Source organism: Gossypium hirsutum, chromosome D07 (assembly GCF_007990345.1).
Source record: "Gossypium hirsutum isolate 1008001.06 chromosome D07, Gossypium_hirsutum_v2.1, whole genome shotgun sequence".
NCBI lineage: Eukaryota > Viridiplantae > Streptophyta > Magnoliopsida > Malvales > Malvaceae > Gossypium > Gossypium hirsutum.
In genome coordinates, this window is record NC_053443.1 from 18,197,430 (window position 1) to 18,269,518 (window position 72,089).

At 33.5% G+C, this 72,089-nt stretch overlaps 4 protein-coding genes, 1 long non-coding RNA gene and 1 pseudogene across 5 annotated transcripts in view; 4 read left to right on the forward strand and 2 right to left on the reverse strand.

Annotated features, from left to right (window-relative positions):
- Positions 1 to 725, forward strand: part of LOC107954340 (60S ribosomal protein L7-4) — a 2,198-nt gene extending 1,473 nt beyond the window's left edge. Inside the window, exons 6-7 of the mRNA XM_016889872.2 lie at positions 49 to 151; positions 346 to 725. Of these exons, the coding sequence (XP_016745361.1) occupies positions 49 to 151; positions 346 to 561 (319 nt within the window). The 3' untranslated portion in view covers positions 562 to 725. The remainder of the gene's footprint in view (positions 1 to 48; positions 152 to 345) is intronic.
- A 25,517-nt stretch (positions 726 to 26,242) lies between these two features.
- LOC107956065 (pentatricopeptide repeat-containing protein At1g31790) lies at positions 26,243 to 27,436 on the reverse strand. The gene has a single exon (XM_016891815.2). The coding sequence runs from the start codon at positions 27,434 to 27,436 to the stop codon at positions 26,243 to 26,245; it is 1,194 nt and encodes a 397-aa protein (XP_016747304.2).
- Positions 27,437 to 29,164: 1,728 nt separating this feature from the next.
- Positions 29,165 to 30,403, forward strand: LOC107954339 (uncharacterized). Its single transcript, XR_001699505.2, has 2 exons — positions 29,165 to 29,704; positions 30,016 to 30,403. It is a non-coding gene; the product is annotated as an uncharacterized lncRNA (long non-coding RNA).
- Positions 30,404 to 31,999: 1,596 nt separating this feature from the next.
- Positions 32,000 to 34,004, forward strand: LOC107954337 (molybdopterin synthase catalytic subunit-like; annotated as a pseudogene).
- Positions 34,005 to 42,572: 8,568 nt separating this feature from the next.
- Positions 42,573 to 44,429, forward strand: LOC107956064 (F-box/kelch-repeat protein At5g26960). Its single transcript, XM_016891814.2, has one exon. The coding sequence runs from the start codon at positions 42,944 to 42,946 to the stop codon at positions 44,234 to 44,236; it is 1,293 nt and encodes a 430-aa protein (XP_016747303.2). The 5' UTR covers positions 42,573 to 42,943; the 3' UTR covers positions 44,237 to 44,429.
- A 4,442-nt stretch (positions 44,430 to 48,871) lies between these two features.
- LOC107954336 (4-diphosphocytidyl-2-C-methyl-D-erythritol kinase, chloroplastic) lies at positions 48,872 to 52,811 on the reverse strand. Its single transcript, XM_016889871.2, has 11 exons — positions 52,439 to 52,811; positions 52,208 to 52,303; positions 52,037 to 52,105; positions 51,825 to 51,929; positions 51,689 to 51,745; positions 51,361 to 51,561; positions 50,678 to 50,770; positions 50,492 to 50,591; positions 50,084 to 50,183; positions 49,612 to 49,697; positions 48,872 to 49,412 (listed from the first exon to the last, which is right to left on the reverse strand). The coding sequence occupies exons 1-11, from the start codon at positions 52,577 to 52,579 to the stop codon at positions 49,315 to 49,317; spliced, it is 1,146 nt and encodes a 381-aa protein (XP_016745360.1). The 5' UTR covers positions 52,580 to 52,811; the 3' UTR covers positions 48,872 to 49,314.
- Positions 52,812 to 72,089: the final 19,278 nt, after the last annotated feature.

Consider the following 72,089-nt stretch of genomic DNA (forward strand, 5'->3'; position numbering starts at 1 on the left):
TTACACATGCTTTACATACCTTATTTCTCAGTTGTCTATGCTTTGTAGATACCCTAATCTCAAGAGTGTGAGGGAATTGATTTACAAAAGAGGTTTTGGGAAGTTGAACAAACAGAGAACTGCTTTGACTGACAACGCAATCGTGGAGCAGGTCTGTATCTTCTTTCATTCACTGAGTTTTATATTGGTATTAAACTATGTTGCTCCAACTTGTCATTATGATTCTTCAAATATATGGAAATAACTTGGAAAATATTGAGCATTCCCATGTTGGACACAAACTTTTATCCAACCGAGTTGAGTAACATAGGTACCGAAACATTTACTAAGCTATACTGGTGACAGGCTCTGGGCAAGTTTGGCATCATCTGTGTGGAAGATCTCATCCATGAGATCATGACTGTGGGACCTCATTTTAAGGAGGCCAACAATTTCCTCTGGCCCTTCAAGCTCAAGGCGCCTTTGGGTGGTCTGAAGAAGAAGAGAAACCACTATGTTGAAGGAGGAGACGCTGGCAACCGTGAGAATTACATCAATGAGCTAATTCGGAGAATGAATTAGACGTTGGTTTTATTTGTTAATTCAGTATTTTTGGTTTGTTTTGAAGGGTCCTGAAATGATTTCTTTTGGCCTTTTAGAAACAGTTTTGTTTAAAAGGAGGAATATTTTTCATGGTGTTTACCATTATCTTCTTAATGAACTCTGTCAAAGTTTTGTTGCTTGCAGATGGATATAATTGTAGTTGGGGTGCTTAGATAGATAGATGAATACCTTAATAATGCGCTCAAGAATCAACAACACAGCTGATTCTTTGAAGGTCTTTTCCAAGCCCATTTTGGGTCAGGCCCGGGCCAATATTGCTTGCATGGATGTTAGTTGGCCATGGCTCAACTAGCGCTATCCTTAAAAGCATTAATTTTCTTGAAATGCTATTATTTCATGTTTGAGACTGCCTCAAATGCTATTAATTTTCTTGAAATGCTATTATCACCAACTTGAAACTAGATAACTCGATGTTCCAAATCCATAAAAGATTTCTGCCTATCGAACACTGCTTTCAAATGATCACAAATCAACTTAATCTTCTCTTCAGTCTAACAAACTAAATCTGGCCAACAAATCGCCTCTCATCTAATTCTGTCCAACTCAAAGGTGTGCTAAATTTCCTACCATACAATGCTTCAAAAGGTGCCATAGAAATACTTGTTTGAAAATTGTTGTTGTAAGCAAACTCTGCTAAAAGCAAATATCGCTCCCACCTACCACTGAATTCGATCACACAACTTTGCAACATATCTTCTAGAACTTGAATTACCCTTTTAGATTGGCCATCGGTTTGGGGGTGATAAGCCGTACTGAAAGTAAGCTTTTATCCCAAAGCATCTTGCAAACTCTTCTAAAACCTTGAATAAACCTCGAATCCCTATCAGAAATATTTGAAACTGGAACCCCATGAAGACGAAGAATTTTAGCAATATACAACTCTACCAACTTCTGCAATGAATAATTGGTTCACACCACTATGAAATGTGCACTCTTCGAAAACTAATCAACTATCAACCGTATCGAATCTTTCCTTGAAGGGGTTATGGCAAACCTGAAACAAAATCCATAGTAATCCTTTCTAACTTCCATTCAGGAATCGCATTAGGTTGCAACAAACTCGAGGAAACTGATGTTCAGCCTTCACCTTTTGGCAAACTAAACATCGGGTCACAAAATCTATAACACCACACTTTAAACCAAGCCACCAATAAACTTCCCTAAGATCGTGATACATCTTTCCACTTTCGGGATGCATAGCGTAAGTGCTACTATGCGCCTCAGTAAGAATCGCTTGCCTTAAAATCCACATCTTGTGACACACACAATCTACCTCAGAAATTCAAAATACCCTCACTATCAACATTAAAGTCTCCCTTAATACCTTGCTCAACCAGTCGAATCCTCTTCAACAAATCTCTATCTGACGGTTGCTTCTCCTTAATTAGTTGTGACAAAGTCGGCCTCACTTGAAGTTTAGCATATAAACCATCATCACTAGCTAAACTTAAGGGCGTAAACATAGCTCTCAGCTCTACTATCGACTTCTTACTTAAAAAATCAGCAACTACATTCGTCTTGCAAGGATGATACTCTATCAACAATCATAATCCTTCAAAAGCTCAATCCAACACCTTTTCCTTAAATTCAACTCCTTTTGGGTGAGGAGGTATATAAGGCTCTTATGATCAGTGTAGATAACACACTTCTCTATAAAGATAATTATGCCAAATCTTAAGTGCAAACACCACAACAGCTAACTCTAAATCATGAGTAGCATAGTTCCGTTCGTGCATCTTCAACTTGAGACTGCCTCAAATGTAAAACACATGCACTGTTATCATCTTTTCTGGACCAACCAACCTTGAAATGGTGGAGACTGTTAGTTTCTTAAATTTCCTCGCCAACTTCTCTGTCGTCAAATTGTATTAGCTTACCTTGATTGAATGCTTCATTGATTTGTTGAATGTGTACTTCTTGCTTAATAACAACTGGATTTTAGCTTTATTCTTGGGAGTCCAGATTTTCCAAAGAAAAATAGCTAAACCTACGAGTTTTTCTTTCATGAAAACATCACCCAACCTTGCCTGTTCTATATTTTGTATTAATCATTTGAGGTATGGAAGCTATAGTTTGATACAAACCAGATTGCTCTTTTCATCCTTCAATTTTCTTTGACAAAGTTCAAGTTGTGTCTAGTGAGTTAATTCTCCTATTGATTGTCAAGGGCATCATTAAGTATTTTCCAAAAGAATAGAATTACCTTGTATGGAAGTTCATTGGACCAAAGAAAATTTCAAATCTTTTTTGGAACGTTCTGGTTGTATAAGTTCGAAAATTCTACCTGCTCAATTAAGGCTTTAAATGAGGCCAAGTTAATCGAGAGTTCACCATCACTTGTATGTATCCACTTTAGTTTTGGAGGTCCTTCAATCAATGGCTTTGGAATTGTTAGGTTTTGCCATGTCAAGTTATCATTACTTACCTGATTGTGAGCCACTCCAGTGACTGTATTCCATTCACTCTCATTTTGTCATGAAATATTCTTTCATTAACTCCTTTCCAATTAGAATGCTCTTTCAGGCCCATGAATCTCTCGATTTCTTCTCTGTCTAAAGGAAGTTTTTCATTGTACAAAGTTCCAGTTGATAAAAAAGATGCAACTTTCTCTTATTTGGTTCATCTATCCACCAAAAATTTCTCATAATATGATCTATTCTATCATAAGTTTTCCTTGGGGCTCGGAAACATGATAATTGATAAATAGATACACTAGAAAGCATGATTTTATCAAGGTTAACTTCCCTCTTTGTCCCAACAATTTTGATTTCCACAACGATAATTTAGACTCCATTTTATGAATTACCAGCTAAAAAAAATTACATTTTTTATTCATGATCCCAAAATCCATCCCTAGATATTTACCTGAATCTCCACAAAACTTTAATTGCAAAACACCTCTGAACATTCTTTTGAATTTCAAGCGACAGTTCTTGCTGATTTTGAGCTCCGATTTGTTGTAATTCATTCGCAAACCTAATAAAGTACAATATTGTTCCAAAATCCCCTTCATTGCATGACATGATTCCCTCCTCATTTATTTTTGAAAAATAATAAACTATCATTTGCAAAAAAAATCAATATACTCCTTCTGCCCACTTTGAGACCTTGGATTCGACCCTCTCTCTACTTTACTAATCATAATTGACAAAATATTTTGGCATAAAACAAAAAGATAAAGGTGATAAAGGTTCACTTTGTCTCAGGCCTCTGGCCTGTGGTGGGATTAAAACTAAAACATTCAACAATATCTGGTATGAAATTGTTGAAATACATTGCATGATTAAGTTTGTCCATTTATCCTCAAAACCACTTGCTCTCAAGATCGCTTATAGGAAATTTCATATAAACTTGTCATAGCTTTTTTCATATCTAGCTTCAATGGTCCTATACTTCCTTTGCCTCTCATTTTCTTGTTGATCAGATTGATAATTTCTGAGGCAAGAATAATATTCTCTCTTATCTGTCTTCCTCCAATGAAAGCACTCTAGTAAGGGAAGATGAGATTGTTAAGAATCGGTTTCAATCTCTTAGTCAGCACCTTTGATATATTCTTGTAAGCAACATTACAGGGATTAATCAAATGGCTGACTAACTTTCTTCGAGCATTTGGTTTTGGGTATTAGCACAGTAAACGTTTTGTTTATTTCTTTTCATAACTTACCCGAGTTAAGGAAGTTTAAGCATGCATCAATCACTAGAGGACCCATCACTTCCCAATTTTTCTAAAAAATGATAGATGAAAAACCATCCGGTGTGCTTTGAGGAGACGCATCCGAAGACTAGTTCTTTTATCTCCTCTTTTGTAAATGGTGCATTGAGTTGAAGCGATAAATGTTCAGAGATTTTTGAGATATCCAACCCTCTAAAAAGGATTTTGATATAATTTACATTATTTTGATCCTATTCTAAAAATATGTTTTCAGAAAAAAATAAAATTCTTGAAACACTTCACTTGATTGTCCCATATTCTTCCCTCTTCATCTTCAATCGTGTAGATTGTGTTCTTTATTGTCCTCTTATTGGCCAACAGATGAAAACATCTTGTGTTCCTTTCTCCTTTGACAATCTAGTTACTTTTCGATTCCTGATGCCATAAAATATGTTCTTTTTCAAGGACACTTTCTAGTTCATGCTTGAAAAATTTTACTTCCTTTATGGATGAGTAGTCGTTTAGATTGTTTTGTGCCACTGCTAACTCCTCCATGAGATCTTGCTTCCTTGTTTTAATATTTGTTAAGTTATATCAGCATCCAAATATCAAAAACAATAAAATTTGTGTTTTAAAGATGAAAAACAGAAGCAAAGACAGGAGTTGGTTGAGAGAAAAATTGACAACTCTCATTACTACAATAAGCAACATTACAATATACATAAGTACATGACTAACCTTAGCAAAACAAAAATTACAATCAAACTAAACATAAGTCACATGTTACAAAAATTCTTAACAACCAATTACACATTGGACATTTGTTTGCTGCTACATTGTTGCCAACTTTCAACACTCCTCCTTGGCTACAAAGCAGCGGACTCCAATTCTTTTCCTCAAATACTCAAACCTTGCATTAGCTAGTGGCTTGGTTAGAATGTTTGTAAGCTGCTGCTATGAGTCAAATTGACTTCCCTTGATAGTTTTGACTCCCTTAAAAAATGATACTTGATCTTGAAGTGTTGACTGCATACATGATGTCTGGCCTTGTTGCTGTCAAATAGAGCAGGCAACCTACAAGGCTTCTGTAGCCCTTCTCATCCACTCCTTCATGGTCATTATTGTTGGAAAGTTTTTCTCCTTGTTCCACAGGAGTGCTAGCAAGTTTGCAATTTCTCATGCAAAACTTGCTTAGGACCTTCAATGCAAATGCTTGTTGGCTTATAAAAATGACATGCTTGTTCTGATTCACTTCTATGCCAAGAAAGTAAGTCATCAAGCCTAGATTAGTCATCTCAAAAACATCTTGCATCTGTTTCTTGAATTCTTTAATCAGTTCACTTTTACAACCAGTAACAAGCAAGTCATCCACATACAATGATACAATCAACAAGGTTTATTTCTTAAATTTCTTCACATAGAGTGTAGGCTTACTAATGCTTTTTTTAAACCCCGGCTTTGACAAGTAAGCATCAATTCTATCATACCAAGCCCTTGGAGCTTGTTTTAAACCATACAAAGCCTTCTTAAGCTTGTAAACCCTGTGCTCTTCACCAAGAACCTTGAATCCATTTGGATGCTAAAAAAAAATCTCTTCCTTGAGAAATCCATTCAAAAAAGCAGAATTGACATCCGGCTGGTGTACTTCCTACATCTTTTAAGCAGCTAAGGCAAACAATAGCCTTATGGTGTCCAACCTTGCAACTGCTGCAAAGATTTTAGAAAAATCAATGCCGTATTGTTGACTATACCCCTTCACAACTAGCCTCGTTTTGTGCTTGTTCAGTGACCCATCTGCATTGTGTTTGGTCCTGAACACCCATTTCACACTAATAATTTTTCTATGTGCTGGTCTATCAACCAACTCTCATGTACCATTCTTGTGAATCATTTCCATTTCTGCCTCCATTGTTTTTTCCAGCAGCCCTCCTTTACAGCCTCATCAAAGTTGGAAGGCTCAACAATGGTCATATCACATCTTTCATAGATGTCCATGATAGTCCTTGTACCTCTGACAGGCACATCATCATATCTGTCCTCAATTTCAGCTTCATTTTTAACATGCTACAAGTCAAGATCTTGTTAGTCTTACTTAGACAAGCTTGCATATGTTCCATCTCATTTCCAACAATTGCCTTCATTAAATTTCATATCTCTGCTCACAACAATCCTTTTAGTGGATGGATCAAAGACTCTATACCCTTTCTTTATGCTGCTATAGCCAACAAAAACTTCAGGCATGGACCTTCTTTCCAACTTGGTTCTCTTTTCAGCTGGTATGAGTGTGTAGCATAAATAGCCAAACACTTTCAAGTGTGAGACAGTAGGCTTATGTCCAAACCAAGCTTCAAATGGTGTTTTACCTTTGACTACATTTGTTGGCAGTCTATTTAGTAAATACACTGAGGTATTTACTGCTTTAGCCCAAAAAATGTTAGGCATTTTCCCTTCAAATAACAAACACCTAGCCATATCAAGAACAATTCTGTTCTTTCTCTTACAAACACCATTCTGCTGTGGTGTATAGATGGTGGTTAACTGATGCTGAATTCCAGCTTAATCACAAATCTTCTGAAACTTTTGAGACACATATTCAGTCCCATTGTCTGACGTCAATACCTTTAGCTTACAACTTGTTTGATTCTCAGCTAATGCCTTAAACTTGCAAAAGAAATCAACCACTTCTGACTTTTGTTTCAAAAAATTCACCCAATAGAATCTGGTGCAATCATCAATGAACAACACAAAATACCTACTGCCATTTAAAGATGAGGTCTTCATAGGTCTACAAATATCAGTATGGACCAGTTGGAGCCTCTCTTGAGCTCTCCAAGCTTTGTTAACTGGAAAAGGTAGTCTGGTCTGCTTGCCAAGTTAACAGACCTCACAGACTTCATTTTTAGGCTAAATTCTGGACATGTCTTCAACTAGACTCATCTTATGCAGCAAACCAAGTGACTTGTAGTTGACATGCCCCAAATTTTTGTGCCATAAACATGATTCATCGGTCAGAGTAGTGTAAGCCTTTACTTCTAATTGATTCACATCTAAAGTGAAGGATCTGTCATGCATAGCTACTGTCACTAGCTCTTGGCCAAAAAGATTCTTAACCACACAAGTTTTATCTTCAAAGATAAGAGAGTAACCTTTCTCTAACAATTGACCAACACTAAGTAAATTCTGGTCAATATCAGGTGCAAAAAGAACTAAAATTGTTTTGTTACCTGATTGAGTGCAGATCACAACTCTGCCTTTGCCTTTGGCCTCAATGAACTCACCATTCCTAATTTTGACCTTGGAGACAAAACTGGTATTTAGTTCCCTAAACATGCTTTCATCTGATGCCATGTGATGAATGCAGCCACTATCAAGCAACCAATTCTTTCTGACCTTGCTTGAACTTGTAAAACAAGAAGCAATAAAAACATGCTCCTCTTGAGCTTGAACATCCTCAGCAGTTTGAGCTTGATTCTGCTGCTATGGTTGTGTTTTTGCCTTGTTTTTGCAAACTTTTTCCATGTGACCAAGTTGCTTGCAACTTCTACACTAAATCCCAGGCCTAAACCAACAATACTTTTTCTAAATGAGTGGACTTCTTGCAGTGAGTGCATGGTGGAAACTTCTTTTTGGTAGCATTCTTCTTTTCCTTTTCTTTCTTTTTAGACCAAGGCTTCTTACCCTTGTAGCTTGAGCTTGAGCTTGAGCTTTTTTTACTTCTAGCCTAAAAGGCTTCTTTAGAATGCTCATTTATCCTGTTTTCCCTTCTCTGCTCTTGTGCATAAAGAGTATTTATCAGCTTTATCAAGGATATAGTTGATAGGTCTTTAAAGTCCTCCAAGGAAGAAATTTTTTACTCACACTTCTCTGGAAGGGTTGTAATGACCTTTACAACTATTCTTTTGTCACTGAAATCATCCCCAAGAAGCTTAATATTTTTAACTATAGCCATAATTCTGTCAGAATACTGCTTGATAGATTTAGACTCCTTCATTTTCAGATTCTTGAAGTCCCTCCTTAGGTTGATCAACTGCTGCTGCCTGGTTTTATCTGTTCCTTAAAACTCTTCCTTGAGTTTGTCCCAGGCCTGCTTTGGAGTGTCACAAGCCATTATCCTTATGAAAATTACATTTGAAACTCTACTTTGAAGGCATGGCATAGTCTTATACTTTTTTGCACAGTCCTCATTGTGCTGCCTAATTTGAGCTATGGTAGGATTAGCTCTCAAAGGTGGTGGCTTTGTGTCAGTTGAACAACACTCCACATATCATGAGCCTGCAGGTATGTTTTCATTTTCACAACCCAAATGTTGTAGTTTTCACCAGCAAAAACAGGTGGTGGTGGTCGTGAGAAACTCATTCTTTTGTAGCAACCAAAAAACTAACAAAACAACTTCTATTTCTTTTCTTTCAATCACAGAACACTCAAATGAACAACACACATCAAAAGGCCCTCAAAGATGACAGGCTCTTGATACCATTTGTTAAGTTATATCAGCACCCAAAGATCAAAAATAATAAAATCTGTGTTTGAAAGATGAAAAAAAAAGTAAAGACAGGAGTTGGTTGAGAGAAAAATTGACAACTCTCATTACTATAATAAACAACATTACAATATACATAAGTAGCTGCATTACATTGGAAGAAAACAAAACATTGCTTGTGCTAGTATCCAAGCTGTAAAATCAGCTTAATGATAACCTAAGGGGCTACTAAATCAGCTAAGTACATGACTAACCTTAGCAAAACAAAAATTATAATCAAACTAAACATAAGTCACATGTTTCAAAAAGTTTTAACAACCAAATTACACATTGGACATTTGCTTGTTGCTGCATTGTTGCCAACTTTCAACAATATTGCCAATAGATTCCTTATTCCACAACTTGAGTTTATTTATTTTAATCTTCAATTTCAAGATAGTCTAAAGAATAGAAATCTATCTACCTTTATTTTCCAGGCTTCTTTCACAATGTGGTTCCATCAACCACATTGCTTCAAACTAAAAGGTCTCCCCCTTGGAAATTTCCTTATTCGTATGAAGTAGAATTATACCATGATCAGATTCCATAATTGGGAAGTTGAACAAGTGATCTTGAGGATGATCTTCCATCCATGTAGCATTCCCAAATACCCCGTCTAATTTTTCCCAAATCGCCTCATCACCATTTTTATTATTTGTCCATGTGTATAGTCCTTCATACATAGGAATTTCAATAAGAGTACATTCATTTATACAATTTAAAAAATTTTCATTACCCTTTACCTCCTTATATGTCAACAAGGATTTCTCATCTCTCCTTAGAACTTGATTGAAATCTTATATGACAGTTTATGGTTCTAAACCAACCAATCGTGCCATTTTAGTACGCTGATTCCAAACGTGATCTCTCCTATGTGTTATGGGGTGACCGTGGCAACTGATAATCCAACATGGCTTGTAATCATCCATATACGCACAAGCAAGGATAATATTTTCATTAAAAGATGAAGGGATAAACACGAAAAACATGACTCATGAAAAAACCCTCACTTTTGCCTTTACAACTAGTGCCCACGCACCCTTGAAACCCCAGCTTTTTAGCTAAAATAAACATTCAATGTACACTTCCTAGTTTCTATTAACATAACAACATGAGGCTTATATTTGTTAATTTGATTACAAAGCTAATTGATAGCTACGGGTCACCCCAAACCCTTAGCGTTCCAACTCAAGATTATTATGGCCCCTATAGGGATTGATAAGGGACATTCAAACATAACCCATATGCATCATGAGAGCGATCTTCTTCACTTGCCTCCATGCGACGTCTTTGGTTGCAGCTTTGGTCTATTTCATCTTCCATTTCCAAATCCTTCTCTCTGATTTTTTTGGAGACCCTTGATGGTGATCCATGCTGAGTTTCCACCATAGCATTGGCATTAAGCGAGAAAGGTTGGAATCTATTGACCAGCATTCTTACGCTATTCATTTTCATGTTTTGAAGTTGTCCCACCAAACTGGTTTCGAACACTACCTTGTCATCTTCCTACCACTTATCCTCTTTAACCTTCTTCCTTTTCTTATCTTCATCTAACACCTCATCAGCTTTTCTTTTCGATGAGTTTAAGGACTTTATAATTGTTGTTTCCCAAGTTTCACTTTGAATCTCCTCATTCCCTACATGCAACCTACCCTTTTCATCATACAATTGAGATTTAGGGGAAATAATCAACTTATTCATCCAGGTTTCAAATAACATCTCATCATCAAACTCAAAAATATTTAAATCAAAAGAGATCGCTGGCGTGTTAGGATGATTTGGAAAATATTCTTCCATCCTATTCAAGCTGCCTCCCATTTGACTGCTTTCCTTAAATTCAAAGTTACTTGAGGGAATATAAGTGCCTGTTGTTAATCCAACAACTTCATGGTCAATAGCCACCATCTTTAGTGTGTGTTGATTCTCATTTGCGCATGGGTGCCAGGCCATTACTATTGGAGAAATTTTTTTTTACTTGTTGGTAAAAAAAATTTTTGTGCCCTTAAAAGCTAATTTTTTTTAAGCCCATTAAAATTGAAAAAAAATATTTTGGACATCTTTCAGCCTAGGGCCCTAGGCGGCTGCAGCTTTAGACGACCCTCAAGGTCTGGCCTGGGGGTGCATGGCTTTCCAAGTTGTTAGAATTTTCCTCTATATGAATAATGTTGTTGTCCTCGTCTATTCTTTGTTCATTTTTGGGGATAATGATAAATTTAATGTTTAACATTTACAATTTTTTTCAATTTGATCATTATATTTTTAGCTGAACTTGGCCTTCAAATTTTTAAAAAGAATCAAATTTGATCATCAACCTTTTAAAAAGTTTAAAAAGAGTCGAATTAATTTTTTTTGAATTTTTATAAACTTTTTATTTTTGCTGTTTTAATTTTATAAATTTAAAATTATTTATTGACATGACACATAAGATAAATACTATCATGTCAACATGAACTATATGTGAGTTGTCACATGATTTTTCACATCAACAATGTTAAAAAAATTAATGTTTTAGTCATCATTTTCATTAAAAAATGATTTCCCTCTTTTTTGAAAAAATTAATAGTCAAATTTAACTTAAAAGCAGAACAAGGGTCAAATTGACAAAAAAAATTTAAATACTGATAGTTAAATTTATCATTGTGCATTTTTTTTGCAATAATATTTTTACATATCAATTTTAATTTTAAATAATAAAAAGAACTATACAAATATATACTAAACCAAGGTTAAAAATATGTTTTGTTCATTCAAAGTGACATTATGGAATTATCTAGTTGTATTTTGATCACTTATTCGTTAACTTTCATTATCCTTGATGGCATGTTAGCTCAAGAGCTAATAACTAATTTAGCCCTTTAGCTATTGTTAAATTTTTAATTTGGTATTTTTAGAATTTTTAATAATAATTCTAAATTTTTTTTAAAATAAACAAAAATATGAAAATGCATAATTTTTAAAATTTTAAAATTATTTTAAAAATATAATTATGCAAAAAAATTAAAAATATCGTAAAAACAATTATCAAATATCATATTTAATCTTAACTTGAACTTAATATTATTTTAACGATTGAGATTTGATTTGGTTGTTTTTACGGTTATGTGTTTATGATTATTTTTTTGATCATAGAATAGTGGTGAAGAAGGAAAGGGTTATAGGATTTGAACTTATGTCACCTGAGTATCAACCCAGTGTTCTAACCATTGCTCTAATAAAATCTTGGCATGTATTTATGATTATTATTATCATTCTTTATATTTATGTTTGTTTTAATTTAATGTCTCTTTTAACTTAATTTAGTAAGCCATAATTCTTCGCATGATAAGATGCTTGTATTGTACCGTGTCATGAAAATTTAGATTCAATCTCAAAAAATTGTTATCTTTTTAATTTAATCCCTTTATAATTTAATCACAATTATGATAGGAAAAAACATATAAATATAACATGAGTACATGAATTACTAACTCTACATAGTTTAATGAGCTCAAAGAGGGATAACAATGTTTTTTTTCCCTTTCAAACCATATATGAGATTAAATCTGAACAAATTTGATTAGAATTTTTTAGAGTCGTATGATTTTTCTTTAAAGTTTTTTTTTAATTTTTGCTTAATTTTAAAAATTAATTTTATAATTTTAGAAAATAAATTATGAATTTTTAGATTTTCTAAAAGAAATGTACAATTTTTTTATAACTTTTAGAAATATTGTTAAAAATTTATAAAAGTATTAACCTGATCTTTTAAATATAATTAAGGAGCCAAATTAATTATTAACCCTTGATTTAACTTACTGGATTATCATTTCGTTAAAGAGAAAACAAAAATTAACAGACAAGCATTTAAAATGTAACAATCTAGTAAAGTGGGTGACTATAATGTAAATTTTGATAATTGGATGACCATTGTAACGCCCCAAAAATTTGAGTCTTGTCTGTTATATTTTAATGTAATTAAGTCTTTATATTTGTGGATAAGTGCTTTGTTAGTTGTGTTAGGAGTCAAGGGTTCAAACCTCATTTTTGGAGATTTTGTTATTTTGTTTGACTTGACTCATATCATTGAATGTTTGACTTAAGTTTATTTTTATGTTATTTGTGTAAAGAATGAGTTTGCTGGTTCAACGGTTAAGCTTCTGTACATATTAGTCTTGTGTTTGAATCTTTATGCATGTGTCATGAAATATTTTTATGCTACTTAGTAAAAGCCTGTTAGTTTTTTTTTGTTTTTGTTTTTAAAAGTCCTACTCTTTTGACGTTTTTTTTCTTTCCTTCCTTCTTCCATTCACAAGTCTTTTGTTCTTCTGCCTTTCTTTCACTTTTTTGTTCTTTTTATTTTTGCTTACTTCTGTAAATTGTTACCGAGTTTAGTTGGGAATTTACGTTGTTCGTTGCGTCGATTGAAAGGTTATTGCGTAAGTTCTGTTGCTATTCTCTTTTATTTTCGTGAAATTTTGTTGTTTTACTTTAAGGTTAGAAAATTTTGTTGTTTGTTTGAATTTTCGTTAATTGTGCAATTGGGGTTTTGTTAGACGAAGGTCTTGCGGGAAATGTTCCTCCAACACGCTAGTTCCATAATTCGCTACTACGTACGAGGTAATTGGGTGATTTTCGAGTTGGGGTTCTATGTCAAATTTTTGACATAATTTTGGGTTATACGTTAATCCTAGCCTTTCATTGTGAATAATTGCTTAATTGGCTTTTGGACTGTTGTTTTTAGGTTTTGGATTCTTTTTGGGTGCTTCTATGTCGAAATCATACCAGGTGTGTAACAAAAACCCAAATTTCTATGATTTGCGAACTCTAGAAAACATGGTTATCAATGCCACAAAACTGTATGGTAAGACGTGTGAGCCACACGGCCGTGTGTTAGGCCGTGTAACTCACTGTTTTGGGATTAAAGGTACATGGGCTAGAGGCACGGGCATCTGTCCAGGCCGTATGAGAGATATTTTGGGTCTTGAGTCAAACAAGCATGTGCTTGGTCATGTGTTAGACCGTGTAACTCACTATTTTGAGCCACACAACTGTGTGCAACAATGAGGAGAACCACATGGGTGTGTGTTAGGCCGTGTGGACCAAACGGGCCAGCCATCCAAACCGTGTGAATCTACACGCGCGTGTGGGCCAAAAATGAGAAATTTTCCTTGGGGCTGTAATTGCCGTTTGAATCGAACATAGGCCTACCGTAAGGTCTATATGATCTGAATTAAACAATGAGACTGTTATCTTACGATCTGTTATTGAATAGTCTGTTACATTTGTTTATATAGTTAACATGAAATCTGATAAGTAACTATGACAAACTTACATGAGAATGATCTGAATTGCTATTTTTGTATACGCATATCTGACATATGTTTAATTTGCATCTACATTGGGTTGAGATTGTGAAAAAGAGGAAGCGTGGGCAGTTTAATAATCTACTGAACTTAGTGGCTAAGCCACAAACTTATATTTGACTTTGGCGAGTTATCGTATTTTGATCTGGTAGCTTGACTGCAATTTTTTTAAAACGTGACACATAGTCACTATGTGGGTGTGTAGGGATGGACAGAGATGATGTGTAGCAGTTGGGCGTAAGAATCTGCATTTGTATCTAAACTATTCTGCAATTGTATTTGATATCCTTTGTTTTTGTATCCGATTCTGAGAAATTACTGACTAAAGACGAACTGAAATCAGGTTTGTTATATTACTGTTTAATTGAGAATGTAAGTTACACACTGAGTTGTATACTTATTTAGTCTGTTTTTTTGGATTACAGGTAACCCACAGACTTAGGTGGGTCGGCGTGGTAGGAGCTTGGTCATTCCTCTCTAGTTATTTTTTTCAATTTTTATAAACTTATGCTATTGTGTGTTTGTTTTGGATTACACATCGAAAGTTTGAATTTCTATGTTTGAATTAACTAATTACATGATTTTCGACTGTTAAATTTTAAGTAATTAAAGGCTAATTTGTTCTGAAATAAATTGATGTAGTCTCCAAGCTTGGTCTTAACTTCTAGACTGGGTATGTGGTATTACAATCATAACGTAATTTTAACATTAAGTTAGTGACCACTTCTATAGTTTACCTATAATAAAAGGCTTAAATATAAATTTAGTACCACAACTTGTTTACTTTTCTTAAATTGGTACTTACAATTTTTTTGGGTTCTAGAATGGTACTCAAAATTTTTTCTTCAACTAATTTAATACTTTTTTTGTAACTCTATTAAGTTGGGATATGATATTATGACACATGTCATTAATGATGTCGTAAGATATTTGAAAAAAAAAACTACAAAATGAAAAGGAATTAAATAAAGAAGTTGAACTAAATTTTCTTTCTTTCACGTCTTTTCTCATAACCATTCCAAAATTTCTAGGAAAAGGAAAGGACAAAAAATGCATACAACCAAACAAGCATTTCAAACTAAGCAGAGTTGAGCATGTTATTTGGGAGTAGAGGTGTTCATGGGCCGGGCCGGGCCCAGAAAAAATTTCGGCCTGGCCTGAAATATGGGCCTAGAATTTTGCCCAGGCCCGGCTCGAGAAAAAATTCATAAGCCTGGCTCAGCCCAGCCCGGCCCGTTTTTTAAATAAATACCAAAAATTTATTTTAAAAATTAAAATAAAAATTTAAAAAAAGTATTTTAAAAATATTTTAAAATTAAAAAAATTAAAAAAAGTATTTTAAAAAAATTTAAAAAAAATTTTAAAATTAAAAAATTAAAAAAAGTATTTTAAAAGTATTTTAAAATTAAAAAATAAAAAAAATAAAAAAATTTATTATTCGGGCCGGGCCGGGCCGAGCCCAGGCAAAAAAAGTGGTGCCTGAGGCCCGGCCCGTTTTTTTAATCGGGCGTCGTTTTTTTGCCCAAGCCCATATTTCGGACCTATATTTTTACCCAAACCCTCCCATATTTCGGGCGGGCCGTCGGGCCGGGCCGGGCCGCCCGGCCCATGAACACCTCTATTTGGGAGCAATTCTTTTTCATTTTAGGCTTTAGTTCCTGTTTTGTTTTCCAATTTTTTTCCACTCCCTTGGGTATTTAAATTTTTACGATGTATAAAAAAGACCCTCAAACTTTTAAAAAAAGTAATTAAGACTTTACTTTTTTTATCACTCAATTGGGTACATGAACTTTCAAAATGCATCAAAAATGTCCTCAAACTTTTTTAAAAAAGCAATTAAGTCCTTACTTTTTTTTTTGCATTCAATTGGGTACTTGAATTACCTCTAATTTTTTTTAATTAAAGCCACTACATGTCACAACCACAGCATGACATGTGGAAAAAAATATAAAAAATAAAAATAAATAAGTTACAAAAATGAATAAATTTTAATAAAAAATATAAAAATATTTAAAATTATAAAAACTATAAAAATCTTAAAAAATTATAAAAATTGTAAAATTTTATAAAAATAAAAGAATATAAAAGGTATAGAAATATAGAAAAAAATTATAAAATTTTATAAAGTCATAAGAAAATTATAAAAAATGTAAAGAAATATAAAATTCATAAAAATTTATAAAATTTATCGTATTAAAAGAAGAATTTTATAATTTATCTATAAATTTTAATATTTTTTATTTTTTATCAATTTTCGCCACATGTCCTATTGTGTTGCGACACATGATGGCTTTAATTAAAAAAAATCGGGGGTCGTTAACTTTAATGATCAACAGTTAAAGTTAATGGTTAAAGGGTCTTTTTGATGCTTTTTATAATTTTTATAAATTTTACAAAATTTTATAATTTTTTACAATTTTTATAATTTTTTATAATTTTTTAAAATAATTTTTTAAAATAATTTTTATTGATTTTTATTTTTATACTTTTTTCACATGTCACGCTGTGGTTATGACATGTGGTGACTTTAACTGAAAATAAAGTAGGGACAACTAACTTTAATGGTCAACAGTTAAAGTTAATGGTTAAAGAGTCTTTTTGATGCATTTTATAGTTCAAGTACCTAATTGAGTGAAAAAAAGATTAAGGGCTTAATTGATTTTTTTTGAAAAAGTTTGAGGGTCTTTTTAATGCATTTTGAAAATTCAAGTACCCAATTGAGTGCAAAAAAAAAAGAGGGGCTTAATTGCTTTTTTTGAAAAAGTTTGAAGGCCTTTTTGATGTATTTTGAAAGTTTAAGTACCCAATTAAGTGCAAAAAAAGGAGCTTAATTGCTTTTTTTTTTAAGTTTGAGGGCTTTTTACACCATTAAGTCGAAAAAAAACTATCACTGTTCTTTGAAAAATTAATTTTATAAACCCTGTCACGTCATCCATGGTCCTTATCAATTAAAAATAAACATATTAAGAATGTGTTTATTTGTAATTGATAGAGACCATGAATGATGCGATAAGCAAGATTCAGAAAATGTTTTTTCCACTTCCAATCACCTATCTTTTTTTTTGAACAAATCTAGCACTAATGTGATAACAAAAACAACAAAATACGACTAAGTGACATTAGTCAAAAGATCAAAATCTGACTTGAGTAAATTTTTTACGACTTTGGCTTTCTACAAAATCTGCATCTCGTTGCAATTCATACTTGGAAGTTTAGCCATATGGTCAACAACTTTGCCATGGTCCCTCAGAATATATCGAAGACGAACTCTCCAATTATAACCCAAGAGTTGATGAATTAGATGCAACTCTGATATCTTGCTATTTGCAGCACCACCTGCTAAGATAGTTTCAATTACCAAAGAATTATCGTACTCCACCTCTACTTGTCTGAATTTGGAATCCCATGCTACCTTTAGACCTTCCAAAATAGTTTTTGCCTCAATTTTAAATACTGATTCCTACCTAGTGTTCATAGTGAATCCACAAATCCATCTAGCACCATGATCTCTTAATACCCCTCCAATCGAAGCAAAACCATTATGGGTTGACACTACACCATCAGTGTTGAGTTTAATCCACCCTTTTTCTGATACCACTCATGAATCACCAACTATTCTCTGAACACGGTAGATCTCCTTCTATTTCGAGTTTGAGATGCTTTTTGTCCAAGCCTCACCTGTGGTTACAACATCATCAACATTATTATGACTATTATTGAAAATAAAATTGTTATAACTCTTCAATAGAAGCCAACACAATATTGCAAACAAAGTCGGCCATTCTTTCTCATTCTCCGTATCTCCTCATTGATTCATAAGGTTCCATACAATCCAATCTTGGAAATTAACAGAGAAAAACATGTTTCTTATTGAAACAATAATAACCAGCTGCCATATCACTCTCGAAAAGCAACTGTCACGTAAAGGATGGATACACGATTCCAATAGATTTTTGCAACAAACACAATGTCTGTCATCAGTTATGTGCCTTCGAGCTCGTTCATCGTTTGTCAAGATCTTATTCTACCATAATAACCACAAAAAACTCAAACTCATTGTGGAGCCTTACACTTCCACAATAACTCCCAGTTGACAGCTAAATCCACATTACCAAAACCATACAAGTTCCTCCAGGTTTCCTCTATAGAGAAGGAATTGCTAGTTGACCATTTTTAGCTGATTCTATCACCTTTTACTTCTATACAAGGGGGAAGTATGGCTGCAATATGAGAAAGCACCTGGTTAGGCAATAAAGAAACTAATCTACTTCAATCCCATTTTCTTTTTACATCAATGTAACACCCCTAACCCGTATCCGACACCGAAATAGGGTTACGGAGTATTACCAGATTTATAAATCAATTTAACAATATCTCATGTACATTTCACATTCAAATCAATAACCATTCAAATTAATTCATATTGTACCTAATATGAGCCCTCGAGGCCCAAAATAGACATTAAAAATGGTTTAGGACTAAACCGAGTACTCAAGAAATTTTTAGGAAAACATGTAAAATTTTCAAAGTGCAGGGGACACGCCCATGTGGCCAGGCCGTGTGGGCATTCGAAATGAGGACACATGGCCGTGTCCCAGCCTGTGTCCGACCCCGTGTAACTCACTGACTTGGGTTACATGGCCAACCCACACGCCCGTGTGCCATGCAGTATACCCTTCGAAATAGCCTCATACGCCCATGTGCCAAGCCGTGTGAAAATTGGAGGGTATACTGACTTGTGCCACACGACCAATCACAAGCCCATGTGCTAGGCCGTGTGAAGCTACTGACTTAATTTCTATAAAAGTATCAGGGGACACACGGCCGTGTCACCTGGCCGTGTGTCATACATGGCTGAGACACACGCCCGTATCTCTGCCCGTGTGGACAAAAATAGGCCATTTCCAAGCCATATTTCTCACCCAATGTAGTACCAACCTAAGTTCAACAATGTACATACAACCATGGCATAAATAAACATTCAAAACCAACCAATATCAAGTTTATAACATGTAATATCCACACATACAACATGATATCCAAAATCACATTCATTGGCCCCTTTTAAAACATACTAATCACACTTCCAAAATATACCTAAATGGTCAAACTCATATATGAGACATTGTGCCTAAATTCAACATGCATACCACATTTCAATTTCAACCATTTGGTACCCAAAATACCAATTCACAAACAAGACATTCACATAGCAACTATACACCACATGCCATAAGGTTAATTATACATATTTACATAACCAAACATATACCATTTTCAAGCCAAATTAAATGGCCAAAACACAACAAGACATATAAGCTATATTAGCGAAAACACCTATATATATCATGTACCCAAAATATAAAGTTCAAAGTACCAAAATAAGTATTTGATAGTGTGACGCAATCTCCAACAACTTTCAAACCGAACGAGCTTCCGAAGCATTATAAAACACGAAAAAAATAAACAGAGTAAGCAATTAAGCTTAGTAAGTTCGTATAACTAGAAATACCACTTACCATTCGTCCACAATTTATATAAGCAAAATTTAAAACATAGATTAACTTCATTTGGCCCAAAGCCTAACACATAATCCACAATCATGTTAGTTATGTATGAATATATCAAAATGAATTATTACCTGTATTTCACATGATGGTAGGTGTCGAATCCACCAATATAAACCTACACCTTAGTTTGCAAATTATGCAATATAGGGAGTAGGGTCGATCCCTCAGAGACTGGTTTACTGTAAATTGTTGCTCGCTTGATCAGATTTATGTCGGGGCAGCTGTCGTGCCCAAGACGTTGGGGGGGACAAAAATTTGAAAACCTAAAATTAACAGAAAAATAACATCAAAAATAAAAGTTGAAAACGGAATAATAAAAACGGTTAAATAAATATTAAGAAAAATTAATTAGAATGAGCTCAACTTTAGGCATGAATTTTCCTCGTCTTTGAACCGATCCTCGAAATTGGATGAACTCCTCTTTTCCAATAAGCTAGTTATAGCTACTAAGGACGCCTCGGACACCAACTCTTCATTGTGTAAATTAGTTATGGAACGTCCAATAACTAATTCTTACTGATCGAACAACCACGAAACGTTCGTGATTTAGAACTTCGGCAGCTTTGCGTTCTAGAAGAGCCTAGCTCGAACTAATGCCCTCAATCACGTGGGACATTTAAATCCAGTTACTACTTCCCTTGATGGAACCAAATAGCAATCTCCACTTGGCACGCCAATGTGTTCACAGAAAACCGATTAGAAACGTTCCTTTCGGAATTCCAACTGTACGTCTAACCACACTAAATCAAACGACGTCTTTTTTGACTTAGTGTTGATCTGACTTTATGAGTTGACAAAATCACACTCTTAATCCGGTGAAGTAATAAGTACTAAAATTTTAGGAGTTAAATGGCTCGGGTTCGTAACTCACGAGTTTTGACGAGGCTAATTTCGGCCTAAAGCTGAAAATGGGTTTAGTTGGCTAAGGTTTGGGGCATGTTGGTATTTGATAAATTAAATAAGGTAGAAAAGGTGAAAAGATGGGTGATGTGATTGAGTATGGAGGGGGGAAAAATATATATTAAAGTGGGGTGGTTGAAAAAGGGATTTTGAAAAAGGAGTTGTAAATGGTAAGTAGTAACAAGCTGGAAGTTTTAGGAATTGAAAGTTAAAGAAACTAAAGACAATAAATAAATTTGTGAAAATTTGAAAATAAAGGTGAAATGGATGGTAGGCTACTAGAACTAATAAATTGAAGGAAGACAAACTAAGAAATAACAAAGGCTACGTGAGAAAGGAGAGAATTTGAAAGATAAAAGCTAAATGTTTTTTGATTGATTCATAAATGAACAATACATGCTCTATTTATACTAGAGGATTTACTAAATTAGGAGCCAACTAGTCATAGGAAATTAAGGAAAAATATCCCATAATAAAATAAATCCCAAAATAATCTCCCCCACTAAGTCAACAAAATTTTCAGCTAATTAATATTGGAAAAATTCTACTTTGGCCCTCATTCTTTGCTTCTTTCTTTAATTTGGCCCAATTGTTTCCTTTTTCTTCTATTTAGCCCCAAATTGCATTCCTGCACAAAATTCAATAAATATGGCAAAATTAGTGGTGCATTCTCATAAATTAACCAATTTAATTACATAAAATATGTAACTTTAGCATTTAATCACATGAATACCTCTACTAGTTTGTATCAATCTCGTATAACTTCGTATCATCACTGTGCCCGTTGAACCATTTGGAATACTATCTGATACTCGGGTATCTTGCACAATAAGTTCCAATACGTGGTCAAAACCACCACTATCTCATATCTTATATCAATACTTACTCTCGAGCCATTACTGGATCTGCTCACACAAGCTGTCAGTCAAGATGTAGCTACACGGTGCTGCTCACACAAGCTGTAAAGTAACCGAAACACATGTCAAAAACTCAGCTACAGGTAGGATGTATGAGACCAACACCCGAAACACAATAACCCCTAATGATATGTCATTTGTATCCTATCTATTCCTAAGGTTCAATCGGGATTCATATGTTGTTGATACCTCGTCGAGAATTTCTGTGGTGTCGTATTATCACAATTATATTAATTAAGCATTTAAAACACATATAATTTAATGCTTATTAAACATACAAACTCACCTCGAATTACGGAGAAAGTCGATCGATCAATCCACTACTTTATCTTTCCCCCGATCTAATTCCGAACGTAGATTTTCTTGATCTATATAATCAAATTTAACTAATTTAATATTTATTTTATCCAATTCAATCCAAAAACTCATGTTAGGGAAAAATTACCATTTTACCCCTATACTTTTAACTTCTTTACAATTTAGTCCCTAGGCTTGTAAAATGAAATTCATGCAAATTTCATCCACATCTAAGCCTAGCCGAATTTACTGCATGCTCATAGCAGCCCATACATTTCACAAATTTACACATTTAACACAATTTTCACATTTATCAATTTAGCCCTTAATTGTCATTTTCATTAATAATCACTTAACAAAAGTTGTTTAACTCACAACAAAGATTCATTTTCTTTCATTAAAATTCAAAACCCTAACATATTCATCAATGGAAAATCTCAAATTATTCAATAGTTTTGCAAATTAATCCTCTAGTTAGCTAGGTTAAGCTATAACAATCCCGAAAACATAAAGATCAACAAAACCGAACACCAAATTCACTTACATGCAAAGGGTTGTGTGGCTGAAATTTCAAGCTTCTTAAGCTCCAATATTTCTGAAATTTTCGGTGGAAGAAATACAAAGATGGAAGCTTGATTTGTTTTATTCATTTATTACCTAATTACCATTTTAATTTTAACCTTACCTAACTTTTAAAATAACAAAATTGCCAAGACATGCACATCCACTAACTCAATTAATGATATAATTACCATATAAGGACTTCCACTTTAAATTTCTATAGCTATTTTATACCTTTAGCTAATAGAACACAACTTTCACACTTTACGCGATTTAGTCATTTTTCACAAATTGAGCATACAAACAGTAAAATTTCTTAACAAAATTTTTATACAATAATACTATCATGATGTAAACTACAAAATAATATTAAAATAAAATTTACGACCTCAAATTTGTGGTCCCAAAACTACTGTTCCGATTTCACTGAAAACAGGTCGTTACAATCAATCATGTCACAAACTCAAAGTGTCTCATCTGGTTGACCAAATCCTTCAAAGAAAGGTTTAAGTGGCCATATCTTCTCAATCCAAGTGTCATTATAGAAATTCACTAATTGACCATCACCAATTGACCAAAAAACATTCTGGATGACTTGTGGCTCGTAATAGACCTCCAAATAAATAAACAACACCCTCTTGAGATAGAGCATGTCATCAAACTCAGAACATTGTATTTAATCCTTAACACTCGAACCCACAAAACGTCTGGTTCAACAATAATGTTGAAACCCAACTTAAGTAAGAATACTTTATTTTGGTTAGCAAGTCTTATAATTCCAAATCCCCCATTACTCAGAGGCTTACAACAATCCGCCCAATTCACAAAGGAAGGTTTTTACAAATCTCCACTCGTATCCTATATAAATCCTAATCTATCTTTTCAATAGTACCACAAAATGATAAAGGAGCCGTACACATGAAATAATTTGGGAGGGTTAGAAGAATTAACTTTACCAAAGTTATTCTTCCACCATCAAAAGATTCCTAGCATTACAACCACTAAGCTTGCTACGAATCTTATCAACTACAAAGCCAAATGTTGATGATGTGATTCTCTAGTGAAAAATAGGCATACCCAAGTATTTCCCAAGATCATTCACTCTTGAAAAGCCTAGTTTCCCCGTAATAGTGCCGATTATATCCTCCAACATATTATGTGAAAAGAAAATTTGGGTCTTGTCTGTATTGATCTTTTGTCCCGAGTATCGACAAAAAGATCTTATAACCTCATTGACACGTTCTTCTTGCACTATATCTGCCTTATAAAATATGAGTAAGTCATCAGCATAAAACAAATACAAAGTTTTAGGCCCTCGCCTTGAAAAAACCAAAGGAATCCACAAATTCATTTCAACCGATTTCTCAATTAAATGCCCAAAATGTTCCATATATAAAACAAAAATATATGGCGAAAGAGGGTCTCCCTATCTTACACCACGTGTTAGAGAAAAAGATTACGCTTGGATAGGGTTCTATGCAATTCAAAATGGGAGGATTTTGCACCAAAATTTTCAGTTCGGCATCTCCACAGATTAAAATCTAACCATCGACCGATCTTGGTGGCTCTTAGATAAGATAATCAAAGGGTGGGCAGTGACCTTTCAGATTTATAAGAAGTTGGTTGCTTCATTCAAAATTTAGGGACCTTATTAATACTCATTGGGGAAGGGAGCTCGGAGTGGTTTTAAATTTGGACCAGTTAACGCTGGTATTACAAAAGTGGAACAAGGAAGTGTATGGGGGAACATTTATGCCTAAAAGAAGTTGATTTCGAAGATCTTGGAGCTTAGGAGGTCATCACATTTGGTTTCAAGGGAGGTTGAAACCCAAGGTGAAATTGATGATTTTTTAAAGCATGAGGAACTTCTTTGGTTCCAAAAATCACGTGTTGCTTGGTTTGAAAATGGTGATAGAAACACAAAATATTTTCATGGCTGAACGATGGCCAGATGAAGATCTAATAAAGTAGAGGGCCTTAAAATAGATGATGGGGGATGGTGTTTCAATGATGAAATGTTAAAGCAGCATGCAGTTGAATTTTTTCAGAACTTATACAGAGCAAAGACTTTTGTAATAGAGACGTTTCCGTGCAGGGGTATGTTTCCTGTTATTTCTACATATGAACGAGAAATGTTATCCATAGTGGCTACAGATGAAAAAATACGACGAACAATATTTAGTATGACGCCTTTGAAAGCACCGGCTATTGATGGTTATCATGCGAAATTTTACCAGTCTCAATGGGATATTATTGGGGATTCTTTCTGTTCGATGGTTTGGAAGGTTCTTGAAGGACATGGACTTGATCCTATGATCAATAGAACTTTGATTGTATTGATTTCGAAGGTACAGGGTTCGGAGATCATATCTCAATCACGACCAATCAGTTTATGCACAGTTTTATATAAAATATCACTAAAACTATAGTGAGTAGACTTCGTCCGGTCATGGTTAGTATTGTTGAGCAGAACCTAGTAAGCTTTATTACAGGGAGGAATAATTCTGATAATATTATTATTGTGCAAGAGGCTTTTCATACCATGAAGACAACTAATGGGAGGAATTGCTAGATGGCCTTTAAGGTAGATTTGGAAAAGTCTACGACAGAATTCGTTGGGATTTTTTGAGAAATACTTTAATGGATATTAGGGTTTCCACTTAGGTTGTTTAATGTCATCATGAAGTGTGTTTCTACATCCAATCACCCATCTCTTTTCTAACTGCGGACATGTATATATTTATATAATAATGTGTTATATTATTAATTATACTATATCTATAACATATATTATATATGTTATATATATTTAGCCCCACGTGTATGCATATATAGTTGTTATTTTTTTATTACTTTTTGTTATATTATTAAGTAATAAATTATTAATATGATAAATAACAATAAAATGACAATATAATAATAAACTGACATGAAATTCGAGTTAAACTTAAATTGAGTTTTCATAAAATTTAACCCAGCTAAAATATGATTACTACACTTTTGATTTATGTAAATGGTAATCTTTTCAGAAAAACGGAGTGGATTTTTAATATCTACATTGAAAAATAATGAACTTTAATCTTTTGGAGTTTACAACGTAGTACTCATAAAATTCTCTTTAATGGATAAGAAATCTTTTGGATTTTCACTGCAACTGGCTTTTGTGTGGGGATGGAATTGTTATATGGTGGTTGGTGGCTGTAGAAGCAGTGATGATGATGATGGTGATTGTGGCTGGATGTGATGCTGATAGTGGGGTTATTATGTCCTGAACGCAGGCGGAAGAGTATAAAACTGTAATGAAAAAAAAACTATTTTTTATACAATTTCTTTTACTTACTATAACTATAAACCTTTAAATCAGAAGATAATACAAATTTAAACACACTTAAATCTACATTTTTCTGTATGTTGCAATAACAACAATATCAACTGAACTAATATTCAATCAATAAAGAAATTATATTAAATTTTATCCATGTGTAAATATGAAATGAAAACAAAAATTGAACATGTTTTATTTTTTTGGTTGGACCATAACTTATGTAGTGTAAAACGTTATATAATAATTTCTTGTAATGCAGAGTGTTTATCCAAAATTTTTAGTCTCCAACGGCAAAAGCATGAACAGGTCTAGGAGATGAATATGCAAAATGAGAACTTTGAGATTGCATAATTGTACACATAAAATATTCACTCCCTGCTATTTTTTTTTGGTCTAAGAGCCCTATTATCCAGACGTCACATCTGTTTCAAGAGGGAGAAAAGCTCCCTGTTTTCCCTATTGTTCACAAGACTCGAAACCCATCCCTTAAACCCTTTGGCATGAATCCCCACCCATTGACTCTTATGAAACTCGCAATTATATAGTGGTTGGTGATTCAACTATGTTTGCCATGTTCAAGTTCCCTATTACCACAAGCGATCCTAACATCATTGATCAGTGATTCTTGAACCTCCAGCCCAGCTTCTTTCATTCCATACAGAAGCTTAATGGCCTGAATACACAACTTATTATGCACATAACCCATGATCATGGCGTTCCAACAAGCTATGTTTCTTTCATCACCCGCAACTTTAAATGCCTTCTCAGCATCTCTCACCAATCCGCATTTCCCATACATGTCGATCAACCCGCATTGAACGAAAGCTTCACATTCCAACCCAAGCTTGATAGCAATGGCGTGAACCTGTCGACCCGACATCCCTTCGTCATCCATCCCGGCACATGCCTTTAGAACACTTGAAAAGGTGAAGCTGTTTTTCTTAATACCCTGTCTGCCCATCTCAGTAAAATCATCAAACACCGTATGGAATTGATTTTCCCTGCAACTATTAACCATTTTCGCTGTCCATGTCACAGTGTTACGCCGTGAGGATTGATTACAGACAACGTTGGCATCATCTAGGCACTTGAAGTTTCCATAGAAGTTGATTAAGGAGCCGGATAAAGCCAAATCATCGATGACACCCAACTTGAGTAACTGTCCATGAACCTGCTTCCCTAACTCCATATTCTTTGTCAAAACGCATGATTTGAGAAGGCATGTAATGATCCAAGCGGGGAATTTGAACAAACTACTATAACGTTCCATAAGCACGAAGTAAGAAATGGCCTGTTCGGAATCACCAGCTTGGAGACACGCAACAATCATGATAGCCCAAGAGTTGAAATCCCTTAGAAACATTTGATCGAACACCTGACGTGCAATCTCCAAGTGACCGCAGGAGACATGCATGAGGAGGAGGCGGTTAAGCAAAGGCAAGGAAAGCTTGATACGTCTGTGTCTGATGTGGTTATGTAACTGGAGAGCCCTAACGGAATGGCGGGAGAGGGTGCATTCTTTGATAAGGGAGGCGTAGATATCAGGGGGGATGGGAACGGAAAGGCTATCCATTAAGCGCAAGATATCGGAGGTAGTGCCAGTACCAGGGTTGCTGGAAATGGGTTTGGCGGTGGGAGTTTTGGGGCATTGTTTTAGAAATCGTGGGGGCAATTGAATCTGGCGTTCGGTTTTGAGGGAAAACTTGTTGGAAGGGAGGAGATTAGGGAGAGCGGGCGATACTACATCCATTGTCTCATCTGTTTCACTAATTCAACCTAGGAGGATACTAACATCCCTCATAAATCACATGAATGAAGGATTTCTTTTCCCGTCTATATGAAGCATTGAAAAATATTTATCTCCATTATTATTTTTTTCAATTTTCAATTTTCATGCAACTTTTATATGATCTATCAAAATCTCACTCATTGTAAGTAATTTATTATTTTTATTATTATATTTTAATGTTAATTGTCGACACCATTTTTTCAAAATCAAAAAAATTTAGTTATCGACTTATTAAAAATAAAAATGGGAGTCGCCACTGATCTTTTATTAAGGTGTGATCGGTTCACCATTAAAAAATAAATTTAGATCTGCGAGATTTGAGAAAATAGGCCCGGGAGTCGGTTACGCATGAGGAAGGGTTAGCATCCTCGCGACGCCCACAATTGGTACCGAGTTGATTGTTTAATGTCTTAGGGTCAATATTTGAAAAGATTTTAAAATGCAATTCTTTTAAGATTTAAAATTCGAATGAAATGAATTGGATGACAAGACTCATTTATTTCGAGGAGATAAATTGCCACACTCAATAAGTTAGAGTACGACAGTTCAATCTTCGAAATTAGGTATATCCTTTAAAACCTTTTTTTAAAACTCGCGTGTTTTAATTTGAGAGGGACATCTGGTTATTTGAGTCAAATGGTAAGTTAAAACCCAGTAAGTTAGGGTTTAAATTCCCAAGATTCATAAACACCAAATATTACCCTTATCCTAAAAATCGAGGTAACAAAATGTCATATCTAGTAAGTTAGGATCTAACATTTTGAAATCTTAAGAATTTTATTTTAACAATTGGATGGTTTTAATAAAATAAGCACATAGCTATTTAAATTCATTAAAAGAAATTGTGACCCAATAAGTTAGGGTACAAATTCCATCAAAAATTATGAATGCTAGGCCTTTTTAATGTAAAATTGAAATAAAAAAAATGAAAAGTTTTAAAAGAAATATATATGATGTACATGATATACAATAATTCAAACTTAGACTACAAAAATAGACAATTAAGCAATAAATAAACATAAATCAAGTGGCAACCATAACCTTTCTCACATGATACATAAACTTAAAACAAACTTGACATGGAACAATCAACAACATTGCAAAACAATATTTTGAAATGAATTTACAGCAAATAATATACATTCATTTATTCTACCTAAATAATATACCACATAAATATCATATACAAAAAAATATATAAATGTTATGTGAAAAAAAAAGGAAAGAAGGAAAAAAGGAATAAATATAAAAAAAAAACTACATGATAATAAAACAAATTTGAGATACATATGAAAATTCACTAAAAGGGCTTGAAGATATTGATTTATTTTCCTTCTAAAAGAATACTTGGTAATCTATACATGTAAAAAAAATAACATTATATAAAAAGTATTATCACATAATATTTGATATGCAAAAGATTTAAAAGGTAAATACAAAACATTAGAATATGTAAGTTATATCCAATCTACAAATATATATACTGATAAATGATAAATTAAATGTTAACATACTAAAATTTAAAGAACACATGGTGAATATAAAGCTAATGTATGATAACTTTAAATAATAGAATTTATAACTTAAATGATAATACTATATTTTAAATTATACTAATAATAAGTTTAAAAACAATATTAAATTTAAACATTAAAATAATGTTAAAAATACCTACGTCAAAATAATATTTAAATATGTCAAACAATTAATATATAAAAATAAATTTCAACCAGAATAAGAATGAACTAAATCGTTAATCGACTCAAATTTAAGGGACCAAAATGGCAAATAAACGCAGAGATAAATAATCAAAGCCAAACACGGGAAATGACACCGTTTAAATATGGGTCAAAATGGAATCAAGACCAAACATGTGGTACAAATTAAAAAATTACACAAAATCAAGTCGAAACAACACGAAAAGAAGGGGGACTTGTCGCACAAATAGACCAATAACCCAAGTGCGCGGATCCTACCCTCAGGTTGGGTCACCACGCGGGTCTCGGCCCTAGACGATTCCGTTTTTCAACGTCCCCGAACGCTCTACTAACCTAATCAGCAGCCCTCCCCCTTTTTATTTTCGAAACGAAAGTTAAAAAAAAGAAAAAAAACCCTAAGCCCCCCTTTCATGCGCTGCACGACAGATCATCGCCCCCTTTTCGGAGACTCCTCGAACCTTGCCCCCAAGCTCCGATGACGATGGAGAAAGAGCAACGGTTCAGTCGCGAGGTATGTCTCTTTCCTTTTTGTTTTTTCTTTCAAAGACAATCGATAGATAAAAAATAAAAGAAAAGAAAGAAAGAAAAAACTGCGAAAGAAAAAAGAGATCCGGAAATCACCTTTTGGTGTTTTTGTATTCCGATTGCGAAAAAAATCCAGGTTGTAGCCTATTCTCAGTCTTTTATAGTGTCTATTTTACAAAATATAATGACAAAATCAAAAATAAATCACCCCGTTCTGCCCCTTTTCATTTTCTCTCTCTGTTCCTTTTTGTGTGCTGTTGGAGTCTGCTGTGTTGCTGGTTTGTGCGTCTCTTGCAGGTACGGAGTGCAGGGTCTAGGATGTGGCATGTACGGGTGGGCGTGGCCGCGTGCGTACGGAGGCCCGTGCAAGTGGTGCTACGTGCGTAGGAAGTGGCTCGGGGAAGGCGGCGGTTGAAGACCCCAGAAACCCTAGGGTTTCTGCTTGTTTCAGTTTTGGGTTAGGGGTATCGGGCCATTGTAATTGGGCCGTTTGGGTTTAGGCTAGTTGGGCTATCAGGTGTTCAGACTAGAATTTAGGTTTGCATTGGGCCATTTATAAATGGGTTTGGTTTGTATTTCGGGTCTTGGTATATTATTATTATTTTTGGTAAACTGATCTGAGCCAATTGTAAATAGACTGTTTTTTTGACTTAATTTTATTTATTACTTTCTTTGGTTTTTTTTATTTGATTTTTTTTCTTATTCTGAATGGGCCCCGGGCAAATTGAGCATATTACATTAATAATACGTTCTAATGTTGCTGAATAAATGAAAATAGTGTATGAATCTAAGTTTTGCGTGTTAACTATAATACAATCAAAATATTTTTTAAATACAAGTTAATATCATGAAAATAATTATTACATGCATTAATGGATTATTTTAAATGAAAATTAAGCTCAAATGACTTTAAAACATCAAATGAGAGCCTAAAATAAAAAAAAATTGGAGCTAAGTCTTGATACTTGAGATCAATGTATCAACATATGATTTCATGTCTCAAGACTTAAACGCCATGTCTTGAGACTTGCCTCTCATGAAACAAACTTTAACTATTTCTTCGAATGTCTTGAGACTTGCCTCTCATGAAACAAACTTTAACTATTCCTTCGAATGTCTTGAGACTTACATATAGAAATGCATGCTAAGTTTAAGTTGTTCATTTTGTCTCGAGACATATCCGTCATATCTCAAGACATAAACTCATTATTGCAAAAAAAACAAAGCAAAATATCATGCAATCATTCCCCAAAAAAGTATCTAAACTTGTTAGGCACTATACCAAAATAATACCAGCAAGTTTAACATACTAAAACCAGGCTAAAGCACACAAATTCATACTAAAACACATGTTAAATCAAAATTTAGCCATATAAGTAATTTGAAGATACTAAAACAAATATATAGTTCCCTTAAATTTCTCGAACACATAAATGAAAAAAAAGAGTGTACCATAAGTATCAATAGTGCACATGACATATGTCACAATGTTAAAAACTACTTGTAACCTAGATATATGTCAAAATCTATAATAAAACAAAAGATTTTATGAAAAAAAAAATTGAGACTTTAAAAATGATATTACTCGACTCCAGAAATCACACTCAAACCATCTCAAACCTAAACACAAATCCACACATTAAACTTTCCTTTAAACTTAATGATGCTCAACGAATTACTAAATTAAAAGCATGCTAATACATCACATAAACATACATTGAATCCTCATCGAATGTATAATGGAAATTTCAAGCATCATACCATATTGCCACACAATTAGCTCAAACAAATCCTCGTCATTTTCAAATAGCAAAACTAAGGCACTTTCAACAATATCAACATATAGCATCACCATATAACAATTTCTTTTATTGAAATAATTAATTAAATTGTATTAACAATGCCTTATTGATTGAATATGATAACGTAGTTCAAATTCATGGATATTTCTCCTAATACTCTAATAATCGATATGTGATACAATAACAATACTCCAATGTATATAGAATACATTTTAACTAATTAAACACTTCAAAAATGCACGCAAATGCCAAATACAAAACTCTTTGCTGCCTTTAACAAACCTATTTATACACAAATATTTAATTTTAATTTTAACTTTTTAAATCCAAATACATCCATATTAAATCTCATCACATAATATTCAATTTCAATACAACATTAAGTAATCTCATCTTTACAAATATTTTTAACCTTTTCCCACCCCATCCCAAACGAGCCTAAAAACAACTATTTAAAATTGCGTTCTAATACATATAGAGAAGCGGCAAGAGAGACAAAAGGAAATAACGTCATTTTGCCTTTGGGAGCAGCGAAGGAAGAAGCGGTGGCGATAATTTTTAGCAGCTCTTTCAGCCTTCTCCATAAACCAATCTTCCCCTGCTTCATACCCTTTTCTTTTAACAGGTAAACTATCCAAATTCCACTTTCTTCTTATTTATTTATTTATTTTAATATTCTATGCCTTCATCAGATTTCTGGGTTCAACTTGATTTGGGATTTTTTTTCGTAACAAAATAATCTTTTTGTATGAGAATTATGTTCACTTTCATGGATTTGAGTTTTATTCTTGTTAGATTAATGCTTTTCCTTGAATTAATTGTGTTGAACCTTGGAGTTTAATGTTTAATTAGTAAGGCAATTTGGCTGAACTTTCGTCTTCATTTCTTTTTGAAGAATCCCGCCATTTCCATTAACGTTTCCTAATCTAGGCATTGTTTCCCCATTTTTCTGTGATCTAATTTCAATTTGGAATCCATCATTTTTCCCATCAATGTTAAAAGGTTCATGTCTACTTAACATAAATGGAGTGGCAAAAGACTTGTGTTCAGGTATTCCGCACTGGTCTCGGTTCGATCCCTGGACAATCTTTGCCCCTATCCCTTTATAAAAAAAGGTTACAGAGTTCATTTGTTGTTCTGGAAATTACAATTGAAAAGAAAAGGCCTAAAAATGAAAGAGAACAATCAACAAATTTAAAAAATTTCCTATATCCCTTGTATAATTAGTTTTTTTTTGCATATCAGCGAAATTTTCAAAAATGGGTGGTAGTGACATTGATTTCTCTTGGCATTGCAGTGTTGGCAAAACAATTTGATTGTCTTATTTCACTTGCAGTTTAGCTGGTGCAGTATCATTCTTTAGGGTTTTTTTCTGCATATTGGCAGGGTTTATGAAAATGGGTAGTAACACTGATTTCTCTTGTATTCGAATGGTATACAACATGATTGTAGTGTTGGCAAAACAATTTGACACTCTCATTCCTCTTGCAGTTTAGCTGGTGCATTATCATTCATTCATGAGTCTGTTAATTGATTAGATTTTCCTTCTTGGTTTTGTAGATATTTAGTTTTGTAAATCAGTTTGGTGTTTACTGTGGTTTACATTACATTGTTTTGGTGGTTTAGACTGCTGTCGGCACTTGGATAATTCCTGCTTAGAACAAAAGGTATTTTTGTTATTCAAGTTGGCACTTACTGATCGAAGCTTCTGAATAACTGCCAAGCTCAAAAAGCGGAGATGAATTCTGAGGATAAAACTCTTGTTGAAATCATAGATGAGAATAAACAGATTGACCTTGCTAAGTATATAAACTATGTCAGTGCCCCTCAAGCTGGAGCCATAGCAACATTTTCAGGCACAACGCGCGACACTTTTGAAGGCAAAACTGTAGTGGAGCTAAGATATGAAGCATATGTACCGATGGCAATTCGAAACCTCAAGTCTATCTGTTCCTCAGCTAGATCCTCCTGGGATCTCCATTCTATAGCAGTTGCCCACCGTGTAGGCTCGGTTCCGGTAGGAGAAATAAGTGTGTTCATTGCTGTATCAGCTACTCATCGTGCTGATGCCCTAGACGCCTGTAAGTTTTTGATCGCTGAGTTAAAAGGCATCTGTTCCAATATGGAAGAAGGAGGTTTATTCTAATGGAGAGGTTTGGAAGGAGAATACGGAGTTTCTGGAGCGGAGGTTCAAACATGGCAAGGATGGCAGCTGCTGCAGAAGGAAGATCAAGACCGAGGCAAGTGATATAAAGGGATGTTGCAAACCCAAGGTGAAGGAGGAGGATGCAGCAGATATTAGCACCAGCTAAAGCTTAATTGACGATAAGTGAGATTTGCTGTTCACTTGATCTTCAGTTTTCCAAATGTGTGGAAATTTTGGAAAGTAGATACTGAATATCTCGCAGATAGTTTCAATGATTCTAAATCCCTTTGGACGAAAGATACTTACAATATTGAATCAGGATCAGCTATTACTACAAAGTATTGGGTCGTGTTTTTTTTTTTTTTAAGTTGTAAATAAAAAAATGAATAAAATCGAATACATTTAGATAGCAATCAAACCAAGATAAGAATAAATTTTCAGTTTTTTCAATTTGTTTAACCAGCCCTAGAAATGGTACATCTAGACCCCAATGAACTAAGCGAGGTGGATGAAGTCCCAGACACAAGGACTACTTGTCATTTCAGCGAATCCAATTTTAATTTATATGCTTTTCAAATCTAAAATTCTAATTCTAGAGCACATTTAAATCAATTATGTTAAATTCTAGCAATATTTCACTAAATTAAATCTACAGTAATATATAATAATATAATAATATAAGGTAAATATTAAGAAAATTTTAAGTTGTCCGTATATATAATTTTAATAAATGAAAAAAATATAAAAATATAAAATTTTAAATAAAAGAATATAAATATTTAAAAAAAATTAAAAATAATATTGACTGGGTCTAAAATAGACTTGGTTAGTTATTTATAAATATGTGTAAGATTGAACAAAATTTTACACTCATATTTCAGGTCAGGCTTAAAAAGCATAAAATAAATTAATAGTATACTTAAACTTGACCTGGTCCAAAAACACTTTTTACTTAATAAAAGAAAATATCTATTTTTCTTAAGAAAAAAAATGCAGCAGTATTTGAAGGCTATAAAATTAGAGTTTTTTTGACTGATAATTGATCCATAATTTATTTATTTGTGTATGTGGGACATTCATAGAAGAGGGGAGAGTGTAGCTGTGCCTGTGCCGGTGCTTTACTGCTGACTAAAAATGGTGAAGGGATAGGGAAGATACGGAGAGGGATTGATTCCTCCTTAAAACTCTTTTAATTCCCACACTGCTTTTGAAGCGTATATGGAGGGCACGCTTCTATCCAAGGGTTCCATATCTGAAATTCTACTTTGCCGGTTTGATTAATTCAAAATCTAATGGCTCTCAATGGCTATGTTTAGCCGTTACGGGTGTCTTGTACGGGCATCGGGCCGATTTGAGTTGGAAAGGTGAATTTGTTGCTAAATATTGAGCTTTCCTCTCATGATTTTATTTTAGTTACATTGTATAAATCATACAAAGCCGCTAAACTGATCATAAAATATGGTATGTGAAACTAATTTTAGTTCAAATATCTTTGTCCAAAATATTATATGCGACCGTACTTTACATAGTGCCTTGTAATATAATTTACCACTTTTCAATCTAATTAAATTTATATTTGGTAGAGTTTCGTACCGCATTTTATAGTTTATATTATTACTAAACAATGGATTTTTTACTCTCTCTGGAGAAGTTTTTAAAATGCCATTCATTTAGAGCAAGCAAACCCCTCAACACATTTGGTATTGTCTCCCAAATCAATCGAGAGCCCGAGTATCTTATATAAGCTACTTGAAGAGGCGATAGGTTTAACAACATGAGAGTGCCTCATCAAGTGTCTGAAGAAGTCATGTATAACCACCCACCAAAAAATCTCAACATTTACGCTTGATGAGATTTGAATCTTTGCCCTAGAACCTAAACTTAGTTAGGTAAGGAATGAAGAACCTGCAAACCATTGAATTTTAACTCACAACAAAACCATCTATGTTAAGACTGTAATTTTTCTTAAGTTCGTTTTAATCCAAAGTTCTATTCAATGCGCAATTTTCTAAAACATCCTCGCCATTCAAGGCAGGTAAAGTTTATCATAGGGATGTTGGATTGGCTCACCATAATTTTAGTGAAAGGGACCTCACCTTCAACAAAGTTTGACCACAACATTTTTGTTAGGCTCATCATAGCTTATTGAAGCCTCTTTGTTGGCAAAAGTTCTATTCTGCCATTCACGTTTACAACACTTACAATACGTCAAAAGAAAATTATTAGGCTTCTTTATTTTTCCTAATAAGATTAACTCAGCTCATCCTTAGCAACTCACAGTCACACTTCCTCGCATGTTACTAATCCACTAATCAAAACCTCGCCTAAGGTCATCTTCCTTAAAGTCGTTAAGGCTCTTATCTTATAAACAATAGTTCCAAACCTTCTCCATTGTCATCGATTCTTCTATTTTCAATGGGAGATCCCATCTCTAATAAGTATGTTGGACTTTTTCGAACATATTTTTTAGGTTGAGAATCTTGCCACAACGTCGCTACTTGGGATATACCATCTAATTGGGAATTTGAGCTCTTTTTTGAACTTGTGCTTATTAAAAATGTCCTTGTGCTTATCAAGGCGGAGATTGCTCATCGTATTGCTTAGTATTTGTTGCTTGCCTTTTATGAGGGGTAAAATACATCGTACCTGGCAAGTGCTCAATAGTAGAAATTTTAAGCCTATAGATATTTATGAAGGAACTGAAAATTAAAGGCTTGCCTCTCTTATGGTAGTCTATGAAAAATCACACCAATGACCACCAAAAAAAGCCTACTAATTGGCTATGGGCAATACTGTACTCATTTAATGCCTTTACAAAGAATGGATGCATAGGAAGGTGGAAGCCTTGTTGGAAAAAAATGATTCAAAAGCGGTTTTCTTGCACGAAGAAAAAAATAAAAATTTTAAAAACAAAAATAGTTTGTGATATTTATAGCAACAAACTTTTTCCAAAAAGTATTTGTGCTTTGTGCAAGACGGATCCTTGACGCCCCCAACTTTTAATCAAATGACCTCCGCTACTCTCTTACCATGAATTGCTTCGAGCACGGGCTCGAACAATTACGAATAAAAAACAGAACTAGAAATAATTTTCTTGCTATCAATAGGAAAGTAAATTTCTCTCTTATAGAAACTGGTAGAATTGTTATTCTCGAAAATATAATTTATACTTAGAAATAAGTTTTGACTATTTTCAAGCATAATAATATCTCAAAGTTATGTGTTTAACCCTACCGATGTCATCTATTTATAGGGAGAGGAAGTGAAACCCTAGTTGAATTAGTAGAATACAATTAATGCCTATTTAATAGAAAAACAATTCCCTAGTTGAACAAGGAGAGAGAGAGAGGGGCGTTTAACCCTAGTTATTCTACTAGGATTGCCGCCTCTCATGTTTAATATTAGGGGTTTTAGGCCTCTCTTGTATCAAGTCCAATTATATGTGCTTATTGAACTTTTAACCCAGTACTTTATAATTTAATCCAACCTAATACATGTTTTTCTATTTCCAAAATAGACATTATTTATTAAATTAAATTAAATTAAATTAATTTTTCCATTAAATAATTTTCTCAACCAATTCTAATTCTATTAAAATCATGATAACTTTATCGTAAAAGAATATATGCGAAAGTATATTTAATTTCTACATAAAACGGATTCACGGCGACTAATTGATTTAATTACATTTTTAAACTTCAATTAATTAAATAATAATTCAAAAAGCTTAAATTAACTCTGAGGTCATTTCCATACTTAGTGAAAAACCACATTCATTTCTGAATGTAACCCATTTCTCTAATTATATCAATTCCATCAATTTCTGTTCATTTGATTCAACATGCAATTTATTTCTGGTTTCAACGAGTTAGCGGAGAGACCGATTGGACATATGTGATTAGGGCTCAAATGATTTATAATTAAGTTCCAACTTTTCACCTATTAATTATAAACTCATTTAGTCATGAAGTCAGTCCACTATAGTATCGTGACTGAGCTCTCCCTACTAACATACCATTAAGAAAGCTACTCGATCAGCGCTCGTCCAATGACCTTGTCATAAGTTTGTTACCGTCATAGGATATCCTTAATCTCTTTAGGATAAATTCGCTCTTCCAATATTATCTTATTTTATCTCATAGTAACCATTACATCTTCCTTCGTGTCTCATAGTAACCATTACATCTTCCTTCATGAAAAGTCAATTATTATCAAATGGTAATTAAGTCATTCATCATAAAGACGAAAGACTCGTAACCACGTTTACTTTTCATCTATCATGTAATTTCAATAAGAGGATATCATTTACCCATGTCTTGGGCTATGAGTTACACTATTGTGAATGGTGCTACATACTTGTCAAACTAAGCCTTATTTGATAATATGTTTTGATATAACAAATTAAAGTGTTTTTGAATAAAAGTTAAGTTGAACAAATTGATAAATTCAAGTTGAAATGGTTTAAATCAAATCAAATATTTCCAATTATGTTTTAACTATTTTCAAACAAGTTAGTATTGCTCCAGCACAAAAAGTATCCAAGTATCGATAATTTTCAAGATATCGATACCCATTCTAAAATGATACCAAATTGACATCCTGTTTTCAATTTTCACAAAAAGTATCGATATCTTTACAAAAAGTATCGATAAATTACCTTAGGTATCGTTGTAAACTTAATTTAACGGTCACTGAATCAGACATTAAATGCTAATAGTATCGATACTCGTAGAAAAATTATCAATACCTTTTGTTGCAGGTGAATTTAATGATCTGATATTTTCATCTCAATGGCTCTATTCATTCTCACAACAACCACAACAGTTGAAAATCAATTAGAGGGTATTCTAAAGGTCTTACAAGACAAGAGACATGTGAAAAGCTTAAAGATCAATAAAAACAACCTAAGAGCTTAGTTCTTTCATAGCTTTTCTTGTAAAGACTTGTGAGCTTTCATTGTATTCATTTAGCTCAAGTGTGCTTCTTTGTATTAGTGCTTAATTGGCAAACATTCTAATTTTGTAAGGATTACTTCTTATTTTGCTTATTTGTTCTCTTTGAGAGAGGGTTAATTCTTAAGGTTTGGGTAGAAACCTTAAGGGAATGCAATCTTAAGATTTTGGGGCATAAATCTTAAGAGAGTTGTAAGGTTAAACCTTATCCTCAAAGGTTACCAAATTAGTAAATTTGGAGAAAATCCTTAGTTGTGGAGAGCTAAGGTAGTAGAGCGGGTAATTGGGGTTGAACTACTACAAATCCTTACATTGCTTCCACCACAATTTCTCAAAGGCCAATTCAACTTCCCTATTGGCGATTTCGAGTTGATCCTTTCGAGCTAACAACTGTAGAATTTGTATATGTAAAACCCCTAACTCGTATCCGTCTCCAGAATAGGGTTATGGAGCATTACTAGAGTTTACATTTCAAAACTATCAAAAATATAAACCATTTACTTCACAACATCAATCATAGAAAATTCCATCAATAACATACATATTGTCCCTTATACGAGCCATCGAGACCCTAAAAATACATTAGAAACAAATCGAGACTAAATTGGAAACATTTAGAATTTTTCGAGAAAATATGAAAAATTTCAAACTGCAAGGGTTACACGGCCGTGTGACTCACATGGCTGAGATACACGCCCGTGTCTCAGGCCATGTGGGCATTCAAAATAGGGACACACGGTTGTGTTCCAGTCCGTGTTCGTGCTTGTCTAACTCTTTAACTTGGGTCATACGGCCAAGACACACGCCCGTGTGCCAGACCATGTAACTCTCGAAATGCAACCTTTAAAAACCTACAGGGGACATACGGTCATGTCACATACACACGGTTGCGACACACGCCCGTGTCTCTAGCCATGTGGACGAAAAATAGGCCATTTACAAGCCAATTTTCTCACCCAATCATGCATACACCTACAACCAATTTTCCACATATAATCAAGCATCTCAAAGTGCACCAAACCATGCAATAACAAGCTATCCAAATAAAGTATATGTTCATACAACCAATATGCCCAAAATACACCTCAATCACAACAATTAAACATGTATAACCATATGCATAGTTTAGCCAAAACTTACCATTTTGTTCACATATCGAATTCACATCCAAATGTACCAAATTTACCATTTAACAATTAGCATGAATATTCATATATGACAACTACATTTTTTTATACCAATATAATTTCCATCATAAGACCACATACATATATCAACATATCAACCATTCAAAGTACCAAATCTGCAAGCCAAAACATAATGGCTAAAACATCAACCAAAACACCTATACATGTGCATATTTAACCACTTATTACTTAACCTGTTTTCATGCCAAAACATGACATAATTGATACATAACAACCATACCAATTTTGGTCATTTCAAAACATACACCAATTTGACCATATTAACCACAAGCAACAAGCTATCAATAGTACCTTAAGTACCTCAAATCCAAGGCAACATTTCATGCCATAATCATCAACCAAAATGACATATATATACCAAACTCATCAATTAAACATTAGACATAGTCCACCTATACATGCCTATTATATTGTATATACTATTTTTGATGCAATTTGATAAGGAGATCGATTGTAATTGATCTAGTCATTTAACAAGTCTCGAACTCATATATATTTGAAAAAGCTTGTATAGGTATAGGTTTTGTATTGAGAGTTATTAGCACTTATTTGTTTATCGAGGAGTCTATTATTGTGAGTGCATTGAGAGTGTAAACAAGTTTTTACTTGGTTTACAACCTAAGTTCCAGATTTTTAAGTACAAAAGTGATGTTGATATACAGAGGAGTGATAGAACTTATATCATTTGTTGTATTGGGTTGAAAGAGAGTAAATTTATTCACTGAGTTAAACTCCATAAACGTAAAGAAATTAAACTGTATAAGCAACTTCTTGTGTTCTTACATTATTATTCTTCTCGTAGTGCCATTTCCTGTGGATACCACAACCACCACTTTCATTCAAGCATTGATTTCTTAGCAATTAGCAGCGGTAGGTTTCAAATATATATAATCTTTTACTCACATTGTGAGTGTCACACTTTTTAATGTTTTATTATTCAATATTAATATATTATGTATAGTTATCAATTAAATGTACATACTTCAATTTATATTTTAATATTATTGATAATCTTAGAAAACTAGTTTGACTAAATGGGTTCTATAAAAAAAATATGTTCTATAAAAGGAAAATTATCCTATCTCTAGATTTTAGAATTTATAAACGAGATAAAAAAATATGACAAATATTTTGTGTAGTAAAAGTAAAATTAAAAAAATTAAATACATAAATAAATAAAAAAGAAAAATCTACTATACCTGCTCATCAGTAAAAACGTGGCAGCATATGAGGAGACGCATTTTTCATTCTGTCAAAATTTAAATGCCAATTGTATAAAAAAAATCATTTCTAAAAATAAAAATTTCAAGCATAATATATATAAATAAAACCTTTAATTGATGTTATCGTTGTTGTTATTTTTCTTATATTTCTTATTATTTATATTTATATTACAATTTAAAAGAAATTGTAATTGGTGGGTCGTGGTCCCCGCCTCGTGAATAATGCCTACTGTTAAAGGGTTAAGGTCAAAGAAAAAAATCAATAAAATAAATAAATACTCATTCAATTATTAAAATTTTCATTTTAAATATTTACAATAAAAAATTTATCATTCCCATTAAAATCATAAACAAGTTGATGTGACAATTAAAAATAATTGATATAATAACAAATTTAACCCTTAATTTTACATATTATATTAATTTAGTCATAGATTTTAAAAATTACTTTTGGTTACTACTGTTCTGGGGCCTTGTAATTGGGGGTTCCAACTCTGTGTGCCATATCTAAGCTGAGCAATTGAACTCCTAGTTGTAGATATGGAATACCAATATCCCTAGAACAACTTGGTTAGTTTCATTAAGAAGAAAGTTAAGAGGTTTAAGGTTAAGAACCAAAATTCCTTACGTCAAATTGATCCCATATCAAATCTAAATTAACTACTCAATTGTTGTCTTAAGCATTAACAAGAAAAATAAAATTATCTAAGAATACATCCCCTCAAAGTGGATCACCAATGGATCCCTTATAAAATTTCATGACAATACATATCTGTAGGCAAAGAAAACAAAACTCATTTCTTAACTAAATAATCATCTTTCATCTTGAAAGCAAAATTATCTATATTAGCTGCAACACCCACATTTCTACCTATAATAGAAATTCTCTGAAAAGAAGCACTTGGAATATAAATCACAATGTCCTCATATCGTCTTGCTAAACGGGATGCAGCATCTTGATGGCAACTTCTTGATACCAATCATATTCGTTTGTCAAGCGATGATAAGTTGCTAACCAAACATGGCCAAAAGGCCCCTTCTAATTTTTTGCCTAACTTTCAAGTCAATCCTTAAAATTATAATTAAATCGATATAATATGTAAAAGTATAGGACTAAATTTGTTATTATATCAATTTTTGTAAATGTCCTTGTTAATTGTGATTTTAACGGGAGTGACTAAAATGATCGAATGATATAACGTCGATGGTTAAATTGCAAACTTTTTATTTTAGATGCCTAAAATTATAGTTTATCCATAAAAAAAATGAGAGAAAAATGATCAATTGATATATATATATATTTCAATTTTGGTTGTTGAGTATTTTCATCTCAATTCATCTGAAAAAAATTGAGAAAATGAGTTTTTTTTAATAATTTTATTATAGATTCTAATTATACCTGCTTTTTATGGCACAATGTCTAAAATTACACATAATTCTTCCCCGACCTATAGATAAGAGATAATACATTTCAGTACATTCGAGCTCACGTCTTCCTGCATTAATAACAATACTCATGTCAATCGAACTAACTTACTAAAAGTTAATAATCTTAAAAATAAAATGAACAAAATAATTGAAGTATCATAATAAAATAAAAAATATAATTCGGGGGGTCAATAAGCCCTAAAAAAACACTATGGGGAGTGGTTTGAGAGGAAGAAGAAAGAGAAAGGAAGAGAGCAGAGCTGAAGGAGGGGTTTTACCGTTTCTTTATTTAGTGTAGCAAGACAAGATAGGTGTTTGAATAATATGAGGTGAAGAAATTAAGGAAATAAAAATGAAAATATTTCAAATGGGATGTTTGATGTTCAAATGGTAATGCAAATACAAAGTAATTAGAGAAGGTACTTTTGAGGGATTGGTTCTTTTGTAAAGAAAAAAATGTTATATAATGTTTATTTATTCCCCTTTTGATGCAGCTGATCATAAACTGCAAATATTCATGTCAGAGAGCTGCAATTCTCGGCACTTCTCATGGCTAATGAAGTCTTGTTTTCCAAACTCAAATCACAAATCTTTGATAATTACCCCTCAACACCTTAACCCCACCCTCACCCTCTCCTCTCTCCCCGATGACCTTCTCTTGGAATGTCTTTCCAGGGTTCCATCCTCTTCTCTCCCTTCCCTTTCCCTCGTCTGTCGCCGTTGGTTCTACCTCATCCTCTCCCCTTCCTTCATCCTCCTCCGCCGTCAACTCCGCCTCTCCCACCCATCTCTCTTCGCCTTCTCCCCCTCTCTCTCCGGTGTCTTCTCTGCCACCCTTTCTTTTCCTTCTCCCCGCCCTGCTGCTACTTGGGACCTCTCTTTATGTCTACCCATCAACACTGCTTCACTTCACAGCCTCCCCAGGCTCGTTTCTATCGGACCCAGGATTTACATTATTGGTAGGAATTCCATGCTTAGATACAACGCTTGGACCCATCACGTTACTGCTAAATCCCCCATGCTTTTCCCTCGCAAAAAGTTCGCCGCCGCCGTGGTTTCCAACAAAATTTACGTTGCCGGTGGCGGTGGTTCCAGAGCTGCCTCCGCTGTCGAGGAATACGACCCTGAAACCGATACATGGCGCGTGGTGGCTTACTCGCAAAGGATGCGTTATGGGTGCATAGGGGCAGCGGTGGACGGCGTCTTTTACGTTATTGGTGGATTGAAAATTGGTGGGGCGTCTGGAAATGGAGCTGGTGGGATAGAAGCTCACGTGTACGCCAGTTCAATGGATTTGTACGATGTGGAAGCGCGTGTGTGGTTGCGGAGCAGGGCCGTCCCAGGTGGCGGCTGTGTTGTGGCGGCGTGCGCAGTAGCCGGATACGTGTATGTTCTAACAAGTCACGTGGTGGAACTTTCTTTTTGGCGGTTCGACGCGAGGAGAAAATGCGGCGGCGGCGGCGATGACAGCAGCGAAGGATTTGGGGAGTGGTGCAAGATGAAAAGCCCACCGATGCCGACTCAAATACGGCTGGACGGCACGGTGAGATTTTGTTGTGTAGGGGTTGGGGATAATAAAGTGATATTAGTACAAGTGGTTGGGTGCATAGATGACTTGTTGAGAAGAAGTGGAAGGAGCCAAAGGGGTTTTAAAGATGGACTTGTTTTGGTCTATGACAGTGGCGGGGGTGAGTGGAGTCGAGGGCCGGATCTGCCGGAGGTAATACGACGCGCCGCCTGTGTGAGTGTGGAGTGTTGATTGGCATAATTGCTGCTAACTTGCGCCTTTCGAAAGCTTTTGGTGATTTGTGTAGTATAAGAAGCAGACAAAATCATCGTCTGTAACATGTAGAAAGAAAAATGCCAAAAGACCATCGGGCGCCTAAATATTGATTATTTATATTCTCATATTCTTCATCCAATTGATTTCTACTTTGATCATTGGTTTTTTATTGGATCATTGGTTTTTTATTTATGCAATTTGGTCTTCATATCTGCATGTGTTTGATTCGACTCATTTTGTCAATTTCGTATATCAATTATATTTCTTTAGTGAAACATTAGACTTCACATATTTTCAATAAATCTGTAAATTAAACATAAACATAAACATAATCATTTAAAAAGGGCCTTAGGTGGAAAACCTTTCATTATCTATTCAGCTTTCACATTAGATCTCCATGCCTTTCTGGTAAACTATAACAACATTATCTTATGTTCTTCATTTAGTTATTATTTTAATTAATATTTGAAATTAAATATTTTTGCCGCTAATTTAGTAACGAAAGTAGGCTTTTTTTTATTAATTTAATAATAAATTTAATCTTTCAATTGCAACCCATTCTATCCTTTCCTTTAGCATTTTGGAGTCCAATTTTGTCAACATTATCCTTCAAAAATGATTCCTAATATATCTAGCAATGCCTTACCTTGATAAATTCCTAGAATACAATTAGAAAAAGAAAATTAAAACTAAAATTATTACTGTTTTCAAAGAAAACAATGTGGATAAGAGTTACCACAAAATATCACGACTTTCAAAAGAAACAGAGTGAATTAATATTTATGTACAAACTTTCATATAGTGGTGTCTTATGGAACTAAACCGTCATAAAAATTATCACGAAAGTGCTTGAAAAAAAATCAAAAGAGAGAGATGACTCAAATTAGTACTAGAATTTTCTAAAGAAACAATCAAAGGATAAATGAAAATTTCGAAAGGAGCATATAAAAAAAAAGTTCAAATTATTATTTAGGTATTTAAGTGATGGCAAGAAATTGTATTTCTAAAGGAAGCTATTGTAAGAAAGTGCTTGAGAAATTCAACATGCTTGGGTGTAAACTTATCAACACCTGATTGGTACGTGGAGTTAAGCTTTCAAAGTATGGAGGAAATAGAGATGATTGCAAAAGTAGAAGCGGATTTGTATTTTTTTTTATGGGCAAATTAAAATGAAAATGCACTATCTATATAAAAGAAAATATAACCAAAAATGTTGCAAGCTTCTTTTTCTTACTTGATTTCAGGCCTTAACTAGTGGAAAAGGTAAGATTCGAATGCATTCAACTCGATTGCTTCACAAAAAAATTTCATCAAAAGGTGAAACTTGAAGCAATAACCATGGGAAATATAAAATAGAAACCATGAAGGAAAAGTAGCAATGAACCTTGGCTGTCTTAAACCAATTACTCGATGCCCTTTGCAAAAGTTGGTTCGGCAACGATTCAAGGCAGCAGCTTGTTTTGTTTTGCTTCTTCTGTTAGGCAAGTAATGAAAGATTGGCGCTTTGTCGAAGGAAGCAAACAGTCATACATCCATTCCATGGCGTGCTTTCAGGATTAGGTTGTTTGTAGTTTAAAGACTAGGCTTTCCCAAGTCAATTATATCCTGTACCAAACTGTTCATTATAGTTATATTGCGGGTTAGTTGCTATCTGAGTTTGAATTCAAGTTCATTCTACAAGTCGGGAGGCTGAAACATTCACTGCTCAGTACAATATTGGCAGAACCAGCTGTTGTCCTTTGCCTCTTTCGACTACTACCACTTCCCTCCCTAGATGGAGCACTTTGCACATTCTACATGAATGACCGTACATTCATGTATGTGTCAATCTCTCTCGATAGACTTGTTGATTCGATTGATGGCGTAGACTCCTCACCAGCTTTCGTCAGCACCAACAATATTTATAGGAGTGCTTGTGCTACCTTCTTGAATACCAGTGGACTTGGAAGACCATGAACGAGGCTTCAATTTACAAAATGTATAAAAGTAATTCCTAGGTTCCACTCTTTTCCCTACAAGAATAAGCCTGAGTTCGTCAATAGCCCTGTGTGGCCACACGAACTCTGCAGGTAACACTGATTGCGTGTTCGCGCCATTCCGATCACCAATGGGTCACCAACCATTAGAGCTCAAATCCAGAAGACAAAAGTGAAACACATTCCTAACTGTCAACACTTCCTCAAGTTCCAAGCCGTGACCTCCATGAAGCCTTGCAAGTTGAGCCCACCCTACTTCGCACATAATAGGTCCCTTTTGCATACAAATGGTTTTGCTAGGGACAGACCATTTGATAGGGAATTCAAAGCCTTACCCAAATTTATTTTTCACTCACATATATTTGGAATGATTTAAGTGAAGGTTAGATGACCAATTTGAGATAATTGACTCACAGTCTTCACGAGGAGTAAAATAGAAAAGACCTAACGAACCTCCCCGATTTCAAGCCTTTAATTGGTAGAGATTCTGAAAGACAACAAGTAGTGGTGCTTCATTTCAGCGAGAACAGTTTATGAAATACACAATTGCGACCCACCACGAGAAACCAAACAATTTCCCGGGGGCTTATCCCATATTCCTCTAGTAGGTGGTAGAAGAATGGGTGAAAAGGAAGGTGAAAACCAGCGTCCAACACATGTAAATGAAGTAAAAAACCCTCTTTGATGTCACTTAACCTCCTTGCACCCTCCACAATTGAAAACTCGTAAGCGAAATTGGGCAGTTGAATGCCTCACACAGCTAGGTGTCAACTCATCTCGTCATTCTTAGTGATGCAAGGATAGGTTTTCGCCTCCACCGGAGTGTTAATCACACGATCCTCCAAATACCTTAGAAAATCACAGTCGGGCCTACCGTGACCACTGCCGCTACTACGATCACCTCCTCTTGTTCTAACCATAACTACCTACCAAACTTAGACTAACCAGAATAATGATTTGGGGAATTTCAAAATTTGTACCTTTCTCAATGACACCTCTTTTGCAAAGAATTTGAAATTCAAATGGTTGGATGATTTTAGGGTTGAACAAGGGTCATTTTAAAAAAGCCTAAAATTTGACGGTTCATTTCTTAAGTAATCGAATTATTACAATTGTATCCTTCCTATTGCATGGCAAAGCGTAATGGACAAGTTTTATACGAGAGATGTACCTAACAAGCTTTATCTCAAAGTTCTCATGTTACACATGTACCAAATATTAGAAGAGTCACTTTGTAACTCTTCTTCGACCAGGTGAAGGATAAATTGTTATGGTATTCACATCTACCCGATTCTCAGACCGACTCAGATTCCCATATCAACCTACAGCCCAATCAACAAAGCATAGCTCGCAATATGTAGTTCGCCACCATACAGTTCACCTATATGGGTTTGCATCACCATGCCGGTGAACTCCTGTCCAGGAAACACATGCTAACCTTATAGTAGGATACATGTTGACCTACATGTGGGCCTAGCTAATATGTCACATTCAAGAACTGTGTCATATAAATATGAAAATTAGCCTCCATGAAAGATAGATTCACAGAAACACTCAACAGAGCTGATATTTAATAAGTTTAAAGTGAGTTTGAGTGTATGACAAGGTATAAAGGATTCTTTTGGTAAGATGAGGAGACCTCACAATCTAACAAAATAAGAAGTTGTGGAGAGATGACGAAGAGGAAGATCAGAGAAGACTTTAGAAAAATAAATGTGATGGTAGGCGGTAATGATAGACGCAATGAGAGGCTGAAAAAGATGAGAGTTGGGGTGATTTTTGTGATTGTAGAAAGAATATTAAAGTGCTAAGTTTGCCCAAAAAATCATAAGTCCCCAAATAAAACTTTTAAACCTCTATATATAACCTTTGGAAAGAAATTATTAAAGAACAATTACAATAAGAAAGTGAGAATGAACGTGTTAAAATAATAGGTTGTAAAAGTGGGAGAAGTTACTTGTGTCACAAGCCGCAGATCAAATTCGGTGACCATTGCGCACAAAATGCCCTATAGAGGTCAATTTATTAAACCAGACTTATTTGACCCACATGAATTGGCTCAATTCATAGAACCTGGAAGAAGCCCATCTATTTGAAGCATTAGTAGCCCAATGAGACACTCTAGTCAAACTAGAGTTACCAGGGTAAATAGAATAAATCCTAAAATGATAAAATTGTATAGAGTTTAAATTGCTTAAGACTTTCAATTATACATAAGCTATAAAATAGAAGCTTCTCACTTCATTTGTATTGATCCCAGTGTATTAAGTTATTCTTGAGTTTAATATAGAGAGCATTTAATTAGTTTTGCTGCTCTTTTCGTTTCGAGTTGCTTTCACAATATTTTTCGATGCCTTAAAAACATTTTGGAAGAAAAAGCGACACTAATTTAAGTGCATTTGAAATGAAAAAATTGCCTAAAGCCGCACGAATTGCAAGACTAAAGATCTAGTCCCGTGACACTTGAACGTGAATCCATTATTTATTCAAATCCATTGTTTGTTCAACGGTTACATGAAAGTTACATCCACTAAAATATTTTAGCACGAAAGATCTTAAGTGCAAATCCATTGTTTGTTCAACGACGAAATAAGAGGGATGCACTTATATATCAAAGAAAAGTTAAGAAGTGAACTTATTAGGAATATAAAATCTGTATTTAAGCCTTCAAGCTAGGTTCTTCGCGATATCTCAAAAGTGAAACAACCCAAGAACCCTGCCAACGTTCCAACATTGTTCTCAAAAGTAATTGTTCCCAACTTGATGTTGTTCTCAAAGGTACTCTTATAGAGACCAATATTTTCCAGAACTACTATTGATAGAACAATTAGTAACCAAAAACAAGCATCTAAAGAACAAGAAAAAAACCTTAGGTAACTGGGGAACAAATAAAGGGGGAGCTTATTTTTTTAGGAAAATATTGGGTAATATAAAGCTTTTCCTCACATTTTGCAATCCCCAAAGCTTTGCATATACTGATGGCATTTACAAACACAAACTGATGTCATCCAGATATAATAACTAAATCATACAAGCAAAACCAGTTCCATCCTTCTTCTTCAACCAGGAATGGATGAATCACTCGAAGGTTCGTGCTGTTTCCAGGGGGTCACAAACAGTCGTTGAAACAAGTTCTTTATACCACTCATTTTCTTCCCGGTAAATGAAGTTTGCATCTGCATTTTAAAGTAACAGTTCCCAATCCAAATATATAAGAATGCAAATAGAACCATTAACTGCAATTATGTTGAAATAATGATGAATCTGAGTCATGTAACTTGTAACAGAGTTCAAACATCAAACTTTCTAATTTCTTTATGGAGATGAGTGGAAGGTTCTAGGTTTCAGACTTGTACTAAACTACTTGCAACTTGCCTGATAAAAATACTTCACGATAATCATCATCATCATATACAAATTGGGGAGGATCTGGGGAACCGACTCCGACAATGGTGCTTCCACTGCATTATTGGGAACCGACTCAGATTTCACTTTGGAGCAATTAAGATAAATGTATGAAATGTCAATAAAAATAGATTTAGCCATCTTATTTGGAACCCACATGATATAAATAGAAATAAATAATCTGCAGAAACAGATGACAAACAATTCCAAAATCTACATCTTAAGGTGTTATTCTTTAAAAATGGTATATGAATTGGCTTATCATTTGATATAATGGCAGATGGAATGATGGGTTTAAAGACTTGTCCGTGCATTTTCCCTATCTAATATTGTTTAAGCACAAATATGAAATATCAGGTCCTAATTGATTCTAAGTACGATACTTCACGGTAAATACTAGAATGGACATTAAAATTTAAACAGTTGCCACACAATCTTGTACCTCCCAGACATAAACACAGCATCGTACTGCCCACGGCCAGCTGCAGTTACCCGTTGCTTTAGCCGTTTAAGAGATGGTAAGACTTCAAAAGCAGGAGGTTCTGCAAATAATAGAGTTCATGTAAGGCAATACATCTCTAATCCTATTACTAAGCACCGGGCAATTTTGACTTCCTCTTAGACTAAGCTTTATTATAAAATCAGAATCTAAATTTATTTCAAAAGTTGGAGTAAAGATATGAAGGAGGGATAATTTGATGCATAAAAGCTGCAAATTTGATGAATACTTTAGTTTTTCACCACCCTCTTGAAATAAACTTTGCCTGATTATAGAAGCTTCAATTATGAGTAATTAATGAAGAAAGAAAAGGTGAATAGAAGATGCAGTTGATTCTTTAAGTACTCATACCTAAATCATTAATGCACACATCTTGAGATATTCCATTCCTTGATATCTTCTCCAGCAATGTCAAAGGATCAACATTACTTGTTTGATCTAGTCGAAGACGCTGAAAAATCAGACCTTCTCTCAGATATAAACGACAACAAGCGATAAAATTAGAGCAGAATTTGTTTGCCAGTGACCTAATATTACCTTGTAAACTTCGGCTGTTGAACATGCCTCCTTAGGCTTTATAAGAACCATTGGGATGTCTGATGGAAGAGGATGGGATATATCTTGAACAAACTGGCATATCAGCATACAGCTCATTATCATGCAAGTGTAGCAAAGGAGACGATAAACTTCATCCCAATTGAATGAGATTGCATCATGAGCTTGTGCAAGATCATAATAACTATAATATATGTTGCTCTAACTCTTTAATTTTCTTGAGGTACCCGCATTTGATGCTTATCTGGACTTGGTATAGGACATGATCCTCTAAGGACCCTCCAAATACAATGGAAATCTTGGAAAAAAGTTGATCATACCCATGTCTGACACTCCCATACAAGTCCAAGTAACACAAACTATGATAAGAAAACAGATCTGCGCACAAATTTCACTCTAAAACAAATATGAAAAAATACACGATGCCTATGAGTCCTACTGCCAGTCCTAAAAGGAACCAAGGAAGCTTTAGTTCTGTGCAAATTAAATGTGCATTAGAATTTGTCAAATTCAAAATTTTGAACTGGAACGAGAAACGACAGCACTAAAATTGAAGTTATCATCAGAGAAGGATTCTAAAACAGGCCTCATTACCTAACTCATAAAACAGTCAAAATATTCCCACATGTTTTCCAATCAAAGGACAAGGTAAAATATCATCATACCTCACCTCGACCAGTACAATAAGCAGCTCCATGTGAGAAAAAGAATGGAATATCTGAACCTATCTCACTCGACCATTGCTGGAGCTCCTTTTCAGTTGCAACAGAACCATTGAACTGATTAGCGGCCCAAAGTGCGGTTGCTGCATTGCTGCTTCCACCACCAAGCCCTGCCCCAGTAGGCACCTTTTTATCAAGATGAACCTATCCATGCCATTCGAATAAAAAACAATATAAGCCAAAATAGTTTTGAAATACACCACAATTTTGCAGAAGCACATATATTCAAATAAAAATGTAAAATTTTGAGGTTTCATCTTGCATCTTTTACCCAAAAGAAGTTGGAACTGCCAGTTTTCTTCCTGTAGAGGTTAAGGGCTTTAATAATCTGAAACAAGGAAGAACAAATTTAGGAACGCAAGAAAAAAAAGGCAGCCGAATGAATTGCAGTAAGTTCGAAACCTCACCAAGTTTTTATCATCAAGGGGGACACCAGAGACATTGGTTGACAAACGATCCTTGGTTTTGGATGGCGACAAAGAGAATTTAATTACATCCCCGAGACTAATTGTCTGGATCCACAAACAAAGCGTAAGGATCAACTTCAGGCACTTTTGGGGTCAACTACGAGACTGAGTTCAATATATATATATCAATTAAGGGAAAAATACAAACTTACATGAAAGAGAGATGCTAAATCATGATACCCATCTTCCCTTTTGTTGGTAATTCTCAAGAAAACATTAATCTATACCAAAAAATTAAAATCAAAAGTACGGGGGGTTGCAAATTTGCAATTGAGAGCATACAAAAGATTTCAATTCAAGCCAAACCAAATGGAACAAATTACCTTACAAGGTGAGAACAAAGTAAGTCTTGAAAACGGAGCTTCCTTGTCCACTTCATCTGCTAACTTGTTTAGCCTCTCATCAGGGTCATATACAATCTAAACGAGATGAAAATTAATAGAACCCATGAAAAATAATGAACTGTTTTTTTGGCCAAAATGAAAAATAATTAATTAAGGTTTCAACTTTAGAAAACCAAAGGAAAGCAAATAAAGAGTAAAGAAAAGAAGAACCTCTAACTGTTTCTTGGATGCTTTGACAAATGGGGTTCTTTGAAATTGAAGCTTTGATGGGGGAGTATTTGAGAAGCCACAATTTTTGAAGGCAGAAGAGAAGAAGAGACTGTGATTACAGAGCAAATGAGAGGAAGCCATGGATGTTCAAGACAGAAGCTTTGTAATCTTAAAAGCACATGAAGAAATTATTCAAATAATTGAATTATTAGAGTGGGGATACTAGGATTCGAATCAAAAGAAATGGAATGGAATCCTGTTTTCTAATTTGTGTTAGCTGACGACCATGTAAGATACAAATGAATTGGGTACATCATTTTTGGTTTAATTTTCTGAACAATTTAGTTTAATTGTTTAAAATAAAATTTTCAACAAATTGTAAAAAAATCATAAATATTCAAATAGTAATAATAATAACATAAACATTTTTTTTTATAGAAAATAACATAAACATTTATTTTCTAGATTATGAGGAATAAATATTAAAACATTTCATATATTAACTTTGATTTTGTATAATTATACACAAGAAATTTTGAATGTGGTTCAAATGTAGACATGAGATTTTAATTATGATTCGATTGCGCATATTTAAATGAATAAATGCATCAATTTATTTTTATATTAGATATATATATATATAATTATTTGTATTGCAATATATAAACTTAAAATTGTATTATATTTGTAATTGTGTTAGTAATTTGTAAAAATTGAATTAAGTTAATGTTTTTTTGTATAAAATTACACACAATCAAATTTTATGTATAGCATTACATATTGAACTAAAGTTCATGTGTAGTTTTAAGATTTACCCCACTAATTCAATTTTATCCTCTTATATTTTAAAGTTCACACTTTAACCCCTACACTTTTCACAACATTATAATTTAGTCTATATCTCAAATTAACATCACTCAATACATAAGCATTTTCAATTTCCTTCGATATTCAACTACCTTCCCTACTATCATTGATAAATCACATTTTATTTACTCTGAAAAATCTACTTGTATATTTCCGCAATAACACTACCTATGACCTAAGGGGTTTAGGGATGTTATAGACTAAACCTAAAAAACGAGGATTTTCTTAATCGTTTTTTTTTGTTATTTAAGTTGTAAAAATTCAACTTGATTTGAACTTGAAAAACTAAGTTACTTATTTGATTTGTTTCGAAAATCCGAATAAATCAATTCAATTATCTCTAAATTTGAAAAAAAATATAATTTTTTCGAGTTGAATTGGATTTTGCTTACCGTTAAACGAAAAAGTGATATAAAGCAATATGGAGTAGTTGAGATTTTTTATATAGCTCTTTTTAATAATTTGACTTGATTTTATCATTTTTAAGACATTTTACTAACTTAATTGATTGAGTTTGTGTCACTTGACTCGTGACGCTACATAAAATTTTATATTAGTAATAGATAATATTCAAATATAAGGCATATTGTATTCTATAATTTAAAAGAATGATGTGATTTATGTTAATGAGGTTCACGAGTGTTAGCAAAGGTTGAAGTCTTAGGACTTTGTTGCCCCACACTTGATTTCCATTTTAACCGATATACATTTTCTTGAGAGTTACTTTCCAACAACTAATAGAAACTGATTCCATTGACAATTGGTAAGAAAATCCACCTAGATGAAGCCGTTTAGAGTTACTTTTCCACAAGTGATTCCATTGATAACCATTGATAATTAGTTGGGAAATTACTTTCCCATGTAAATGGAAAGTAAGAAGAATTTATTAGGACAAAATTAGCCTTAATTTTATTTGTATTTAGGATCAAGATAATTTCAAGTTATATATCAGTATATGAATATTAATATACAAATTCTTTTTCAAATGTATTCATGTAACTGATTCAACCAAAACGTAAGTAATCATACTTTATGGGTTGACTCAAATATTTATTAATGATAATGATTATTAAAAATATTACTATTAAATATTTAATTCAAATATTTATTAATAATAAAATTAATAAACATATTAAAATATAATGGTAATTTTGTAAACTGTCATTATATTCACGCTTATTAAATAAGACTAAATAAGTGCATAAGGGTAATTTTATAAACTACAATTATATTTTCAAATTCCCATTATATACCTCTAATATTTGAATTGGGTTTAAAAATAAAAAATATTATTTGAAAGATTTTTATATTTTTAAAACTTCTTATATTTCATTAATTTTCTTTTAAAATTACTCTTATTTTTTAAAAAAATATATGAATTTTTAATATATAAATCAGAAAATATGGAAGAATTTAATCTAAATTTTATTTATTAAACAAATTTTGAAAATAAAATTCATAAATATTAATAAATATAATCCATTAATTTAAAAAATAATCCAAAACATCATCTTCATCATTTTGGCTTTCTTCCACTGAACCTCCATGGTTATTTAGCTTGAAGTTTCGACCTTGTTTATGTACATGCATGTAAGTCCGTTTTTCAACCATTTTTAATGAATTTTATGTTTTTGAGATCGTTATAGCTTAATCTATCTAGCCTAATGACAATTTGGAAATACTGTCAAAGTTTTTAAAACTTTTCATTGATATTCTTGTAGCTTTTTAGTTGATAATGGTTTAGTTTGAAGCTTGATGTTGAAATATGACTATTTTGTAAAGTGATTTTGAATAGTTTTTAAGTTTAAGGACTAAATTGACAATTTGTTAAATTTTGCATGGTTTTCTTGTAAAATTTCAATATTAGAGAGTTTATTATGTATGATTAAGAATTTGACAATATGAGTTTATGGGTTAATTGTGGAAATAAGCTTGTTTCGGTTTGAAAGACTAAATTGAATAAAATGTAAAAATTGAAGGCAATTGTGGAAAATGTTAATAAAATAGTCATATACATCAAATGGATTTTGTAAATTATTTGGGGCTGATAATTGAATTAAATCATCATATAGATCAAGAACCGGTAAAAAATTATGGAAAAGAGAAAATTGTTAACTAGTTTCTAATATTGCTATCTCTGCAATTTAGCCCCAGTAAGTTCATACGGTTTAATTTAATATAATTTTTAATACTAATAGGTTATTTTGGCATAAGATAGGATATAATTGGCATGCTAATAGGTTATTTTGGGCACTGTACAGGATTGACTTGTGATAAGGTGATGATTCTTGACTTGTTATTATACACTAAATCTACCGGAGCTCAGCATTTGTTGCGTACTACCGAGTTATATTTATAGTGATTCTGGCGTGTTTTTGGGGGTGGATGTAAAGTCTATGGGCTTGGTACTTGGTGCCCAGGTGTGTTTCTAGAGCGATGTTAGCCTATGAGATAGGCACTTAGTGCCCAACCGTGTTCCTGGTTGGATTGGCTTGGTTGAGCATTCTAGCGTGTCTTGGGTGGATAACTGCATATCCGTATCTGTTTATATCGTTCATCGGGTAAATTTTCAATGTTTAAATAACATGATGATGATATGTATTTTATAATGGTTATGATTCCTTATTGATGACTTGTATGTGTTTTCATGATTTCTGATATTATATCGCCACTTGGTATTGCATGATATCGTGAATATGATATGATTAAATGCCTCGTATATATATGAAACTCACCTATTGAATGGTTGTGGATGACAAGATTAATGTTAGCTAACAAACTTGTTAAACTATGATTAAACAGTAAGTTATATCGTTTCAACCTATAAACTTACTAAGCTCCTTGAGCTTATTCATGTCTTTTTTACTATTTTCTTGTAGATATCGTTTTGCAGAACTGAAGAATCAGATCAAGTGGAAGATCACACTATCCAACCATCTTTTTGGTAGACATGAAATCGTTATGCTTTAGTTTTGTGACATGTAATAGGAGTATTTGGTATATGTACATATGTGTTCATGAAAGTATATAAATATGCTTTGTGTTTGCACAAGTTATATACATGTGTTTGATGGCTAAATGGTAAAGATGTTCATGGTTTATATTGAAAATTTTGAATGTGGATTGTGTATGATATATAATAGAATGACATGAAATGTTGATATTTGGTAATTTGTGATAGAAAGAATGATTGGTGATAGCTTTGATGGATGTTGTGGTAAAATGGTTGGAAATGGAATTTGGATGTCATGAATATGATATTTGCATTAGTTCTTTTATTGGTTATGGCATTAGAAAATGTGACTTGGTTCATGGATATAAGTTGGTGATTGAAATATGGCATTTTGGTACTTTATATGACATAGTTTTTGCTAAGCATGAGTTGATAGAAAATGAAGTTGAATGTTAGGTTTGAATGTTGGTTGTGATGATGTTTTATGACATACTGGTTAGAATTAGGTAAATGACATGTTTTGGTATGTTTTTGGTGTAATTTGAACAGGTTAAATGATTGATCAATGACATACTTGTGGCTTAAGTAAGCATGAAATGGTTTGACTTGTTTTTAAAGGTACATTTCAAGTCACATAGGTTGAAACATGACTGTGTGCCTTACACGGGTTCTTGGCATGGTCGTGTGGTCTGTGTAATTTAGTTTTCATTTTGCACACATGGACACAGTTAGTTACACAGTCGTGTATTTCCTTCTACACAGTTTTCATCCTCCTACACAGTTGTATAACATGGCCATGTCCCATAGCACCACATGGCTTAAACTTGTCACATGGCCATATGACCTCTATTGTTTATTTTCATGTAACCATAATCCGGTGATGGAGATGGGCAAGGGGTGTAACATTTATTAGTATCAAAGCTACATTTAGTATATTCTCGGGCTGAACGTAGTGTCTAGAGTCGAGAAATTACATGCCACATAAATCTGTGATAATGTGATGTTATTTGATCCGATATAATCATGTTTTTCTTATAAATTTAAAGATATAGGCAGAACCCAATCATGCTGCCACTGATGAGGTAGGCAGAATGTCCCAGCTTCCAAGCAGGAAGTAAGCCATAGTCTACTAGTTCTGCAAATGTTAAAAAGTGAGTTAGGAATGCCTTTTTTGGCATGATTTGTAATACTCATAACCCATTTTTGTCACCAAAATAGGGTTACAGAGTATTACCATACAATTCGAAACATTCCACAACAATAGCATCCAATTCATCAAATTAATTAACAATATTCATAAATAATTTGTAATGAATCAAGATACATATTCACAGGACTTAAATCGAGTCTACAAGGCCCTAGAAATAATTTAGGAACAATCAGGGACCAATTCGGAACAAAATAGGAGATTTGAGACAAAAATGAAAAATTTTCAAAGTAGGGGTCACACAGCTGTGTGTCTAAGCTGTGTGATAGAGCATGGACCATGTGGCTCCAGAGCATGGACCGTGTGGCTATCCTACACACCCATGTATGATCGCACACACCCATGTGCATGGGTCATCTAGCTTTCTAACTTGGGTCACACGATCGTGTCGCAGCCCGTGTGCCTGCTTGTATAATCTCTGCACCTAACTTGCTAGGGGCACACACCCGTATGTGACACACGATTGTGTGACAGCCTGTGTCCCAGGCCATGTGGCCATACCATACGCCCGTGTTCATAGGTTATGTAACTTTTTGACTTGGGTCACATAGCTATGTCGCAACCCGTGTGAACCCTGCACCTAACACGCCCATGTGTGACACATGACTGTGTGAGAGCCCGTGTCCTAGGCCATGTGTACCCAAAGGTGACCAAAATCATGCTCATTTTCCATCCAATTACATAGGTACCTAAACCAATTCATAACACATGATCACAAGACTAGAACCACACTTAAAAGAAACCAAAACATGTCAATTTCAACCACTTAATATCAAACCAATGTGTCATACATGAAGTTCCAAAGTAATGCTCATACCCGAACATTATCATTTCATATCACCTACAAGTCATAACATACACACCTATCTCAATCTCATCATACCATACTTAAACGTGATACTTACCATTCCCTGGACAAAACACTTGAGCTCAACTTTGAGTTTAACAAGCATGCCATATAAGGGTACCATTCCACAACATCAAACATATCAAAACACCACACATAACTATGAAACATTACAAACATAATCGTTTTCCCTATTACATGCCATATAACCAAAATGTTTACAAAATTTACCAAAAGAGTCCTTAGAATAGTGTGATTCTGCGAGTTGATCCAATCTCCCCTCCACAAAATGTACTACAAGAAAAGGAACAAGACACTAGTAAGCTTACGAAAGCTTAGTAAGTTCAATGATTAAACGATAATCTTATAGGATTGAACATAAATAAACAATGTATAAGATTTAATAAACTAAGTTTCTGTCAATCACAGTTCACAACAGGAGAGTATTGCACAATATAATAATTCAAATCATATTCCATATTACTATTAAATCAACTTTCCAAAAACACTTATACTTGGATAATTCACATCATCAAAATGCCATATGAGAAATGATCATAAACCAATTCATAGTTCTAACAATATCTTATTTCAGGTAATCGATCGAAAGGGTATCACTCATTTGAGTTAACATTTATAACTTTAACCGGCTCATGATGCTGCTCACACAAGCTGTAGAGAATCCACAACACATGCAAGATATCAAGCCATCACTACGGTCTATATCACGGTACATAGTACCTGCTAAATGATCACCAACTCAAAGCTTGCTATATAATAATCGGCCCATGACCTGCTATTCAGGTACACCACGTACACATTATACTCATTTATTTTTATTCTTTAAGCATTCAATGGATGGTTAAAACATTAGATCAAAGTCTAATAAAACATATAGTATGTAAGAAACTGTTATAAACATAAAAAATAATAGCACGAACTTATTGGACTGATTTGCTTTAACAGCCAAAGTACAATGACTACTCAGCTCCCTTGTCCTTTCCACGGTTATAAATACATTCTTGATCTAAAAAAAATAATTTCGTTCAATTAACAAATACCAACAGAAAAATTAACTTACCTTGTGCTAATAAGTCCTTTTTTACATTTTTATGAAATTATCCCAACATTTTACTTTTATGCAATTTGGTCACTAGGCTCAAAACATGCAATTTAACCATTTTCATTCAAATATAAGCTTAGCCGAACATTCAAGAGCCTCAATTCAGTCCCATATTTTCAATTATTTCACATCAAGTATAAGTATTTTTACTATTTTTATATTTTAGTCCTTAAATGTTAAAATCATCAAAAACTACTTTACAAAATAATTCCAACTAACAACCAAACTTAATATTCTTCCATAAAAATTCAAGACTAACTCAAAATAATCAATGGTATAATCCAAAATGTTTGACAGTTTTACAAATTAGTCCTCGAATTAGCTAGACCAAGCTAAACGAGCTCAAAAATATAAAAATTACTAAAAACGGGCTAGAAAATCACTTACAAGCTTGAAGCTTTGTTGGCTGAACCCTAAGGTGTTCTAATGGAGATTTATCCTTCTAATTTTGATGAAGAAAACATTTGATGAAAATGATATTATCTCATTTTACTTAATTTAATCTTTTTTTTATTTCCTTGCCATTTTACCCTGTAATTTACACATGAATTTCTAGCTAATTCAAAGTCAAAATTATACCCTAACCTCCCTAATGATATAATTACTATTTAATTCTATTATCTTAGCTTTATTTATCTTTTTAGTAACTTTAACTATTGAAAACCAAATTTTCTCATCCTTTGTTATTTAGTCATTTCTACTTAATTAACAATCTAAACGATAAAATTACTTAACTAAAATTTAATACTTCACTAATAACCTCGTAAATATTAATTAATTAATTAATATTTACGGTTCGACCATCAGAGTTGTGGTCTCAAAATCATTGTTTCTGACACCATTGAAAAATGGATCGTTACATGATTGGTCAGGGGTTCACATAATTTATACGACCCATTCCTGCAGCTTAACAACCTCTACCCTCTATTTTGCCTCCCATGGCACCCCCATGTTCTCAAACAACTGAATTAGTTCGATGGCCCTCGACCGGCAAAATTAAAAAGTGTGATGTCAAAAAATTTAGAGGTAAAACAGATGATGATCCAGCTAGGGTTGAGTATCAGCTTGAAAATATCCCGAGGGTTTTTGATGAGACGGCATGTTCACGTGATGATTATCGCATGTGTGTTGTATCGTTGATTAAAGATAAGGCCTATAACTGGTGGTCGACTTTAATAGTGGTTGTACTGAGAGATAGAGTTAACCGAGATTTCTTCAGATTCAAGTTTAGAAAGAAATACGTCATCAAATGAATGGAATAAAATAAGGAAATAAATCTGTAGCTGAGTATGAGCAAGAATTTGTATAGCTCAGTAAATATGCTTGGGAAATTGTACTGATCAAAGAAGAAATTGAATCTATTTTGAAAATGGCTTAAACGATGAAATTAAAATGCTTGTTGGAGAATGAAATTACAAGAATTTGTGGTGTTATCCGAATGTGCACAAAAGATGGAAGAAATATGTAACAACAAGAAACCAAATGAAAGAAAAGTTTGGGATTTTGATAAATGGAGTTCATCCATACTATTTTTTGCACCTCCTTCAATGAAATTGAGGGAAGCTTTTAGCCGATTTAATTTGCCAACTGGGTTTTCGAGTAGAAAAAAAATTGTGGCAAAATGATTCAATATTTCAGTCAATACCAGCGGATAGTGTAACAGATAAAAATTTAATTATATACTGGTGAATTATATATTGGTGAATATAAGACCAAATTGGGTGCATGTTTTAGATGTGGATCGACTGATGATTTCATAAGAAATTGTCCAAGAAAAGCGAGAGACAATGATGAGCAGTATGTAAAACAATTGTCTATGCCTTAGAAAGGTAGACATCCTAGTGAGACCAATAATACTGGAGCTAATCGCAGAGGGACCAAAGACATAACTGTTAGATCTAAAGCTAGAGCACTTGCTCAAGTATATGCCATCCGAGCTAGGGAGGAAACTACCACGCCTAATGTTATTGCTCGTACATTCTATCTATTTGATGTTACTGTGTATGCACTGATTGACCCTGGGTTAACTCACTCATATATATGCACTGTATTAGTAACGGATAAGAATTTACCTGTTGACTCAACCGAGTTTTCTGTTGAAAGTGTCCGCTGAGAATACAGAGTTGTGACTTTTCTGTTGATTTGATGTTGTTACTATTTCACGAATTTGATATCATTTTGGGAATGGATTGGTCAACATTACATGATGTTGTGGTGAATTGTAGACTAAAATGAATTAATATGAGATGTTAGACAGGTGAAATGATTACAGTTGAGTCAGATAGATCAAATAGTGCTACTAAAATTATTTCAGCTATCTCTGCATAGAAATTGATTCAAAAAGGCTGTGAAACATTTTTGACTTGTATACTTGATACTCAAGAATCGCGATCGAAGATTGATCAAGTGCCAATTTTTAGCAAGTTTACTGACGTGTTTCCTGAAGAGTTACCGGGATTACCGCTTGAGTATGAGGTTGAATTTGTGATTGACTTGATGTATGGGACTGCTCCGATATAAATTGCACCCTATTGAATAGGACTAGCTGAGTTGAAAGAACTTAAAGCATAGTTGCAATAGTTATAAGATAGAGGTTTTATTCGGCTGAGTGTATTTCCCTGGGGTGCACCTTTGTTTTTTATGAAAAAGAAAGATTGGTCAATGAGACTGTGTATCGATTACAAGCAGTTGAATAAAGTCATAATAAAGAATAAATATATGTTGCCCCTATCGACGTCCTGTTTGATCAGTTGAAAGGCGCCATAGTGTTTTCAAAAATTGATATAAAATCTAGCTATTATATTAGTCACGAGTTAAAGACATCGACGTGCTGAAAACTTCTTTTTAAACTCATTATGGCCACTATAAATTTCTGGTAATGTTGTTTGGGTTAATTAATGTCTCTGTTGCTTTTATGGATTTGATTAATCGGGTTTTTAACCTCACTTGGATATATTCATGGTTGTTTTTATTGATGATATATTGAGCTATTCTAAAACAAATTCCGAGCATGCTCATCATTTGAGAATTGTGTTGCAGACTTTGTGCGAGAAACAATTGTATGTAAAACTCAATAAATGTGAGTTTTGGCTTAGAGAGGTTGGATTTCTTGGCCACGTGATTTTTAGGGACAAGATTAATGTTGACCCAAGAAAAATTTTCGTTATTGTTAACTGGAAAGCTTTGAAAAATGTCTATAAGGTGCGTATTTTTCTAGGCTTAGCTGGTTACTACATATGATTCGTTAATAATTTTTTGATAATTGTTTTGCCAATGACGAAGCTGCTTTAAAAAAACGTTAAATTAAAAAAAGGTTATAATAATAAAACAAAAGAAAGATTTATCATCTTCATTATTTTGGCTTTCTTCCACCGAACCTCCATGGTTATTTAGCTTGAAGTTTCGACCTTGTTTATGTACATGCATGTAAGTCTAGTTTTCAATTGTTTTTCTTGAATTTTATATTTTTGAGATCGTTGTAGCTTAATCTATCTAGCCCAAGGACTATTTTGAAATACTGTCAAAGTTTTTAAAACTTTCCATTAATGTTATTGAAGCTTTTTAGTTGATAATGGTTTAGTTTGAAGCTTGATGTTGAAAAAAGACTATTTTGTAAAGTGATTTTGTATAGTTTTTAAGTTTGAGGACTAAATGGAAAATATGTTAAATTTCACATGTTTTTCTTGTAAATTTTCAGTACTAGAGAGTTTATTATGGATGATTAAGAATTCAAAAATATGAGTTTATGGGTTAATTGTGGAAATAAGCTTGTTTTGGTTTTTGGGGCTTAATTGAATAAAATAAAAAAGTTTAGGGCGATTGTAAAAAACGTCAATAAAATAGTCATATACTTTAAATGGATGTTTTAAAGTATTTGGGACTGATAATTGAATTAAACCATCATATAGATCAAGAATCGATAGAAAAGTGTGGAGAAGAGAAAATTGTTAACTAGTCCCTAATATTACTATATCTGCAGTTTAGCCTAGTAAGTTCATACGGTTTAATTTAGCGTAATTTTTAATGCTATACTGACTTGCAATTTATGATTTTTTGAATATGTTTATATATAATTAAATTGTCATAAATTGATTCAAGGTGAGAAATGTAATTGCAATGTAAAGTATTACGTGATTTTGTGTATTGAGCTCGGATGAACATAGGATAGGATACAATTGGCATGCTGATCTGTTGTAATTCAGCGTAGCGGATTAAACTAATTTTCGTACTTGAGGAGCTTGAATACTAGCAATTTTAGTATGTTTTATTTATGTTTTCTTAGTTTAGCTAAATTCAATAAAAAGTGCATTTTGAGTCTTTTATTGACCTTAGGGGCCGACTGAGGCCTAAAGGTGAGCTAACATACTTAGTAAGTGTGTAGGAGACCATTCAAAGGCATAGGAACTCAAAGCAGGTCGCTATGCTACAACACGGTGAGTTCGATGTCATAACATAAGGAACAAAATGTCAAGATTGCTATACTACCTTGGGTGTCGCGACATAGCCAATGGTCGTGACACACCCCTGAAGCCACCCCTAAACCATGCATACTACCTTTGATGTCACGACACAAGAACTAAAGTGTCACGACATCGGTCCTCTATGGAAAACAATTATGAGCCAGGAGTGTTTTGATTCGCACAATGAAAATTAAATTCGAGAACGTCTGTTGTCCTAGGGTTGACAGCGGCGGCAACCCTAACTCTAAAAATAGGCTTTTAAAACACTTGTTTAAAGACAACTTTTATATTCAAAGTTTTTCTTTGTAAATTTAGTCTTTCGTTTTTCCTTTCTTTTAAGCTTTAGGTTTATTTCAGTTCTTTTCTATTTTGCATTCGTCGGAGAACGTAAGTTGTAACCGTGATCAAACTATTGTGGATTCTATGCTTCAATCAATACAATTCAGGATTCTCTTAAAGCTTTCTCTTGGTTCTTTATTCATGCTTATTTTTATCATCAAGATTATTGTGTTTACGAGATGCACAATGAACTAAACCTTTTATGGGGGGACTAGTGAGAGGATGTGTCATTAATTAATTGCTATGTAGGGTTTTCTTAGCAAATCAGCTGTTTGGGAGAGGAAGAACTTCAACCTTAGGCTTGACGACCCTAGGAAGTAATTTAGGTGGGAATTCCAGCATCACATGGTTGAATTTTTTATGTTAATTTTGAAGGTAAAAAAAATAATTCAACGTTTCTTAAGCCTTCAAATTGTCTATATAAGCAACACCTTTCTACCAGTCATCTAGCACCAAACCAGTGAACAAAATCTTGAAAAAGTAATCCAGTCATCCATGTTTTATTGTTGGCTCGATAATGACAGTTAAAATTGTCAATATTCATATGTTTAAATCATCTAGGATTAGCAAACTTACCAATAATCAAAGAGGTACTTTATCTAAACCATCCCCTTTGCAACAAACCATAATAGTAAGTCTTTCCTTGTCCTTTTTTCATCCTTCTAATTGCTTTGTAGCCAGTGAATGATCAACTTGCAAATGATAAAATAAGCTTGTTTCATCCATATTATAAATATCCCTCCAATCAAAATTTTACAATTTAGCTCTTATTTGAGGTAAAGCATCTTCAATATTCTCCATAACAACTGAACCACTTTCACCAAATCTTCTATAAGACTTAATCTCATGCCTTGCCTTGAATCGTTCGAGCCAACCAATTGAGAAGTTAAATTCAAAATTTGCATCATCATACATTTTCTATAGAAACTCTTTTTCTTTAGTTTGAATCACTTCTCCAATCATGTTTACTTTCTCTTGATATTGGAAAAACCACTCATACAATACCTTCTCTTATTCGAGATATTTGGCTGATTTGTGCCTTTTAACATTTCTATTCTTTTATCTATTTTGACAAATATTCAGATGACCTTTTAAAAGTATTTGATATTTTTTTACAATAAGAATATTTGATATTGTTGATTGGCTAACAGAGAGATTAAATGTTTGTTGAACCCACTGTTGCAAATCTTTTTGACTTGAAGAGGGGTGCTTATTTTTGTACTCACATAATACTTTTCTCATCTCATCTGTCAATGTAGACCTTTTTACACCTTTCAAACGGGAAGCCATGGAGGAAAAGATTATATGAATTATAATATTTTGATACGTACATGTGTTTATTTATAATGAAATTTTTAATCTATCCATTGAATATATACGTATTAGATTTTGAAACCATTAACTCTTTTTTCTTTTTGGTTACATGAACCAATTAATTAACTCTCTCTTTTTTGTTACATGAACCAATTAACTTTGATTCATTGCACCTACATGCATATTGGATTTTGATTAAAAAACTCATGCATAAAGTATGAAATATTCTCTAAATTAATAAATATTAATTTATCAATAAATTAATAAAATATTCATTTATCGATAAACTAATAATCTCGATAAAATAATAATTTTTCGGATCCCAATAGTATTATTTTATAAAGGTTTTAGTGTATAAGGATAATTTTATAAGCTACAATTATATTTTTATATTCCCATAATATACTTCTTATCTTTGAATTGGGGTTAAAAATAACAAATATTAGAAACAAATTTATATTTTTAAAATTTCTCATATTTCATTAACTTTTTTAAAAAATCACTCTTATTTAAAAAAAATGAAATTGTAATATATAGCTAAAAAATATGAAAGAATTTATTAAAAAATATTAGAATCTAAATTTTATTTATTAAACAAATTGTGAAAATAAAATTCATAAATATTTATAAATATAATCCATTAATTTAAAAAGAACCCAAAATATTGCATTTAAATATATGTTATACAAAACGTAATTAAAAAAATATAAAAAATTAATTAATTAAAAAATATAAAAAAATTCTAACTGAATTACTCTTTTAGATAATATCATAAACTAATTTTAAATATTTTAAATAAAATTAATTATATTATTATATAATATTTTCAAAATGTATTAAATAAAATAATATCAATATTTTATTTAGATTTATCTTTTAAATTAATCTTTCTGTTTTTAAATTTATCAGTTCCAAAATGTTATTGGAACTATTAGATTTATCTTTACAATTAATATTTATGTTTTAAATGTTATTGGAACTAACAGTATGAAAGCCATTTGGAACTGTTGTATAAAGCCATCTGCAGAAAAGATAAAAGATCAATCAAAGTTGATGATGGCTCTTTAAAAGCTTTTCTTCTGTATGATCTTGAACAACATTGTTCTAAATAAACTGATGTAGACATTGAACAACATTGTTAATCTATGGACTCATTAGAGATATCAAAACTCAGGTTGATTAATGGATTTTTCATTAATCCTATGTATACTTTATATATTTATATGACATGTAAACTAGATAATTATACATACCATGCATTATAAGCATAGACTTATACAATATTAATAACCGAAATCTATGGTAAAGGATGAGTGGAAGTCAGCAAGAAAACAGTACTAATTATATTATGTTATGTATGCAAAACAAGAATAATAACCGCAGGATTCTAATTCCATAATAAATTGATAAAATTAAAAGGATGAAAGGAACAAACGACGCAAGCTGCGCTGATATCTAAAATTATAAGAAATGAAGACAACTTAGACCTTGAAATCTGATTTTCTTAACAAACTACATGATCAGGTTAAGTCATAATCTACACCCACATAAGGTTCATTGAGATCAACATCTAGTAGCTTGCGGGACCAAACCTGATGACTGCCTTCACCTGCCTCACTAGCTGAATAGAGGTGTTTGCCCTCCACCACTGCCGGCGGGCCACTAGGGTTTTTAAGGTAAAAACCAAAATTTTGGCTACTTGAGATCGTCACTGGGAACTTGTGAAATTGATCGAAGCAGCTATTGTTTTCGATGATTTCAGCAGATTCATCGCAATTGAGCTCTTTTGCTAATAACTTGCCTTTTCCCTCTAATGATGCTTTATTTGGCAAGCCCCAAGATGGAGTTTCGTGGATTGTTGTTGGTGAAGATTTTGTTTGGTATCCAACACCAAACGAATCTCGAGATAGCTTCATCAGAGAATAAGCAGCTTCAAAGATCTCCTCCTCATCAGAGTTCCAGCAACGTTTGGCAGTGTTAGACCGTTTGGGAAGAGATGAAACAAAGTTTTCGTCTCTTGTAAAGCTAACCTGATCGTTTTCTAGAGCTTCATCCTCCTCGGAAACGGTCGAACAACAGCTGGTTTTCTCCAAAGGCGGCGGTCGGATCCCTCTCCAAGTCCGGTTGGGATGATTCCTCATGTGCCCAAACAAAGACTTCATCGACTTGAAATCTTTGTTACATACGCAGCAACTGACCTTATCTTCTGCTTGAACATCAACAGCATCATCATCTATATTCTTAGAGATCCGTTTCTTTTCCTTGGAAGCCCTTGAATGGAGATCAAGGTTGTTTCCCTTCATGTGGATCCTTATATGACCTCCTAGTGCCTTCCCTGAGGTAAAACCTTTACTGCAAACGGAGCAGATATGCTGATTACAACTTTTGGGGCCCTTCAACTTCGGAAACTTGTTTGGCCTTGAAGGTGTTAAATCTGAGGAGTCACTTGAAACAGTTTCGATTTCCATGTTTCTATCACAGCAGCTAATAAATAAATAACAAAGATCTCTTTTTATATAGAGAGGGTAAACGAAAAGAACACAACAAAGAAAGCGAAAAGTGAGATTGGGATTTTAGAAGACCTTTTAGAATTATGATGGCAAGTAAAGAGACAAAGCAATTGTGTGAATCACGGTATTATTATTACGGGAAACAAAGGAGAATAAATTGATTTTAAAATGGAAAGAAAAAAGATAGCGAAAGATTTTAATTAGTTGAACTTTATTCACTTTAAATTGAATATTAAGATAAATGGTAATTAATTGAAAATAAATAAAACAATCATCTTAATAGGTATCAACTCTAAGTAGAACACTTTCTGATTAGGTGAAATAGTGAAGATATATTCTTTCCCTACGGAAAAAGCTGTGTGTTAGGGTTTTGAGCTTTCACTGATATTTTAAATCTTGGGATAATAGTACCTTAATAAATTTGTCAAATTTAATATTTCAACTTTTATTCTCTCTAACCTTTTGATAATTTTTTTCACAACGTAGCAATGTGAGTCGAAAAGAAAATTATGAATGCGCAAAGTAAAAGGACTTGTATTCAATTTTCTCTTTTTCCTTTTTAAGCTCAAAATTATTAAATAAAACCTAAATAAAATATTTTCTTTTATTCTTCTCCCTTTGTGTCATATACTCTATGGAGTCAATTCTTTTCTCCTTCAATTTTTCATTCAAATTTCAAGTTTGTATAACTCTTGTTTTATTATTAAATTTGTTACTATTTTAGAGACATTTTGTTTGTTAAGTTGCAACTAGAGGTGTCCATGGGCCGAGTCAGGCTGAGCTAGGCCCAACTAAAATTTTAAGCCCGTTTGCGAGGTTCGACCCAAAAAATTTTAAGTAATGTTATAGTATTATAAATATATATTAAGTTAGTATAACAATCATTAAAGGAATTATAAAAGTAAATAAATAATAAAAACAAATTTAATAAAACACCAAAAAGAGTCCACTAAAAGAAATTTCTATTACTTTCTTTCTTCTTGCCGAAATTAAAGAAAAGTAAAGGGGAAAGGAAGCCATTGATAAAGCTTGTGTATTTGGTTTGAAGAACTTGCATATCGAGAAACGAGAGATTTCGTTGCTAGTTGTGGAAAAGAGAAGGCTAATAATTATCTGCAAGCGTAGTTTTGATAAGTTCGTAGACTTGAACTTAACTTTTCTATTAATTATTTAATTAATCGATGTTATTTTAATACTTGAAATACAATTTTATGTGTATTATCGAATAAAGATGTTAAGTGATGAATGAGGAAATCGTGGAAGTAAATAAATACAATTTTCGGTAAGTTCGTAGACTTGAACTTAACTTTTCTATTAATTATTTAATTAATCAATGTTATTTTAATACTTGAAATAAAATTTTATGTGTATTATCGAATAAAGATGTTGAGTGATGAATGAGGAAATCGTGGAAGTAAATAATTACACAAATGTCGGTATAACCGACTAGCGATGGGCGCAAACATTGTTGGTTTATCCAACTAGAGCTGAGCTCACTATTGATTTTGTCGGTTTATCCGACTAGTGCTGGGTGCAACTTTTGTCAGCTTGTCTGACTAGTGCTGGGCACACAAACGTCGGTATAACCGACTAGTGTTGGGCGCAAACATCGTTGGTTTATCCAACTAGAGATGGGCTCACATCTAATATCGTCGACTAATCCGACTAGCGCTGGGTGCAAACTCTTCTGTGGTTTATCCGCTAGGCATCGGGTGCCATGTAGCTAATGGACCATACGACAAGGTTATATGATTCATCGAAAAGAGTTGGTTATAGGTATTATAAAAGAAGAATTGTAATTATTCTTTGGTTGAGGAATAAACTCATATGATTGATTATTCTTGTGGTTAGTTATATAAATGAAATATATTAAATGTGAAGTGATTTCCATGTTTGCAAGTTAAATAAATAGTAGACTCGGACTCGACATCCTACAAGAAACCCATACTCAACGTTGGTGATGTTTTCTTTTATGATTTTGGCATGTACCTAGGGTGTAATATGTCTTAGAAGTTGAACCTTTTGAATATGTGATTATAGGTTTATGTATATAGATATATATTATGTAGCATGTTTTGGTAATGGTTGGATTTGCTTGTATGTATGTTTCATGTAATAAGTCAATGAAATTAGTTATTTTGAGAATGATTAGTATAGGTTATGCATTTATCATATTCAATTATTTGAATTATTGAACTCTATTTGAGGTACCTATGAATGGTATGTTGGTTGTGGATGGATGTTTTAAATGTGGAGTCAATCAGGGCACATCGGTTAGGCACTTAAGATGTCTGTTTTGATATGTTTGAGCATGTTTTATTGTGTTTTAATGTTGTTTAAGGTCCCTTTTAAAGTGTATTTAGTTAGGTTGAATGTTTATGCTTGTAAGGTTATTGGAAAGGGCTTGTTTCTAGGTGAATTTTAGTCTACACGGCCTGAGACAAGGGTATGTGTCTCAACTGTGTGTGACACACAGCCTGGCAACACAGCCGTGTGTCCCCTATTGGTTTCTTTGCATGCAAGTTAGGGAGTTACGCGGCCTAACACACGGCCTGGAACACGGGAGTGTAAGGCTATTTTGAGTGTTACACGGCCTGGCACACAAGCATGTGGCTTGACCGTATGACCCTACTCAGAGAGTTACATGGGCAAGGACACGGCCTGGGACACAGCCATGTGTCCCTAATTCGAAAGTTACACGGCCTAGGGACACGGGCGTGTGCCCCAGCCGTGTGAGTCACACGGCCATGTGACCCCTGCAGTCCAAATTTTCTAACTTTTTCTTAAACTTCCTAAATGTTTCCAATTTAGTCTTGGATTGTTTCTAAAGTATTTTTAGGGCCTCGAGGGCTCGATTTAGGGACGATTTGTATGTGATTGAATGGTTTATAACATGTTTATGTCGATGTATGAAATGAATGATTTAATGTTCTGTTTGTATAGTAATACTCCGTAACTCTATTTCGGCGATGGATACAGGTTAGGGGTGTTACAGTATTAATTTTTTTATATTATTTATTGTATAATTTTTTTAAAATACTAAAACCATTAAAAATAAATGTTTCCCAATAAATTGAAAATAAATTAATATATATACTTAAATAACACTAAGATAGGTGTAACTTAACAAGCAAATGCCTCTAAAATAGTAACAAAATTAACAATAAAATAAGAGTTATACAATATCCAAACAATAACAATAAAATAGTAGCAACATAATAGTGAAATGGTAGCAAAATAGTGTGAAAAAAATAGAAAGAAAAGAATAGTAAAAAAACAGCAAGGAAAAACAACTGGGTTTTTTTTTTTTGCATGTTCAAGCTAGGCCGAGCCCGGGGCCAAAAAAGCCTTACTCAAGGCTCGACCCATTTTTTAAATGAGGCTTATTTTTTGTCCAAACTCATTTTCAAGCCTATATTTTTACCAAAACCCTCTCACTTTTCGGTGGCCTGGCCAATGGACAGGTCTAGTTGCAACTATGTTAGTGTTATTTAAGTATAAAGACCTTTCTTTTAATGTATTTTCAAATCATTGGGAAACATTTATTTTAATATTTTTAGTGTATTTGATATATTATATTTTTTAAATTAGTTTTTATATAAAAAATAATATAAAAAATTTTAATACGATCGGGCTAGGCTTGGGTTTAGTATTTTTTATTTGGGTCAAACTTGAGCAAAATTTTAAGCCCATTTTCGGGCTAGGCTTAAGCCTAGGAAACGGGCAAAAAATTTTGTGTTGGCTCGACCCAAACCCAACCTGACTCGACCTATGATCAGGTCTAAATTTCAACTACCATAGATATTTATAACAGTCCATGTAGGTATGTTCATGGGCTGAGCTACCCACCTAGGCTCGAATGTCCGCTCGAAATTTGGGATGGTTTGGGTAAAAATATTAGGCACAAAAATGGGTTTGAGCAAAAAAATTAGGCCCGTTTAAAATATGAGTCGGGGCTCGGGCTTGAACATTCAAGGCCTTACCTTGGCTCAGCCTGACCCATTTTTAAGTTTATAATGCTTTATATTATA

Bases quoted from the DNA above. Each gene is read 5' to 3' on its own strand.
- LOC107956065 (XM_016891815.2), bottom strand. From the start codon at position 27,436: ATGGATGTAGTATCGCCCGCTCTCCCTAATCTCCTCCCTTCCAACAAG.
- LOC107956064 (XM_016891814.2), top strand. From the start codon at position 42,944: ATGTTTATTTATTCCCCTTTTGATGCAGCTGATCATAAACTGCAAATA.
- LOC107954336 (XM_016889871.2), bottom strand. From the start codon at position 52,579: ATGGCTTCCTCTCATTTGCTCTGTAATCACAGTCTCTTCTTCTCTTCT. The intron at 52,304-52,438 runs GTTCTTCTTTTC...CATCTCGTTTAG, and splicing joins CATCCAAGAAACAGTTAGAG to ATTGTATATGACCCTGATGA. The intron at 51,562-51,688 runs GTAAAAGATGCA...TGGCATGGATAG, and splicing joins GCAGTTCCAACTTCTTTTGG to GTTCATCTTGATAAAAAGGT.